Source organism: Carettochelys insculpta, chromosome 30 (genome assembly GCF_033958435.1).
Source record: "Carettochelys insculpta isolate YL-2023 chromosome 30, ASM3395843v1, whole genome shotgun sequence".
NCBI classification, from domain to species: Eukaryota; Metazoa; Chordata; order Testudines; family Carettochelyidae; genus Carettochelys; species Carettochelys insculpta.
The window spans coordinates 5,076,947-5,140,823 of NC_134166.1; the positions used below are offsets into that span (position 1 = coordinate 5,076,947).

At 52.5% G+C, this 63,877-nt stretch overlaps 4 protein-coding genes across 5 annotated transcripts in view; 3 read left to right on the forward strand and 1 right to left on the reverse strand.

Annotated features, from left to right (window-relative positions):
• SLC25A44 (solute carrier family 25 member 44) overlaps window positions 1-308 on the forward strand; it is a 22,198-nt gene extending 21,890 nt beyond the window's left edge. For both annotated transcript variants that reach the window (XM_074981171.1, XM_074981172.1), the window contains exon 5: window positions 1-308. This exon is cut by the window's left edge and continues 4,439 nt beyond it. The gene's annotated coding sequence lies outside the window, so the exon portion shown is untranslated.
• Window positions 309-3,515: 3,207 nt separating this feature from the next.
• PMF1 (polyamine modulated factor 1) lies at window positions 3,516-12,028 on the forward strand. Its single transcript, XM_074980883.1, has 5 exons — window positions 3,516-3,676; window positions 5,903-6,008; window positions 7,208-7,308; window positions 9,189-9,384; window positions 10,271-12,028. The coding sequence occupies exons 1-5, from the start codon at window positions 3,516-3,518 to the stop codon at window positions 10,322-10,324; spliced, it is 618 nt and encodes a 205-aa protein (XP_074836984.1). The 3' UTR covers window positions 10,325-12,028.
• A 5,742-nt stretch (window positions 12,029-17,770) lies between these two features.
• Window positions 17,771-20,694, forward strand: BGLAP (bone gamma-carboxyglutamate protein). The gene is made up of 4 exons (XM_074981319.1): window positions 17,771-17,846; window positions 18,865-18,909; window positions 19,355-19,421; window positions 20,435-20,694. The coding sequence occupies exons 1-4, from the start codon at window positions 17,786-17,788 to the stop codon at window positions 20,562-20,564; spliced, it is 303 nt and encodes a 100-aa protein (XP_074837420.1). The 5' UTR covers window positions 17,771-17,785; the 3' UTR covers window positions 20,565-20,694.
• Window positions 20,695-30,577: 9,883 nt separating this feature from the next.
• Window positions 30,578-56,321, reverse strand: PAQR6 (progestin and adipoQ receptor family member 6). Its single transcript, XM_074980629.1, has 8 exons — window positions 56,218-56,321; window positions 46,894-47,099; window positions 44,640-44,767; window positions 40,998-41,203; window positions 39,467-39,593; window positions 34,330-34,426; window positions 31,550-31,694; window positions 30,578-30,980 (listed from the first exon to the last, which is right to left on the reverse strand). Exons 2-8 carry the CDS (start codon window positions 46,942-46,944, stop codon window positions 30,709-30,711), a joined length of 1,026 nt encoding a protein of 341 aa, XP_074836730.1. The 5' UTR covers window positions 46,945-47,099; window positions 56,218-56,321; the 3' UTR covers window positions 30,578-30,708.
• Between the last annotated feature and the right edge of the window lie 7,556 nt (window positions 56,322-63,877).

Sequence of the window (63,877 nt, forward strand, 5' to 3'; positions counted from 1 at the left end):
CCATCCCCATATACCAGTCTGCGAAAAGAAATCTGGAAATGGAACGTTGTAGGGCTTCCATTGTATCAGAGGAATTGTTGGGGGTGGAATAAAGTGGTGTCCCAGCACATTACAATTTTTGAATGTTTGGGGCATTTGAAAGCCATAATGTCAGAATTTGACTGCCTACACCTGTAGCAATGGGAGTGCAGAATGATAGGACCGGTGCCTATTCTAAAATCAGGTGCTGGGTGACTATTGTGTACGTTTAACAGGTTTCACTGTTGCACTGTAATATGTCTTTGTGTAATTAAAGTTTTTATTATTTATTTGATCTTGTTATTATGCATCTGTCTGGGTTTGGTAAGTTACATATTGCAGTATTGTTTTGTGTAACATTTCACTGACTCCAGCCTCAATCTTTCACAGTTACATTTCCCATTAAAACTTGTAAGGTGAGAGAAGTTAAAGGGAAACTTAGCAGATGCAGCCCTATTTTCAATTTACACCAGTGTGAATTTCTTAATTCGCTCAACAACCTGTCTAATGTAATACAAACCAATGAAAATTTAGGTTGTATTCTTATGGGGGGAAGAATGCCTTTGGGCACATGTAAGAAAATAAATCTGTATGAGGTAAAAATGTTGTTATTCATAGAACACTAGAATTGGAAGGGACCTCGAGGTCATCGAGTCCAGTCCCCTGACCTCACAACAGGACCAAGCACCATCTAGGCCATCCCTGATAGATGTCTGTCTAACCTGCTCTTAAATATCTCCAGTGATGGAGATTCCACATCCTCTCTGGTTAGTTTATTCAGTGTACTGGCAGTACTTTAAATGGGTCTTACTGAAGGCACAGGAACAAACCATCCGCCTACAAAGTAAGAAATGCAAACAGGGTAGGCAACCAGCTTGGCTTAACAGGGAAATCCTTAGTCAGCTTAAACTCAAAAAGGATGCATATAAGAAATGGAAATGTGGACAGTTTACTAAGGAGGAGTATAAACATATGGCTGGAGAATGCCGGGCAGTAATCAGGAAAGTGAAAGCACAATTGGAACTGCAGCTGGCAAGGGATGTGAAGAGTAACAAGAGGGGTTTCTACAGGCATGTTAACAATAAACAGGTTATCAGAGAAGGTGTGGGGCCGTTACTGGATGAGGGAGGTAACCTAGTGACAGATGATGTAGGAAAAGCTGAAGTACTCGGTGCTTTTTTTGCCTCAGTCTTCACAAAGTCAACTCCCACATGATGGTCGCAGACAATGTAGTATGGGAAGGTGGAGGGCAGCCATCTGTAGGGAAGGAACAAGTTCTGAGCTATCTAGAAAAACTAGATTTACACAAATCCATGGGTCTGGATTTAATGCACCCCAGGGTACTGAGGGAACTGGCAGAGGTCATTGCTGAACCTTTGGCCATTATCTTTGAAGACTCTTGGAAATTGGGGGAGATACCGGATGACTGGGAAGAGGCAAACATAGTATCTGTCTTTAAAAAAGGAAAGAAGGACAATTCAGGGAACTATAGACCAATCAGCCTTACCTCAATTCCTGGGAAAATAATAGAGGGGATCCTCAAGGAATCCATTTTGGAACACTTGGAAGAGAGAAAAGTGATCAAAACTAGCCAACGTGGATTCACCAAGGGCAAGTCCTGCCTGACCAATCTGATTAGCTTCTATGACGAGGTAACAGGCTCTGTAGACATGGGGAAGTCAGTGGATGTGATATACCTTGACTTCAGCAAAGCTTTTCATATGGTCTCCCACAAAATTCTAGTCCATAAGTTAAGGAAATATGGTTTGGATCCTTGGCCTATAAGATGGATAGAAAGCTGGGTTGAAGGTCGGACCCAATGGGTAGTGGTCAATGGCTCAATGTCTGGATGGCGGTCGGTTTCAAGCGGAGTGCTGCAAGGCTTGGTTCTGGGGCCAGTGTTGTACAACATCTTTATTAATGACCTGGATGAGGGACTGGATTGCAGCCTCAGCAAGTTTGTGGATGACACAAATCTAAGGGGAGAGGTAGATACTTTGGAGGGTAGAAAGAGACTCCAGAGTGACCTGGATAAATTGGAGGACTGGGCCAAAAGAAATCTGATGCTGTTCAGGAAGAAGAAGTGTATAGTCCTGCACCTGGGGCGGAAGAATCCCAAGCATTGTTATCGGCTAGGGACTGACTGACTGGCTCAGCAGCAGTACGATGGAAAGGGATCTAGGGGTTATGGTGAATGAAAGGCTGGATATGAGTAAACAGTGTGCCCTTGTAGCCAAGAAGGCTAATGGCATCCTAGGGTGCATTAGGAGGAGCATTTCAAGCAGATCTAGAGAAGTAGTTATTCCCCTCTATTCTGCACTGGTGAGGCCACATCTGGAATATTGTGTCCAGTTTTGGGCCCCCCACTATAAAAAGGATGTGGATGTGCTGGAGCAGGTTCAGCAAAGGACAACCAAAATGATTAAGGGTCTGGAGCACAAGACCTATGAGGAGAGGCTGAGGGATTTGGGCTTGTTTAGTTTACAGAAGAGAAGACTTAGGGGTGATTTAGTAGTAGCCTTCAATTTCCTGAAGGGGAGCTCTAAAGAGGAGGGTGAGAAACTATTGTCAGTGGTGTCAGATGACAGAACAATGAGCAATGGTCTGAAGTTGGAGAAGGAGAGGTGGAGGTTAGATATGAGGAAAAACCACTTCACCCGAAAGCTGGTGAAGCACTGGAATGCATTCCCTAGAGAGGTGGTGGATTCTCCATCTCTAGAGGTTTTTAAGTTCAGGCTTGACAAGGTCCTGGCTGGGATGACTTAGTGGGGGTTGATCCTCCTTGAAGCAGGGGGCTGGACTAGATGACCTCCTGAGGTCCCTTCCAGCCCTGTGATTCTGTGTTTAACCACCCTGACAGTTAGGAAGTTCTTCCTAATGTCCAACCTAAACCTCTCTTAGTAGCTGGTATATAAATGTGAATACATGTACATTAAAGGAGTCGATATTATTAATGAGATGGATGAGCCTGAGAGGCAGCAGCTCATCATGCTGCGCCTTCCCTTATGGAATCCGCCATTTCCCCCACACCCCTGAGGGGGCCCACCACCCACTTTGTGCTCCCCTGCTCGGAGGCACCAGCTGATGGCTTGTGATCTGTGAAGCTACAGCCCAACAGCGCGACCGCTCTGAGGCTTGGCTTGAAAAACAATGGAATGGTAGGAGCCTGGGCTAAAAAAATAAATGGCAAGAGGGCGCACCAGGGCAGAGCCTGGTGCGTGGGACTCCTGCCCCCTCTTCCCATGCTGGAGTGGAGGGCGGTGCCTCAGCTCCACGGCTTTGCGGGCTGCACGGCGCGGAGTCGAGCAGCCTGCGGAGCGTGGCGGCCGCTGGAAAAGGACAAAAGCCGCCTACCCACGTGTTGTCCATTATGGGGCGTGGCCTGCTCACTTGATTGACGCAAGACTGCACCAATAAGATAAAGGCTGCGGCTCCAGCCAATCGGCAGGAGCGGGGCGGAGTTATCTGAGCGCTTCACGGTTTTTTGGCGGTTTAAGATGGCGGCGGCTAGCGGCGAAGGGCCGGCGCTAGCGGAGGGTGAGGGAGACGCCGGCGGCGCCGCTGCTTCTCTCCCGGCCCAGCAGGAGGAGCCGGGCCGCGGGCAGCTCTTCAACACCGTGGTGGAGACTTTCCTGGAGAAGCTGATAGCCGCCGGCAGGTGAGGGGACGATATCTCGCGAGAATGGTAGGATCTCGAGAGAGGTGATGAAGAGTATGGGGGTCTCGCGATGTTTCGGAGGAAAACACGCGAGACTTGTGAAACGGTCTGTAGTTAGCCGGACCCTTGTTCTTTCCCCATGTGCTGTCAGTGCCCCGTGGCTGACCCAGGTCAGCCTAGCGATGGGCACTTCTCAGGTTTGCTGTCCTGCCTTGTGGGAGGTGGGGGGGAGCTTGCCTCCAGTCTAGCTCCCCATCTCCCGCTTGGCAATAGTGTCTGTACGTTGCCTAGCCCCTCATCTAGCACCCAGTGACTCACCCACCCCTGCCCACCATCCATTGGGGAGCATTAGAGCAGAATTTTTTTTAAAGCAATTCAAACATCAATCACGGATTGTATGGGGGGGCCCAGGTATTGTGATGCAGGTTGCACCTCCCTGGTTCAGCAGGGTTGGGACCTGACAGGTTCAGTACAAGAGAATTTGCTGAACCAGAGGAGGTCTCCTGTCACTAGCCCCTAACCCCGGCTCACCGCTGCTGGGGAGCTCTGGACTGCCCCGTGCCCCTCTTGGGAGGCTCTAGTCCCAGACCTACACTGGCAGGGCTGCCTCGGGGTTTGGGCTCTGGCCCTGTGGGGCTGCCAAGGAATCTGGTTCTTTCCCCAGTGCTGTTGCAGGGCTCTAGCTTTGGTCCATGCTGCCCCCTTCCAGGTTGCTGAGGCAGTTGCCCCCAGTCCAGCTGGCTCTCCTGCCCATAAGCTCTCTGGTCCAGGAACATCCTTGCTCTGGCTGGACCATGGATGTTTCTGGACTAGAAAGTGCCAGTTTTAGGTGCTGCAACCTGTACATGCTGCTAAACTGATGCTGTGAATGTGATTTTTTGGGGGAAAGCACACGAGCAGGGTCTGGGAGCATTCATACTGGGCCACCATAGGTCTTAAGATCTACCAGAGTGAATATTGCACCACTCTGTTTCTGCCACCTCCTGAACAACTCATGGGCCAGGTGCAGGGAAAGCTCACCAGTTAGCCAGAGTAGCAGGTTTGCAGAAATTTTGGTGGTGCCCAGAATGCTAAGAACATGCACGTGTGCGCGTGCGTGCGCGCACACACACAGAGCCTGCCTCAGATCCCAGGAGAGGGAGAGAGACACACACACACAACCTGCCTAAGACCCCAGGAAAGAGTTTGGGTACAAGCTCTGGGCTGTATCACAGAACTGGGGTGCTGGAGGCTGGAGAGGTACAGGCTCTAGGAAGGAGTTTAAATGTAGGCAGGGGTGTGGGAGTCTTGGGTGGAAGGGAAGGTGCAGAGGAGAGAGTAGGCTCAAGGAAGGAGTGGATATGTGGGGGGTCAGGTGGTGCTGCACTTACATGAGGCACCCTCCTGTGGGAGCAGGTGGTCTCCATATATGGCTGCCCAGGAGAGACCTGGCCCCAAACTTGGCTGGAGCAGAGCTGCTGGGCTAGGTATATACCAGGTGCCTGGGTGCCTCTGGCCCATATAACTTGCTGTCTATGCACTTATCCACCCCTCCCAACACAAGGTTGGCAGTAAGTGTCAATCAACACCTGTGGTTCCATCATGTTTCATCTCCCACAGGATTCTGTCATGGATTCAGCTGCTTATAAAGTAGTTCCACCTGTAGAAGAGACAACACAGACTGCTAGTCTAGATCTCTCCAACACCCTTATGGGCTGCAGGTTCAGTAATAAGTGCAGGTGACAGAAAGCACCCTGGCCTCCCTTGGGGGGTGGGGGGCAGTCTTATTCACTGCTTAGCCATTCACAGAACTGCCCATTCTGTCCAGTCTGTGGCTTACTGTAGGAAAAAACTAGTTTTACTGTGTCTCTTTATATCTCAAAGGAGTACAAAGTACTTTGCTGATTGCAGTTGTTGTTTATCTTCGGAGCAGCTTGAGAAAGGGAAATGAAGGAAAACCTGTGCGATTTAGCCATATTCTGCCTTTATTTTATACTACCGCATTTCTGTGATTTCAGAAGGGCTGTGTAGATGTCACTAAGTACAGAATATGGCCATTTACAGTTGACTTGGTCCTCTTTTGTTAGATCAACCAGTATACATCTTAATTATGGCCAGCTTTACAGAATATTGTACTTCCATTTTGTTCTGTTTTGACCTAAACATGAATCTTGTAACTCTGTAATTTCCAGTGTATGATATTTTAAACCACTTGTCCAGTTTGCATTTTTTTCTTCTTTTGCATAGTTATCAGAGGTTTGCAAACTGCTACCATCGTTTCTATAAACTCCATCCTGAAATGACCAGAAGTATTTATGATCAGTTTATATCCCAACTGCAAACTTCCATTCGGGTAAGAACAAGCAAGCCATATCTTTGCTTTCTATCTATACTACTTGTTCTTTCTTTTGGTGATCTAGCCTGCTTTAAACAAAATGTGCATTTGTACCAAACAGAAATTAAAGCAAGCTTATTTATACTTGAACAGCAAATGTTTACCTGAGAATTAAAAACTTGTTTGTAACATCCCAAAAGGTGTGTGGGGAATAATAATGCTTTGAATATTGCAGCACTTTTTGTCCAAAGGTCTGCAAACATTTTCCAAATATTATTGAATCAAGTTTCATATCAACCCTGTGAGACAGGTGTATTTTACAGATTGGTAAACTTTTATAGACGAGGCACAGAGCAGCTGAGTGATACAGATCAGCTCTGACTCCCAGTTACAAGCTGGGTGGTGCTCCTAATATTGCAAAGCTCTGTGCTTCAGCACAGTGTTCTATGATCCCTTGTCTCCTGAGATGCTAAGCAGATTTTCAGCTAATGTGCTCTTCTGTGTCCTCCTTTTTATGTGTCTTCCCCCTGTGAATAACTCCAGTGCCTGTCTGTACTGGTGGATGACATTGTCCTAGTCCTTGTCTGTATGCAGCAGGCATACTTGCGTAAAACCCTGAAAGAAGAGGAAGAAGAGTACGGATTGTCTGTCTGCAGAGTTCGGAATAGCTACCCTGAAAACTCACAAGACTGGGACAATTTTGATTTTTTTCTGCTACTCGGAAAAGCTATGAGCTGCAGCAAATGAACTTGTTCTGATTACTAACTGAGGAGGCACTGCAAAAGTTGCACTTGTTTGCTGTTTTGAAGAACAGCTCCGCATCCATAAGGGCTAGAATTTAAAGAAAAATGAAACTTAGTCCTCTGCAGAAGCTGATGCTATTGATCCTTCCATTGGCCCAAAAGAGCTTGCTGCTTTCCAGGGGTGAATGGAATTGAATTCAAGCCTTAGAATACTGAAAGAATTAATTAACACATTCACAATTTCATTTACAGAGGGGGAGATGAGTAAAGGCGGGAGAATGGGGTGGAAAGAGATTTCCAGGTGAGATCTGAGAGAAAATGGAGAGTCAGTGAGTCAGACTATTACAGGATGGTTGTTACAGACAACAGGAGCTCCTGAGGAGCTGGTCCTTGCGCCCATAGTACAAGCCCAAGCAGAAAGATGTACGCCCATTTTGTTATTGTTCTTGAATCCCTGCTGGTTTTCCTCCATAGGAGGAGATTCGTGAGATAAAGGAAGAAGGGAATCTGGAGGAACTGTTTGCCTCGTTGGACAAAATTGTGGAAGAGGCAAAGAAGCGGGAGGAGCCCGCGTGGTAAGCAGCACTTTTCTCTGCGTGTTGGAAGTAGGGTTGTGCTGTGTTTCCTGAAGGGAGACCTCTTCTTTTCTTTTTAAAAGAGAGAAAATTAAGCAGTGAGCAGCACTGAACCCCCAAAGATGCAAAGAGGTGCATAGTTCTTGTGATAGTAACAGAGAGGAAGCCGTGCTAGTCTATACACTATCAAAACAAAAAGCAGTCACGTAGCACTTTAAAGACTAGCAAAATGGTTTATTAGGTGAGCTTTCGTGGGACAGACCCACTTCTTCAGACCATAGCCAGACCAGAACAGACTCAATGTTTAATTGATATTTAATATTTAATTTAGTTCTTGTGATGGCTTTCTAGACAAGGCTGAACTTCATCCAAACGTAAATGACAAAGGGATTTTTTTTTTTTTTTTTTTTAATTATACGGCTGTATCCCGACAGGAGTGAGATTTCCAAGGGGCAACTTGTTCAGTGATAGAGATTCCACAGCCTCCCTAGACAATCTATTCCAGTGTTTAACTACCGTGACAGTTAGGAAGTTTTTCCTAATGTCCAACCTAAACCTCCCGTGCTGCACTTTAAATTGCATTGTGTTGCCTTTATTCAGTCTGCCTTCGGATCTTTCCACCAATAATGTTTGTAGATATGCATGTTCAAGAGGGTGGGGATGTTACTCAAATCTCATGCTTTAGGGCATCATCTTATTGCATCAGTGTTTGGGAGAGATTCCTCCCCTGTATCCATCCGCATCATGGCACAGTGAGCCAGATTAATAGAATCCGAGGATTGGAAGAGATCTTGGGAGGCCATTGAGTCCAACCTCCTCCTGAAAGCAGAACCAATCCCAACTAAATCATCCCAATGATGGCTTTGTCAAGGTGGGACTTAAAGACCTCTAGGGAAGGAAATGCTATTACCTCTCTTGGTAACTCATTCCTGAGCTTCACCATGCTCCTAATGAAATAGTTTTTCCTAACTTCCACCCTAGACCACTCCCACTGCAACCTGAGGCCATTGCTCCTTGTTCTGTCATCTGCCCACCACTGAGAACGACCTCTCTCCATCCTTCAGGTAGTTGAAGGCTGCTGTCAAATGCCCCCCTCACTCTTCACTCCTGTAGACTAAATAAGCCCAAATCCCTCAGCCTCTACTCCTAAGTCATGTGCTTCCTCACCCTAATCATTTTCATTGCCCTCCGCTGGACTCTCCAGTGCATCCACATCCTTTCTGTAATGGAGGGGCCCAGAACTGGAAGCAGTAACCAGATGTGGTCTCACCAGTGCTGAATAGAAGGTAATAATCACTTCCCTAGATCTGCTGGAAGCGCTCATACTGATGTACCGCAATATGCGGTTAGTCTTCTTGGGTACAAGGGCACATTATTAGCTCATATCCAGCTTCTCCTCCACTGTCATCCCTGGGTCCTTTTCTGCAGAACTGCTGCTTAGCCCATCAGTTCCCAGCCTGTAGCAGACTTGGGATTCTTCCATCATAAGTGCAGGACCCTGCACTTGTTTTTGTTGAACCTCATCAGATTTCTTTTGGCCCAATCTTCCAATTTGTCACGGTCTCCCTGGACACTATTCTTACCCTTCAGCTCTCACCCTAGCTTAGTGTCATCCATGAACTTGTTGAGGGTGCAATCCATCCCCTCGTCCAGGTTACTTAGTAAAGGCGTTGAACAAAACAGGCCCCAGAACACTTTCAGAATGGGTTGGGTTTGTCTGGCTCTGAAGCATGTGCTGTTGGGTACTGCCAAAGATAGAGTGCTGGACTTAAGGGCCTGATCAATTATCATGTTGTTACCTGTGCTAATTAAAGCCCTTAAGTGTGGCATTGTGGAAAGTCAGCACTTCCTAGTCCTCACAAAATCCATGTTCTTTCCAGGCGTCCCAGTGGGATCCCAGAGGAAGATGTTCATAGCGCCATGGTGCCGTACCTCTTAAAGCATCAGGCATACTTGCGTAAAGCCCTGAAAGAAAAGGAAGAGGAGAACAGGAAGCTGGCAGACTCTGTATTGGCTGGACGGGAGAGAATCTCCGAGCTGCAGCAGCAGATACAAAATCGGAAACAAGCATGGCAGGTAAACTCTTGGTTCCAGCCAGCCCCATAAACCAAGGCAACTGAGTGAGAGGGTCCTGGTATTGCCAGTTTGAATAGACAGTGGCTGCATGTGGAAAGTGTCAAGAATGCTAGCTGCTACCATGTCAAATTCTGAGGCCCCAGCTTTGCTATGCTGCATCTGGTGCTACTCAGATTAATTGCACAATTCTGTTGATTGCCTACATCCCACAGGGAGGCTCCAATGGCTAATCCAGCCTCTTCCTTGGAGAGCTGGAAAACACATGAGATTTTGCTTATTGGTTGAACTTCTTTTGTAACAGCTGTTAGGACATGCAGAAAGAGAAGAAGCCGAGAGGTGCCAGGTCATAGACTGTCCTTGTAATGGCAAGAAGATGATGGAAGAACATCAACTAATGTCACAGCCATTCAGACCCCCTAAGGCCAGATTTTTCACTAGGGCTGTCTCTGCATCTGTTCTTAGAATGAGATTTTCCTTGGAAACCTGGCCCTTGGTGGCTTAGGGAAAGCTGAGCATTGCAAACAAATCTTGCCCTAATTAGGTACCTAAATGGGAGCTGAGCACTCCAGAAAAGTCAGCCCTAACAGCATGACTTTGCTTGTGTGCATTTAAAATGGTGTGTGCATGCATCTGCATTCATAAGCAGTGTGCTTTGCCTAGGGCAATGCTTGTACACCGTGCGGTTCCTTATGGGACCTTGTTTTACATGAAGCTCCTGGATCAATGCATATGAACAATGAATAAGTTGTATTCTGCATATGCAAAGACAACATTTTTACATTGTCCTGTCTCCAAGTGTGAAAACTATGTTCATTTTGTATCGGGGCTGCATTTGTTTCTTGACTAGTGAAGGTGAAAGACTTCACCATTCCTTTCTTCTCTCCAGGCAATTGGTAAAGAGCAGAGAGAACTGATCGCGACATTCCAGGAGCCTGAATGAAGAAGCTGGGAAAGATTTTTTTTGCACAAATTTCACAACAGGGTTTTATGTTCCTCCATGAAGCTGCAGATCTTTTTAGAAGTTGGATTCTTGGGGCATTGCATAAATACCCACTCAAACCAAGCTGACGTCTCGACTTGTAGAGAGCCCGTGCATTCATTTGTCAGGTAGAAAAGAGTGAGCTGTTTACGTCGTCATGGGAAGATTGGATGTTCTGAAGCAGTCCCTGGAAGTAATTGATCAAAATACATTCAAATGCACAAGTGCACCAGGATTTTAGGAAAATCAGCAATAACCCGACTTTCCCAAACTCAGCAAGAAGGAGGATCTCACACAGCTCTTGAAAGTAGTAGAACACAGCATGGATGCACACATCTGCTATTAAGAATTTCCCCAAACAGAGGGAGCTCCCACTGTTCAAATTTAAATGAATGTTCAGTTTTAAATACTGAGCACTCCTTGTGACCACCCATGAGATTTCAGGAGTATAATGCAGCCCATCGTAGGTACCCTATGGAGTAAGTAAAACAAATAACATTTGAAGGCAACAAATCTGTAAAGTTCAGTTCATGTAATTTCTGTAGGCTGTTCTGCTGACATGTCGAGGCAAGCGACCACCTAAAGCATTGACGAGAGGTGCTGTATAGGTACTTAAATAAGTTTTAATGTGTTAAAATACCATTTTATGTCTTAGCATCTTTTATTCTTGTTACAAGCACCTTCCAATAAGCAGAATAGACAGGTATGTAGTAGCACTCGCTCTTTATCATCTGGTTAATTTCCATCTGTCATCTTTGTAGAAGCTTAGTTGGAACATTTTGCCAAAACACACGCAAGGTATGCTGGGAGTATTTGTCTGCCAGGAGCCTAGATGCAGAGGTCTGATTCTCTGTTACGCTGTAGTCGTTTATTCCTGTGCATGTGAAATTACCATTTTGACTTAGTGCAGGGTGGGCATACAACCCGAAGTTGATGAAGCCAATTAACAGGTATATACTGTCAGTTTCTGAATCTACAGGAGCTTTAGTTTAAAATTTGCTTTAAAAATATTAGTGTGTTGCTAAATTGTTGCTCCCCTTGGGTCACAGGGACATCAGTATAAGAGTACTGTGAGGGCCCGATAAATCCTAAGGACAACCCTGCCTGTGACCTTGGTCAAGTCACTAAGACCCATTTGAAAATGTTACCCTGTCCCTATGCGACCCAGAGCCTAACTCCTATTGATTTCAGTGAGAGGATCCTAAATACCTTTCAGGGCCTGGACCCTTGACAGTTTCCTCTCAGTTTTCTGTCTTGTCCCATTAAAAGGGGGCTCCTCTGTGTGACTGTAGAGCCAGTTTTCTTGTACGGCAGGCTTCAGATGCTGGTAGGGACCTCTACATCCCAGAATCTGCAAAGAATGGACTCCCGCCTGATGTCCTAGGCAAGTTCCAGCAGCTCTTGTGGCATCTGTCGGTTATGTGCCAGCCAAGCAAAGCCTTTCCCTGCCTGATGTCTCTGGGGACTTCAGAGTTTACACTTGGAACTAAAATCCAATATTAAAATGATCAGCAAAGCAGCTCTCAGTCTGGTATCAAAATATTAATGCTGAAAATGGGCAGTCGCTTGTCCACATCTGAATATCAGAAGCAAGTTGCAGCATGAGCGACTGACCAAATTAGGCATGTGTTTCTTTTTCTGTAAGCAGAGCTGGCTTCCCTGCATTATAATCAAAACAGACAGTGCCTGCAACCCCCTTGTTGTTGGCTTGGACTTTGTGCACTTGGCCTAAGTCAGCTATAGTTTAGGGCTTTGTTTGACAGCCTCTGGCTGCCTTAAACTTTCCACAGCAGCTCTCTCCCACCCTAAAGTCCAGGGTCTTCCTCCAGACACAGGTTTGGAAGTGGTTGGGATCTGGAAGTGAAGTGTTGGCCTGAGGAACTCTGATTCAAAACAAACCACTTTCTATTCCAAGCCAGCTGTGAACTCTTTGCTCTCTTCCTGCTGTTGTGCACGGGCTGAGGAGGTGGGTAGCTGGGTTTGAACATCCCTGCACGTTAGTTCAAGAGGGGGTAAATTATGAGGTTGAAGGACAAAGAGTTCCTGGTTTACTGCAGAACATTACCCTATGTCTAAAATGTGCCTAGCTGTCTTGTTCCAGGCCTGGCCCATCAACAAACTTGACCATGTCAGCCAGACATAGCCCCAGCCCTCCTAGCTCCTGCTGCTTCCACAATCTTTTGTGCCTGCTTCTACCCCACACTTCACCTTCCTTGTCCACATGCCCCAGGCCATTCCGCAAGCCTTCCAGGATGCTCCTTAAGAGTTGACAATGTTTAATTGAAGGTGGGATTTTTCAAAAGCACTTAACAGGTTTTAGGCATGGTCTGCACTTAAAAACTAGCTCAACTGAGCTGTGCACACAGGGTTGTGGAAAATGTTATGCCTTATGCAGTGTTGCCTGCAAGCTGAGTGCTTGAGTGGCTGCCCTGGAGAGACTCAGCTTCCCCCCAGCTGATTAGCAGAGCATCCAAAGCCACCCACAACTGACAGCATGTGTTTCTACTGGTGGTGCACATTGGCATATGACTTGGTGTACATAACAAAATTTATTCTGCCCATGAATGGAAAAAAATAGGGGGAACATTGGCCCTTCGTGATGTGGTAATATCAGCCTGACTCCCAGTACAGGCCTGATTAGGTGACTGGAAGAAGGTAGTGAGCTTGCTGCTGCCTCTCCCGCGGGGGGGTTGACTGTGGTGATAGCCCAGCCCCCTTCCCTGGCTGTAGGAGGTATATCTGTTATGGCTCCAGTGCCATAGCTGTTTCACTACAGTGTGGATATACCTGTTCCAGTGAAAGGCAGCCCATTGCACAGGGAATGTTCAGCCCTTGTGCGCGCGCTGAGCAGAGAACGGCCTGGAGCTTTGCTGTTGAACTCTCGGTGGTGCTATGCAATGCCATCAGGCAACAATACCACGTCAGCAGGAGGGGGCCAAGCATGTTGCCGCAATGGATTTTACAGCTAGGAAAACAGCCGTAGAGCGGGGGCGTGATTTGGCCAGGCTGGTGGCAGACCTGCAACTAGACACTAGGTCTGCAGCGTCCCCTGTAAGCTGGGCGCTTGTGCAGCCCCTCAGGAGAAATTCTGAGGCCGTCCAGCTGGTTAGCAGAGCACCCACTGCCAGGTTTTTATTTCTGCTGGTGGTGCACCTGTGCGCATGCCTCAGTGCACATAAAAAATCTATTCTTCCCATGGCTGGAAAACAACACGGGGCTGGAAAAAAAATCCACGTGTGGATGAGGAAGATTAGAGAGAACATTGGTCTCCTGAGACCCCTTACAGAAGCTGCTGCTGCTCTGTGTTCCCCTGAAGGAGGTGAAATCCACCTGGAACAGCAACAGCCTCCCTGCCAGGAGGACAGCTAAATGACTTACAAGAGCACAGAGGTGAGGGAGGGCAAAAGATCGAGGAGAGAGAGTCAGAAGTGGCCACAGCTCAGGGACCTTTCCACCTGAGACAACATCAAGGGAGCTGGGGGGTGCTGGTGCCCTGGGCCTCTGCCCGTGAACAGTTAGTGAAGGTGAGCAGTGCAGCCCTGTAGTCACTGAGCCGCGCTTGTTTTTTCTTGGGTCTCGCATTGGCTCTGTTGGCCAACAGCTGCAAGTGGGCACAGCAAAAGGTGCTGGATTAGCAGCCCCGAGAACAGGAGTGCTGACTGCAGGAACAGAGTCCTGGGGCAAGTGCTTTGCCACCCCATGTGCTCCAGCCCTGCATACACAGGTGAGCAAACAATGCTGTCTGCCTGGGTCCTCCATCGTGGGCCCGGCTATTGAGACCCAGCTGTGCCACCCACCTTCCAGGCGCACGTGGCAGAGAGCAGCTTCCCCCTTTCATGTTGCTTCCTTGCGAGGCCTTAGCTCGCATGTGGGGGTGAGCGAGGACTGATCAGCCCTATGCTGGGTTTCCTTTCCGGGCTTTGGAGGCTATCCCGGGGCTGGAGCTCAGGAAATCGGCTTAAATGACAGGATGCACGGGGAAGGAATGTGCACAAATTGCAAGGCAAAAAAATTACATCTTAAGAGGCCTCGACGCACACAGAGAGGAAACCCCCGCTGGGCCGTGGCAGCAAACTTCCGCAGCTCAGCAGCAATTACAGGCCGCAAGCACGTCACCTAGTGGGCCGCAGTCCGAGCCTGCCCCGAGTGCTTCAGGCTGCTCCGCTGGGCGTTCAGGAACGCTGCTTCCACCTTGCACCTGTGTGCAGCCCAGTCTCAGGTGTTTGCCTAATGGCAGCACTAAAAGCCCCCCATGCTGAATGGAAAGGGAGCCGGTAACTGTGGGCTGCGTGTCTGTCTTGACGCAGTCCCGCGCTGTGTGCATGAGCAGCCGCCGCTGCCTGCAAACCCGTCTGTTTAGAGAAGAAGCTGCGACTCACTTCCAGCTTCCCTTTGAGCCAGGCCCTGCGTTCGCAGCAGCTGGAGATGTGGAGGTAGCACATATGCAGCACGGCGGCCCGGCACTGGCATCACTCTGCCACAAGAGCACTGGGGGTATGAGGTCGGGGGGGGGGAATTGGGAGGCCCTGTGACAGTGTTAGGTGCAGCCAGGGGCGCTAAGAGGGATAGTGTTGGGTACAGCCTGCAATACGAAGAGGGACGGTGTTAGCGCCCAGGGTTCAAAGAGTGATGGAGCTAGGTACAGCCATGCTGACTCCACAGCAGGCCGTGCACTTTGAAGGCTGGGCCTAGCCTGTCCTGCCACTGCCCCTCATCTCTCCACTGCCCCTGAGGCTGCCCTCCCTGTTCCAGAGCATCTGCCAGCCACCCCAAAAGGGGAACCGTGGGCAGGGCAGCCAGGCGGTGCCCCGCTCAGCAAATGCAGGGTGAAGGGTGCTACGCAGGCATGCCACAGGCTGTGTTCTCGGGCATGGGCCGTTCACCTGCTGCCTGGCATGCGCCGCAGCGAGGGTCTCTCATTTTTCCCATCCGTGGGCAGAATAAATGATGTGATGTGCACTGAGGTACGTGCAGACACACAGGCTGCCGGCTGGGGGTGCTCTGCTGATCAGCTGGGAGGCACCTGACTCTCTCCTGGGCAGCTGCCCAAGTGCTCAGCTGACAGGGCACACGGTTCCTCATCCCTGCCGAGGGGCCGTATCCTTAGTGGACCAGGCAGGAGACACCAAGGGAGCAGCTGATGGGCTCGCAGCACTAGGCTCCTGGAATTAGGCTCCTAAGCCAGGTGAACGTGTAAGGTAGCCCATCCCCATCCCCGCCACGCACAGACTCAGCACCTCTTGCCCTGCGGTCCCCTGTGCCACCCCGCACCTGGCTTTGTGCCTATGCGGCACTGCCCCAACTGCAGGCCTCCCGCTGTAGGGTCTGTCGTAGCATGGCTGCAGTATCGGGCCCCACTGACCAGCTGTCTTCCCCTGCCAGCTGGCGCATCCCCTTGTGACCGTGTGGGTTAGCTGCCTGGCTCAGACTTGTGGCTGCTGATCAGAAGCCCTTTAGGGGATTTAGGGACCTGTGGGGGACACACTGTTGTTGAACGGTAGTGCTGAATACAGCAGGTGTGCCAGAACGGTGGTGTAGGTGCCTAAATCCCTTAGAGCAGCAGAGTCGGAGTCAGACCGTCAGGTGAGCACAACAGGGAACATCAGCCCTGTTTCCAAGCAGGTGTGTGGGGGCGGGGAGGCTAATGGTCATGTACATCACAGAGCCGGCTGAGGGAGCTGAACAGTTTGCACTGTATGTGGGGGCAGGGGGAGGGTTGGGTCAAAGGATCTATGGCCACAGCAGGACAGTGCGTGAGGGGCTATGACGGGAATCAGCCTGAAGCCCTGTTGTCTTTGCTGTACGTTCTCATGCACAGGACACAGTGTAAATGACCCACAAATCTGCCTCTGCCTTTGGGCAGCTAGTCCCCAGCCTATGCCAGCCAGCTACCTTCTCAGGGGTGTCTGCGTCACTCAGCCATTGCATATGTGTGTGGCCACAGGGGGGCAGGGATGGTGCTGCAAACCTACGATGAACGTGGAATTAAAGAAGACACTAACCACACCTTCCCGTTTAGTGGTAGTGCACAAAATGCTTTGCAAAGGAGGTCAGATTCAGCAATGCCATTTTACAAGTGGGGAAACTGAGGCAATGCACAAGGTCAATTGATGAAGCCAGACCCCACCCCCAGTTTGCTGACGTGCCAGCCCAATGCTCTAGCCACTAGGTCACACTGCCTATACCAGCATGAGGGGGAAAAAAACCATAGACCCCAGGCTTTAAGTCCCTCACCGTAGCACCATCCCCTACCCCACACTTCCCCACCCCCCACAACAATGTCACAAAAATCCCAAGACTGCTTTAAAAGCTAATAGATTTTTTTAAGCTCTTTTCTTTTTGTGCCATCAGCTTTTTGAAGGCAGAAGGCTGGGCCACAGGGAGTGTTATGCAGCTTGAGGGTTTTTTTTTTTTTCTTTTTCGAAAGGCAGGTTGTGCTTAGCACTTAATCTGGTGACTCCAGACGCTGGCCATTTAAGACCAACACTAACTATTGCCACTGTGGTAATTTAAAAGAAAAATTCAGCCAGGTGTTCCCAGCTGCTTGGCTTCTTTGCAGCCGTCTGGCTTGGTGCTGGGTTAGCAGCGACAAAGCATTACAATGGGGCATCTTCACAAAAAACACGTTTCTCCGAGCTGTTGGTTGGGCCTCTGTGTTAAGTATGTGTTAGCAGAAGACACAGGCTCATGTGGCCCCTGCAGTGAGCAGGGCGTGCAGAGTGGGAAGAGGGTCAGCAAACCTACACTTGGGCTGGCCTGGAGCTGAACCAGTCCCCCATTGTCATTTAGAGCACCCTTGGGGCTGCTCTAAACCATTGGCTCAGTGGGGTGGCAGCTCCCGAACAGATCGCAGCAAGGCCTGGGGCATGGTCCCCTGGCTGGATGAGGGTGAGGGAAAGGTGGACACCAGCTGTGAGTTGGGGCAGTCTCCCATCACGTCTCCCACCTGGCCCTGATGCTGTGCCTATGCTGGGGTGACAGTGTGTGGTGGGAAGCAGAAACTCCTCATCACAACAGGCTCGTAACACACCCCCCGCACCCTCAGCTCCAAGTGCCAGCAGGGGCCACTTGGTAGCTAGCACCATGCATCACAGCTCTGCATTTAACAATGCTCCTAAGCCCCTCCTGGTCCTTCCCTGAGAAGGCTGGGCTGTTTTCCACCCCTGGGCCCAGATTCGCCTGAAACCACAATTGCCTGCTGGGTTTGGCAGCCACAGGGTCCAGCGGATGGGCTCCAAATAGATCTGGCAGCAGTGCTGGACCCCTCCCTGCCGGTGGTGGGAGCCAAGGGGCAGGGTGAGGAGGGATGTGGCCCGGATCAGGGCTAGCAGTGGGGTATAAATAGTTGCCATTGAGCCAGGGGGCTGCACCAGGCAGCAGCAGAGCATCCTACAAGAGAGCCCCAAGCAAGCAGCTGCCACCATGAAGACACTCACCCTGGTGACCTTGCTGGGGCTGGTGACCCTGTGCCTTTGCCGTGGAGGTGAGAGGGGTCAGGTGCGGGGAGATGCAGCCACTGGTGATGTTGGAGCCTGTGTCCTTCCAGGGGCTTTGAAAAGCTGAGCCCAGCGAGTCCCTGGTGCAGGAGCAATTGGAGGTTATTGGGCAAGGGGCTTCTTGCCAGGGGTAAGTTCTGCTCCCAGGACCACGGCCTCCAGGAAGAGGGAATTGAGTAGGGGCTCCAGCAGCCCTCAGCTCTTTGGTGACTAGGAGCACGAGGGACAGGGGAGTGGCCCAGAGACTGGAGCAGAGAACGGGGTTCAGAACTGCAGGTTGGCTGCCTGGCTCTGAGGAAGGAGTGTGTGTAGAGCTGGGCACTGGGCGACAGGATGCCTGGGTTCTTTGTTTGGTCCAGGGAGGGAGCCCAGGTAAGTGGGAGAAGGCGGCAGGACTCCTGGGTCCTCGGCCCAGTTCTGTCCCTCACCAGCTGCGTGACTGGAAGCAAGTCCTCGGGTATCTCCCAGCACCTGGAACCAGGGCAGCAAAGTCCTTCAAGTCCAGGGTCATCTGAAACCCTCAGCCCAAGCGCTTCATTCACCCTTTGGGTGTCAGCTGCCCTCACAGCCGAACTTGAAGCAACTCCCTGGCCCTCTCCATGCATAGCCGCCATGCTGCTAGGGCTCTTGGCTCAGCCGAGAGCAAAGTGCTGCTTCCAAGCACTGCGGTGGAGGTGAGAGAGTGTTGGCCAGTGGTTAGAGCACGGCGCTGCGATTGTAACGACAGAGCAAATCTGCCTCAGTTTCCCCATGTGTGCCAATGGGAATAACTACGCAGCTGTAGCCCGCCCTGGTGGGGGTGGCAGGATTCCTGTCCAGGGACTGTGAGATCTTTGCCTCCTGGTGCAAGGGATTTGCACAGTGCCACATGCTGTGCGGAGCTCTGTCCCCTTTAGAACAGCTTGGGCTCCCAGCCGGGCCCCGGCAGGAGAGGAGCCTGCAGCCTCAGCGGCTCACCAGTGACAGGGGCTGTATTGTAACCGCCTTGCTCTCCCTGCCTTGCAGACTCGGCTCATTCCAACAGTGCCAACGACTCGCCCAGCTCTGAAGGTGAGGCCCAGCTGGGGGCAAGCCAGCTTTGCAGCCTGCCATTTGGGGGGACCGTCCCACAGGGCTCACAGAAGCCCTGGCCCCTGTTCCAGAGCCAAGATCCCAGCTCTACTCAGAGGGAACGTGGGTCTAGCACTGCGGGGGGGGGGGCAGGAGTCGGGACTGATGGGGGGTCTAGTCCCAGCTCAGGGCAGTGGTTAGAGCAGGTGGGATAGGGACTCAGGACTCTTCAGTTGTCAGGGAGGGGAGTGGGATCTAGTGGTTAGAGTGGGGTTGAGGAGTGGGACTCGGGAGTCCCGAGTTCTGTTTCTGGCCATATGATAACAAGGGTGGACAATTTGCCCTGTCCTATGTGGCTGCTCTGTGCCGGGGATCCCCACCTCAGTCATGCAGGCCACTCCCGTTCTCAACTGATTGCCTCATGCCTCCTTTCTCCTCTGTGCAGCATTCGTCTCCAAGCAGGACAGCGCCGAGGTGGTGAAGAGACACAAACGGAACTACGTCTACAGCAGGTAAAGCCCCGAGTGTGTCCCACAGGTGTGTCGTCCACCAGCAACGGGCACTGGGGTCCCCTTGCCAAAGGAGAAGGGAGCTAGACAGGCTCAGCCCAGCTGAGGGTCTCGCCAGGCCCCCTGTTCCCTTAGCCACCCCAGAATCAGTTACTGATTCAGCCTCCTTGCTGCACCTGCCCCTCCTGTTCTCAGGGTCAGCTCCCGAGGGCGGAGATACTTCTCTCTCATTTGGCAGGGCTGTGAGAGCACAGCTGGCTGGTCTGCTCCCTTCCAGCCTCAGACCCTGCAGTCCCAACAGCCCTGGATCCATCTCCAGCCTCAAGGCATCTGACTCCCTACTGCAGCGGACACCTCCCCTAAATTCCTTTCCGGAGCCTGGGCTAAGTGATATGCCCAAGGTCACGCAGTGAGTCCACAGCAGAGCAGGGACCCTACCCCTTTTTTCCTACCATCCAAGCTAGTGCACTAACTACTGGGCACCCATTCCTGGACCCAGGGATTGTCTTTTATCAGTTAAGGCCCCGCTGAAGCACACCCAGTAATTTTGGGCCCAGCTCTAGTGTGAATAGTGTGAATAGGATCTCCTGGCCTATAGCTCATACAGTATGTGAGGTTGCGGCTTTGGCTGCTTTTTGTCAGGGGACCTACCCACATCCTGGGAACACAGAGGCACCTGAATTAGAGCCAGAAAAGTGAATTGCTGACTTCCTGCTCTAAACTGTGGCATGCTGCTTTCACCCCAGAGCTAGCTGCATTCAGCCCTGGAGTACTCATCCCTGTGTACCATTCCTGAGGGCTGTTTGGGGGTGGAAAGCAGCAGCTGTTTAACAGTTACCAGGATTAATTTGCCCTGGACCGATATGCAGCCACCTCTGGGGTGGAACTGGGTGGTTCTTTACGCCCATAGCGCACAGGCGTAAAAGCGGCTGGGTTCCAACCCAGAGGGGTGCGTGTTCCCGCTACATTGGTCCCTTAAGCACGGGGAGACCTCGCTACCAATCATCCACCCGCAGGTTCTACGATGTCATCCAGGACCCCCTGGAGGGCAAGCGCGAGGTCTGCGAGCTCAACCCCGACTGCGACGAGTTGGCTGACCACATCGGCTTCCAGGAGGCCTACAGGCGATTCTATGGGCCCGTCTAGACCTTTCCGACCCTGAGACCACCCAAGTCACCCACAGCCTGCGGGGAAGCGAGACAGAGGACTTGACCCCAAAGCACCTTGGGGACCAGAGCCAGCTTTGGCCCCAGGCTGTTCGTACCTGTGTTAAACATTCGAGTTTTTCGGCCTGAAGCTGCTGGGCCACCTCTGCTCCTTGTCCTGAGCCCGGCGCACTTGTGCGTGTGTCTATAATGCCTTCCTGGCTGTTTCCTTTGCAGGCCAGCCACGCGGTGCTGGTTTATCCTATGGAATGTTTCCTTAGCAATGTGGGAGAAAATAAACTGGTGGAACAGTGCTGTGGTCTCGGTCACTGGGCCGAACAAAGAGAGGCGGGGCAGTAGACGGGGGTGGTAAAAGGGGACTTAGGAGCCCAGGGTTCAACCGGTAGCTCAGAGTCACCCTGGAGGAAAGGCCAAGTGCCTCCCTGCCTCGGTTTCCTCCAGCTTTAAACTGAGGCCTGTGATACCACTCTGCCTCCCAGGGCTAAACCTGGGCTAGTGAAGGACTCATGCTATTAAATTTATTCGGGCAGAAGCTGGCAAGGGCTGGAGGTGTGATGCAGCTGTCACACAGTGGAGGGGGATTACAGAGCCCCTTACCCCCCTCTGCAGGCAGCTGTGACTTTCAGCCAGCAGGTGGAACAGAAGGTTTAGTTAACTGCGTGGCACAGATTTGTCGGCTCGGAAGCCAGGAGCAGTCAGTACAGTCCAGCTTGGGGAGAGGGGGCCCAGAGGGGAATCAGAGCCCTGGCCCTGCCCCTGCCTCCCCAGACTGCAGCATTCCCAGGAACCTGATTCAAATCCAAACAGCAGGCCCCTCCTCCAGGCTTCGTCCTGCTTCCTGAGCAAAAGGTGTCATCTGGTCACCCCCGACTCCAGGACATAGGTGACAAAGAGTATGCCATTGTGGCGTTCTGTGGCCAGGGCTGGGGGGCCACAAACTGGGGAAGATGTGGGCAAATTAGAGAAGATCCAGAAAATACCCACAAAACCGATTCTGGGTCTAGGAAACATGACCACTGAGGGAAACTTGAAAGCGCTGGGTTTGTTTAGTTGAAAAGAGACGGCTGAGCGGGGACATGAGAAGAGCGTTCAAGTACCTAAAAGGTTGTTACAAAGAGGTGGGTGGGAAAACTATTCGCCTTAGCTGCTGAGGCTAGGCCGAGACGCAATGGCAGCAAGGGCGGTTTAGGTTAGACCTTGGGAAAAATGTCGAAACTGTCAGCGGGTTACACACGGGAATAAATTGCCTAGGGAGGGTGAGGGATCTCCAGCACTGGAAACGTTTAAGAGCTGGTTAGCCATATCTGTCAGGGATGAGCTCTTCTAGGACGTACTCGGCCCTGCCGGCTGGGCAGGGGTCTGGACTTGATGCCCTCTCATGGGCCCTTCCAGTTCTCGTGATCTCTGATTCACTGAAGCCTTTAGGAGGCTACAGGCCAATTCTAAAGCACAACGCAGGAGCGGCATCTGGGCTAGAGCTGGAGGAGGAGAAAAGAGCAGCTGAGCAGATGGGAAACCAGCCCTTACAACCAGGGCTGTCCGGGGACCTATGCAGCATTATGATACGGCTGCCCCATGCCCGGGTATTGAGGGCTGTGGGCGGAGAAGGCAGGAGGGGCGGGGGGGGGGGGATACAAAGGGCCCGCTGCGCAGCAGAACCCCTTGGCCCATTGCTGACAGGCAGCAAGCTGTGGCTTTGCAGCCTCGTGGGGACGGATGAGGCAGCAAAGGCTACCAAGGTGCACAGTGGCGGAGGGCAGAGTGCCTCCTGGACCTCCCCCAGCAAGCACTGCACCAGCACATATGGCTCCTGCCTCAGGTGAGGGCAGCACCCAGCTCGTCGTCCCTGCTGTCCCAGCAGTGCCCCGCATTTTCAGGTGCCCTACACAGCTGCCTGTCCCTGAGCACAGCTCAGCTCCCGCAGGCAGTGGCTGACACGCCACAGGCAAGATGCTGCCGTTTAGCTTCCTGCAGCCCTGACTAACCCTCCTGCCTTGCTCTGTGTGCACCTCAGAGATTCGCTGGCTCAGGTCCCTGCCTGCTCCTCCCTCTGCCCCACCCCGGGAGCTTTTGTTTGGGCACAGAACCGGGTCTAACCCCACCCTCACCCCAGCTCCCTGGAGACCAGGTTCTAGGCTCCAGCCCTACCCCCACACCGGCTTCTTCCCGGGGTGGTGCTCAGAGTAGCTCCACTGAGGTTATTTCAAAGTTTGTCCCCCCTCCCCCGGCCCCAACCCCATCATAAACCCAGAAAGCAGCCTGGTTCCCAGCCCCTCCTGTGACAGGCAGTAAACTGCACTCCCCGCTGGAGCCAGGCATCACACCCAGGCGTGGTGTCTCTCAGCCCCTCTTCAGCAACCCGCCAAAGGACACAGGGGCCCGAGATGGCACCACAGCATTCGGGTCCTCGCCGGCTGGGAAAGGCGGGACCCCTCAGTGTTAACCTAACCCACACACCGGGGTGGGTCGCTGTCCCATGGCAGGGCACCTAGCCCACCCACAGAGAACAAATGTCTCCTCGGCAGCCTTAGAGGGAAGGCAGCTGGTTTTTAGCTTAAACTAGAACAGCTCCTGCACTAAGCTCCAGAGGACCCAGGTTCTAGGCAGAAGCTGAGGTGGGGGTACGTGACCAGAGGGCCTGGCCCCCTACGGCTCCTCTCCTCAACACTCTGGGGAAAAAAATAACACAATCGGTTTGGGTTGGATGTTTCTTCCAGTTCCGATTTAACGCTGCTCCTGCCGCACACGCAGCCACGTGGTTATAAACCGAGCCCTCCCCAGGCGGCCTGGTGCAGCCGATCACGTTCAAGCCAAGGGGCCGTCCCGGAGGGATGGACAGACACAGGGACAGGCATGTTTGGTACCTGCCCCAACGCAGCAGCTCCGATCTGATGCTGATGAGCTGATAAGCAGCAGCCAAACTCCAGCTGCCAGCGTGTCCCTCTCAGTTGCACTTCAGGCCATCTCCCCGCTGGGGAAGGGCAGCCAAACCTCATTGAACGGTAGCAGTGGAGAAGCCAGAGATCCATTCAGCCCCTGGAATGGCTGCAGGTGGCTCCCGACGCTATGTCCTCCCGGGATTTCCTTGGGAGACTGTTCCTTTGCAGCAAGGAACCAGGTTGGATCCCTTTAAATACCGTGGGAGCCGTCTAGTGTGGAAGCTGCCCACACTGAGCAGTGCTACTAGCCTGGCAGGTCTGCAAAGAGGAGGTGCTCATGGCTACGCGGCGAAGGGGATTAGCCATAACATAACGCAGAGCTCAGAGGCAGCAGACCAGCCTCCTAGGAAGGGCCTCCAGAGGGCTCCAAAAACAGCTAAAGGGGCATCTGTCCATTCCGAGTCCCCACGCCCGGCAGTCCCTGAGATTTACATATCTGGGTCCAACCACATCACCCGGCTTCTGTCGTCTGCTCTGGGCCCACGTTTCGCCCAGGAAGCACATGGCATGAAAGGCTAAGTTAAGCCAACGGGAGCAGGTAAGTTCTTGACACTGGCTCGAATATTTCCCGTCCAAAGAGGGGTTTCGAGTCTGGGTTCCTTCCCCAGAGCAACAGGCCAGGCTGGACTCCTCCCAGCGCCGCCTGCAATACAATCTAGGTGACAACTACGGCAGGCCTGGGGCTCTAGTGTGTTTGCCCTTTCGGTGCATGAGAACACAGCAAGGAAGCTGCTTTAGGAAACAGCCTCACCCTGCAGGACACAGGAAGACAACAGCTCATCTAGCCCACACTCCAGCCATTGAGCCAAAAGCCTCTATAAAGTCAGCCAACAGCTATTACCACCATTTTACCAACGGGGAAACTGAGGCACAAGAGTGACTGCCGGCTGCTGGCTCACAAGCTGAGCCCCGTAAAGAGCCCGGACCTTTTGCCTCCCTGTCCAGAGCTTTATCTCCTAGGCCACACTGCCACGCCCGTCTCCTGCCCAGCGTTTGGTGCCATCACATCAAACCCCGCGCAACCTGAGTGAGGAGCAGTTTGTTCTATGTCAGCGAGAACATCATCCCACCAGCCCAGAGCCGGGGCAGGGCCGAATATTCCTCAGCTATGGTGGCTTCAGAGAGGCCAAGGATCAGGGCCTTTACACAGGCCTAGCTACGCCTGGGAGTCTGAGCTGTGCATCTCGCCATTTGACCCCCTCCACCTGGGCCTTGCACACTGCCGATGCAACACAGCCCAAAGTCCAACACCCACAGCACCAGCAGGGAACCGGAAGACGCCTGATCCCTCCCCGGTCGCCGGCTCTAACCACTCGACCACGTTCTCGTGCAGAGCTGGAAGTGGACCTGCCTGGCGGGCGGCCAGAGCAACCGGCCCACACACACACAGTCTCCAGCTCTAACTGCCAGGCCCCACAGCCACGCAGGTGGTTTGTCCACCATGAAGGCTGCCTTGTGGTTCTGCCCCTGCAGGGCTCTGAAATTCAAGCCCCTTGGGTGAGAAATAACCGAGGAGCCGCAGCTGTTGCGGGGCGGGTGCGCCAGCTGCTGTTGTCTGGCTTCGACCGCTGGAGAAAGGGGCGACAATGAATGTCGACAAGCACCTGTGTTTCTTCCACCCAGGGGTGATAGTAAATCCCAGGAGCACAGCAGCATCCCAGGCAGCCCCTCGCAACACACAGGGCCTCTAACGCTGTACCTCCACCCCACCGCCAACCCAGTTAAGTGTCTCTGCATGAGCAGAGGTGGACCTGGGGTCTGCAAGCAGCAGCAGTGACTTGCTACAGCCGTAGCCAGCCATGGCTCCAAGCTACAGGACTTACCCCAGTCCCCGCAGGCCTCCATCAGTGATGCTCCATCCATTTCAATGAAGCAACGCTAGTTTACACCTGCCGCTGGGTAACTGGAGGCTGATCCAGCACAGAACACATCGGGGTGTCTCAAAACACTTGGACTCAGCCTGGGCTGGGGTGCGGGGTGGGCTGTCACTGGAACTGACTTACCCGTTGCTGCTGGAATATTGGCCTAGGTGCACCATGGAGGGGGCTGGATCTACTGTAGCATGAGGAGAGCGCCGGGTGGCAATGGCTCAGTAACTGCAGGGGCACAGGACTCGGGTGACTGCCCAGGAGAGCTTCACCCAGCTGATTAGCAGAGCACCCACAGCCTGTCGCTCTACTGGTGGTGCACATCCACATATGCCTTGGTGCAGGCAACAAAATTTATTCTGCCCACGGCTGGAAGAAGTTAGAGGGAGCCCTGCAGAAGGAGCCTTGCAAAAATTACTACCACTACCACTTGGGGGGGGGGGGGGCAAGGTCATCCATACACTCTGCCAGTAGATGGCCACCTAAGAGGGAGTCTGTGGCCATCTCTAACCTTTAGGCGTCACTGCTAAGCCATGTGGGCAGCTGGCAGCAGCCTAGATCACAAGTGCTCAGTGCACACCCTGCTCAGGGAGGAGAGGACCCGATGCTGGGTGTGGGGGCGGGGGGGCCTTGCCAGCCCCGTGAAGCATGAAGCTGTATCAGAGCCACTTTATTTTGCTTGGCAGTGGAGGCACTGGTGGGTGGAGTCCAGCGAAGGCCAGTAGCTGCCATCAGCCAATATTCTGCTTTGCAGCATTCACTGTAAGTTGAGTGCTCAAGCAGCTGCCCAGGAGCACTTCAGGTGCTGCCCAGCTGATTGGTGGCGCACCCACAGCCAGCAGCGTGTGTGTCTACAGGAGGTGCACATCCACACATACCTCGGTGCACAGAACAAAATTTATTCCACACATGGATAACAAAAAAATCTCGGGGAACCCTGCTGCTCTGACCCCGTCGGGGGCTGGCACAGTCCTGCCTCAGGGCCTGAGAAATACAGACTATGCAGCAGTTTAGACGGACGTGGCTACACATACCCCTGCCTACTTTTTGTTGCTTTAGCTCCCGCACAGGCTGGAGTCAAGGGTAAAGCAAGTGGTGCCGGATCAGGCCCTTCAACAGAGACTGGTGTGCGGCCTGGGCAGTGCCGGCTCGGTTGCAGTCCGTGGGCGCTGGGCCACCCGTTTCCCAGGTGGACAGGTTCTCACCCGCTCACTGCAGAACTTTCATCAATGACTGGGTACGTGCGAGGCGGCCAGTCAGGGTGCCCTCTAAGCCGAGCACTTGGGCAGCCACCCAAGAGAGCTTCAGGTGCCGCCCAGGTGATTAGCAGAGCGCTCACAGCCAGCAGCATGTGTTTCCATGGGTGGTGCACAGCTACACATGCCTCGGTGCACATAAAATTGATTCCGCCCATGAGCAGCAACACTGATTCAGACCCATTTGAGTCTCCAGCGATTTCAGCACAGTGGCTTGTGCCAAGTCCCCAATCTAGTGCAGAGACTGGCGGTGCTGGATGCATGAAGAGTAGGGGAACCAAGTCTGGGAGAGTCCTCCAAGCAGCCCAGCCCTGGCAGGGGGCGGTTTGTTCACTTTGCCTTACCGAGGTCCTCCCACCTGCCTTGTAAATCAACCTTTGCCTTTAGCGCCTGGAAAAAAGCACCTAAGCACCACGCAAGGGTGTTAAAGCATCTTAGATCTGACTCTACAATACGCCTCCCACTGCTCCCACAGCCCCCTGGCACTGGTGGAAAACACCACCACTCCCATCCGGGAGCATCGCATGCCTGGCGAGCCGTGGAAATTAATCAGGCCTCTAACATTTGCCTATTGCACTCACTGCCTCTACCAGCTCCTCCTCTGCACTTTCAGGAACCACTTAAATCTACTCCCTGTCCTACCCTGGCTCCGCTGGCTCCCCAGCAGACCCCACGTTCCTGTCACACACTAACCGGCCCCTCCAGCCAAGGCTGGGGCATTTGCTTTCCACCACCTCAAATTTCAACCTCTTCCTCGCCCCCTTTACCTCTCCACAATTCAGCCTTGTGGCTACGGCGCTGTCCCACACCATCACCCCTCTGGATTCTCTCAGCTACGCCCCCGGCCTGGTGGCTGAGGAGGACTCTCGGGGCAGGTTTCCCCCAGGTGCTGAGCCCTGGAGAGGTGGGGATCTCAGGTGAGGCAGCACTCGTCGATTCCAAGACTCCTGCTGCAACGCTGAGCACTCAGCGCGCCCTGGCTTCCCCACAGGCTGGAGGCAGAGCGGCATGAGACCCTGCAGGGCCAGGCGGAGGTGTGAGTCCCAGGGCAAGGGAGACAGATCAGCGGGTGTTCTGTGGAACTCCTCGCCGGAGGAAGTTGTGAAGACCAGGACTTGAACAGGGTTCAAAACAGAGCTAGAGAAATTCCTGGAGGCCAGGCCCATCTGTGGCTGTTAGCCAGGAGGGGTAGGAATGGGGTCCCAGCCTCTGTTTGTCATCAGCAGGAAATGGGCGACAGGGGAGGGACCACTGGATGACTCCTGCCCTGTTCACTCCCCCAGGGGCACCTGCCTTTGACCTCTGTTGGAAGACAGGACACTGGGCTAGCTGGACCTGTGAGCTATCAGTGCCTGTGTTCTTACATAGCTCAGCTCCTGCTCCCCTCCAGCCACCGGGGCTTGTCATGGGGGTGGACATCCCCAGCAGGGGATGGGAGGCAAATTTTGGCCGGCACTGAAAGCTCAGGGAAGAGCCTATGCAGCAGGAGAGCCTGACACGCAAACCGTCCACCAGCGTCGCCCGGGTGGGGATACAGAACGTCTCCTGGGACGGGCCACTGAGGAGCAGGCAGAGGGAGACCGTGCGCTGTGAGCCAGAAGGAGGTGGTCAAATACACGGTGAGCATTTAGCAATGGAGGACCCGTCCTGCCAGCTGACAGGCTCTGCCCCACACAGCCACGCGCTCAGCCCCAGATTGACTGCGACCCAGCTGCTCCCCACAGTGCCCTTTGCTGCCAAAGACAAACGCTGCCCCTTGCCCCAGCTCTTCTGGCTTCTTCATGCCAGTGCCACTGCCATGGGGTCAGGGCTGTCTTTACAGCATAGGGTACCCTATTTGGAGGTCTGAGAGTGGGTGGCCACTGCGGGGGGAGCGGGGGTGCTGTGGGAGCAGGAGCAGGGCAAGAAGACAGGCGTGGGACTTGGGGGGGTGCTCCAGCTGCCACCAGCCCCACACCCGAGGGAGAGATCGAGGCTGGAGATTAGAAAAACTGCATCCCCAGGAGGGAGGTGAAGCACTGGAATGTGTTACCGAGAGAGGTGGTGGGATCTCCATCCCTAGAGGATTCTAAGTCCTGGCTTGACAAATCCCTGACTGGGATGATTTCGTTGGGGTTGATCCTGCTTTGGGCAGGGGGCTGGACTCAATGACCTCCTGAGGTCCCTTCCAGCCCTGGGATTCTACATTTCTATGCTGTCCCAGATGGCAACTGGGGCTCTATCACCAGCCTGTGCCCAGGGTTCCGGCTGCCACCCAGCCTCTGCTGCTGGCCCCACACCTGGGGTTCTGGCCAATCTGCCCTCTAATTTTTCCCCCCTCCATGTGCAGAATAAATTTTGTTATTTGCACTAAGGTGTGTGTGGATGTGCACCACCCATAGAAACACAGGCTGCCGGCTGTGGGTGCTCTGTCAATAAGCCGGGCAGCCCCATAATCTTTTCTGGGCAGTTGCCCAAGTGTTCAGCTCTCACGGAGCACAGGTCGTGGCTGCTGCCCAGGGCTCTGCACTGGCCCCACGCCTGGGATATTTGGCTGCTTTCTGAGCCTCTGCTGCTGGCCTAACCCCTCACCACTAAATTCAGGGTGCCCCAAATTTTGAGGCCGCTGTGCAGCCTGCGTACATCTAGGGCCAGCCCTGCCTGGGGTGGTGAAACAGGCCTGTATGAGTGGAGGTCTGGATTCACCTGGGTCCACAGCCCATCCAAGCCCCTTGCTCTCGGAGGAGAGGACAGTGCATGCGACACTGGGCCCTCCCCATGCCCGAGCTACAGCTGCAGCCCCCAGCTGCAGAGGCTCAAGCCTGTGGCCCAGGTCCCAGTGCATCAGCTGGCAGGTTGGCCTCACACCCCCTCCCCTTGGGGATGCAGGATTACGCAGGTGAGCGGGTGGCAGGCCGGTGGGGTGGCTGCAGCTCTGCCATCCCCAGGCGGCGCGCTGGGCGGTGATGACAGGCGGTTAGTGACAGAGGAGTTCCAGCCAGGCCAGCTGCTAACTCCATAAACTCAGTGGAGCTGGAGGCCCAGGCCCAGGCCCAGGCCCAGGCCCAGCTCTGAAATTCACAACCTGCCACCCTGGCAAAGGGGGGAGCCTGATCAGCCTTAGGGGATGGCACAGCCCCGCCTGGCCTGCCCCAGCCACTGGCATGAGCCTATTATGCAAACAGCCAGGACCTTTCGTTAAGGAACAGTGCCGGGGGAGCTAGCAGGGGCTCCCGCTTTGCCTCTCACCCAAGCATCTCCCAGGACTTTGGGCCAGGTGGGTGAGCAGTATTAGCCCTGTTTACAGATGGAAAAACTGAGGCACAGAGCAACTTGTGAGGGAGTCAGTGCAAGGGGTGGGAACTGAACCCAGACTGGCTGCTAGTCCTCTGCTCAATCCAGCACAACCTGGCTCCCTTCTGGAACTGGCAATTGAACCCAGGAGTCCTGGCTCCTCAGCTCTTTGCTCTAGCCATAAAATCACCACCCCCAGAATTAGGACTAGGACCCAGGAGTCCTGCTAAGGCCACCGGCCAACCTGTGCCTCTCCTCTTGTCTTGGGCCAGCAATGAACCAAGCTGCCCCATTCCAGTTTGGATTTCAAGCCATGCGGGGCTGGGAGGTGTTGGGGGCTATAGGGACCAGTGAAAACCCTGGATCGCACCCAGCTCCCAGAGCCAAGCCCAGAGCCCTCTTTGCACTGCTGGTGACACAGGGGTGGCCCATGTCAGTGTCATCACAGGAGGACACCTGGGGACCACTTCGCTCTGCAGTTAACAGGGGCTCAGGAGAAAAGGTCAGCAGTCGGGACACCTTGGTTCTGCTCCCAGCTCTATGGGAGTGTGGGCTGATGGTGAGAGCTGGAGCAAGGGCTGGAGGCTCAGCCCTAGGTTAGAGTTACCCCCCTGTAGGACCTGCTCACCAGGGAACCTTGGGACCCCAGCACAGCCCCTCCCACCCGGTGCTGTCCTCAGCTATGGCCAGGCACTGAGCGCACCACAGGAGAGGCCTTTCTCCTCCCTCCCTCGTTAAGCCCAGAAGCCAGGCCACCCTGACCCACTGTCTCCAGGGATGGGCGGATGTCACTGCTCCTTGGCCTGGCCCATCTCAGGCACAGTGCTCTGCAGGATGGAGGAGCTGCCCGGCCAATGCAGCAGAGCCATGGTGAAGCCCCCAATGATGAGCAGGTTCCCCAGCAGGGCCAGGCTCATGGTGCCGAAAGTGGCGGAGAAGGCGGGTGCCGGGGCTTGGGTGCTCAGCCAGGCCTGGCGTGAGCGCACGTCCGACAGGATGGCCTCCAGCTGGAAGTGGGTGCCCACCACCGCACAGATGTGGAACAGCTGGTGGCTGTGCCCTGCCAAGAGAGGAGGGGAGGGTGGGTAACACTGGGGCAGGGGGATGGACCTGGCTGTGGGGGCGTGGGGAGGGTGCAGGAAGGGGCTGAGCAGCTGGTGGGAGGAGAAAGGTTAGAAAAGGGGGCGGGCAGGGGGCTTGGACCGGGGTTGGTGGGATGGGAAGAGGAGGATGCCAAGAGACTATCCCTCCTGCATCCCCAGCTGGCCCCAGGCTTTAAAGAGCCTTCCTGCTTCCGTCCTGCCCCAGCTCCCTGGGCTTCGCCCCGGCAGTCGCTAAAGGACAGGGAAACCGCTGGCAGAGTCCCTCCAGATGTAGACCACGGGGGTCTGGCACTGGTCTTCCCAGCGCGGCTGGGCCTGCAGGGGCCAGGAGTCGCTGAGGGTGGGCGTGAGAGCACCATGGGGAGCAGGTCACAGGCCTCCTGGGATCCCCAAGGAGCAGCCACCCCCCCAACAGGCCACAGGAGGGTCAAGCCATCACAGAGCGACACGCCCTGCTGGCCCTGGTCTGCAACAGGGCGTCTAAGCCAGCCAGGGTCCGGGGGCTGGGCTCCCTGGCCCCAGTTACCAATGTAGTCGAAGCGCCCGGGTGCCAGGCGTTCCGGCAGGTGGGAGGCAAAGAGGAAGCCGGTGAGCAAGGCAAAGAAGAGGTGGTAGACGTAGCCGGCGATGGCGTCGTTCCAGGTGCAGTCGTCCCCAAAGCAGAACAGGAGCTGCAGGGCAGGAGGAGAAGTGATTGCACAGGAGAGACGTGATCCAGGACACCGGGATCCTAACCAGGCCGGGGGTGGGGGGCTCCAGTAGTTACACAGGTGAGTGGGAGGATTCCTGGGTTTTAGTCCTGACTCTAACCATGTGCCCAGTGGTTAGAGCCCAGGCCCTAGCAAGCAGGACTCCAGGGGATCTCCTGACCATTGTTTCCTCCCTTTTCCAGCCATGGGCAGAATACATCTTGTGAAGTGCACCAAGGCATGTGCGCAGGTGCACCACCAACAGACACACACAGGCTGCCAGCTGGGGGCGCTCTGCTAATCTGCTGGGCAGCACCTGAATCTCTCCTGGGGGGGTGCCCAAGCACTGAGCTTACAGGGAACGCTGCTCCTGCTCCCAAACCTCTCTGCGCTAGACCACCCTGCCTCCTCCAGCCAACCATTTCCCCAGAGCAGGGCCGAGCTCTCTCGCGCCCACTTCTGCAGCTGCATCCCCCGAGCCCCCAGAAGATGGCACAGGTCTGCCAGGGAAATGCAACTCTCCTGGGTAGATCATCAGCCGTTCAGACACACCAAACCTGCAGCTGGGCAGGGGGGTTACACCACACGGCCCTTAGGGCCCCTTCTAGCCCTACGGTTCGAGCATCGGCAGCAAGGATCGCACCTGGTCCACAGGAGCCCAAACCAACAGAGCTAAGAGACCCGACTGCGCTAGAACCTGCTGCAGCAGCCTCACTCGCCCTGTGAGCGGGGACAACGCCCCATTAGCTACATCTTCCCTACAAGCGCTACAGCTGCGCCTTTCTACCATCGGCATGAGTAACCGCAGCCCAGGGAGGGGGTTTTCCCCTCGCTGTAGTTAATCCTGTCTCTGGAGTGGCAGTAGCGGTGGGTGGTGAAATCTTCCAAGAGACTAGCTACCCCAGGCTGAATGATGTCTCTGCAGGGTGACCGCCGTAGCTAGGTCAACCTCCGTTTTAGGTGCAGATGAGGCCCAGGTGCAGGGGAAAGCTGTAGATAGAGACGCAGGAGGGTCTCTGAGCCCCACCCCTGTATCCCACAGCACCAAGAGCCACCTCCCTTTGAGGTTCTGTTCAGGGCCCTCTGGCGCCCAACCACCACCTGCTAGTGCCAGTGTAACCACCCACAGGCAGACTCAAACCTGGGACCTCTGGAGCTTAGCGCAGGAGCCGCTACAGCAGGCGGTCAGCAAACCCAGCACGGGCGCCAAGACCGCTACGTGAGCCAATTTTCATCAGCACGCAAGGCAGGGGCTCAGCCCCGCCCCTCCTCCTCCCTGCCGCCGGAAGCTTGCTCAAAGCCAGGCCGCCTGGGGATTAACAAAAGACCAGCTAATGCTGCCAACCACCACCTAACCAGTAAAGCTCTGCAGCTTCATTTCTTTATTAGTGAAGTTGTTGTAAGTGGGATGATTAGTGACTTTAAAAGTGTCACCGGCAGTCGGACCATACGTAAAAGTCACGTCAGCACTCCGCCTCCGAAAGGTTGCTGACCCCGACTGTACAAGTGGCGCTAAAAGCCAGCTGGCTGTCAGCTGAGGTTGTAGAGGAGAGTCGCTCTTTTCTCTCTGTAAGTGGGCTAGGTGCCGCCCCACGGGACGGAGACCCACACCCAGTAGGAGTGTGGGTTACACCAGCAGCAAATTAAAAGCATGAGTCGTTCCTTTCTGGTAAGGCTGAATCACCTCCTGCAGGAGCCAGGGAAGCCGTTCTCATTAGCTGCACTGTAACTGTTTGCATTGTGAGCCCTAACACAGCAGGAGGCATGAAAGAGACATTCGCTTTTTAAAAAAATGGTAACATCTTCAGTGAAAATCCCCTCTCCTGGGTTCCTGGCATCCTGAGCTGGTTAGAATCACTCTCCTGGGTCTCGTGCCTGGCTTTTCCACAGCATCTCAGGTGGGCCTCGGATCTCATTTTCAACAACAATTAAGGCACCTCAAAGGGGCTGATTTGCGGACCGTGCTGAGCCCTCTGTCTGAGGAACTCAGAACCAGCATTCCCTGTATGCTGTGCCCTTGTGTGGCTGCTTGAGAGAGATTCCAGTGCCGCCAGTTGATTAGCACAGCACTCACAGCTGCAGCATTTCTCCTGGTGGTGCACATCACCACATGCCTTGGTGCACATAAAATTATTCCATACATGGATGGAAAAAATCTGCACATCGCTGGAAAAGAGAGGACACATTGCTCCAGACCCTTCCAGGTGTCTTGGGGTGCACGTCCAGAGGGCCCCAGTTCTGGACCATGACCCTGTGGGGCTAGATGCTGTGTAGAGGCAGAACAAAAAGATACCCTGCCCAAAAAGCAAACAAAGCAAATTGAGTCCTTTTAGGGAAAAATTTGGCCTTACTGGCTCTGTATCTCAACTTGCCCATCTGTACTATGGGGAGAAGGTGGTTTCCTTTCTCCCACTCTTCAGCTGTTTAGTGTCAGCTCTATGTGCTGTTGGCTTGGCAGCAACTGCAAGACCCAATCTCAGCTGTGGTCTCTAGGTACCTTTGTTATACAGTGATACTGGACTAGGTTTTTGGCATCTAGAACTGGCTCTTTGTAAGTGTCTCTACAGAGCCTAGGGCAAGGGAGCACCATGCCAAATTGCTCCTGAAATTGACTTACCCTATAAAACAATGGGATATTGTCATAGACAAAGGGATACACAAAGGCCGTTGTCCGTAAAATCTTGCTGAGCCGGGGACACTCCAATTCTGGGAAACTGGAAATCGCACAGAGAGAGGTGGAGATTAAGAACCACACAGTCCCTCAGGGCTGCCCGTGATCCTCATTAAATTCAGTTCTGGAAGGGATGCTGAAACCAAAGCAAATCGTCCCTGTTTTACCAGCGCTGCCGTTTATTGGCACGGGTTATTACCGCCGCGCTCACAAGGGGGTTACGACAAATGAACCTTCACGCACTGAAGCTGGGACTGGGTTTTCAAAGGAGACTAAGGTCTTGGCTGCACAGAGAAAGTGGCAATTGCAGAAGAAGGAACTCTGCAATGGCTGCAGCGTGGACGCTCTAGTGCAGCAGTAAAGGGACGTTACTCTGGAGTAATTCCCCGGGTTTGAACGCGCACTGATTATACGTAACAAACGGGTCTTTTATTCCACACTACTGTGTGGACACTTTAAACAGGAGGGGTCTCAAACTCATGGCTAGCAGGACATCTGCGGCCGGAACGGTTCCCCACCCGGCCTGCGCGTGGGTCCCTGTGGCCCTGCGGGAGGTGTCTGTACCCTTCCTCCAAGTCCAGCACCTGCTCTGCTCCCACCCCTGCCTCTTCCAGCCTCTGCGCTGCCCCCTCCCCACCCCGCACCACACTCCTTCCCTCAGGACCCCTCCCCTGACGGAGACGTCCTTAGCAGGAGGCCTGGAGTGGAGTGGCCGCTGGAGTCGGGCCCCCCTGCGTTCACCACAACAGCGGGACCAGCGGTGAGGCGGAGTGACCAGGCTGCCCTGGGAGATGGCGGCATTGAGGAACAGGCTGCTGAGCCACCAGGCCTGCCAATGGGGGGAGCCCACACAGGGCAATTCCACCCCCCCGCCCCGGGGCCCGGCATTTCAAAGAGGCCTGGCGCTCCAGCCACTGATGCTGGCCAAGAGGCAGTGGTGGCGGCTGGAGCGCTGGGTCCCTTTTAAGTGCTGAGCACCAAGGTCTGGGCAGCACTCAGGACCAACTGCCCTAGGCCCCACTCCTTCCTGGGCACAGAGCCAGGCTCCCCTCCCACCTTGCCCCAGGGCCCACAGCATCTCTTGGCGCTGTTGTGCATCGCTCTGGGAGGGGAGAAGGCGGGGCAGACCCCCTGCTGCTGGCCCCAACCCGCTCAGGTCCCAAGGGGCTAACCTGAGTATGGGGGACCGTCCCATCCATAGGATGGTTGGGGTGAGCACCCGCCTGCTGCCTCAAACTGCCCTATGGATGGGACAGCTCTGCACACACCTCCCCAGGCCCCAGGGACATGCTGGCAGTGGTGCGGAGCCAGCAGCGGGAAGCCGCTGTAGCCCCATTGCGCTGCTGGTGGTGGGCGGGCTGTAAATCACCCACAGGGCCGGGAGATGCACTGGGGGGTGGGAATGTGCAAAGGCACCCCCCCCACACCAGATCTCTGTCAGAGGGCACTGGCACTGCTCCCACAGTATGCTGAGTTTGAGACCCCTGCTTTAAGCTGTACCAAATTGGCCACTGCCTACTAGTTTATTCTGCCACAGCTATTCTGATCCAGGTCCCTAAAGACCTCAGACACCAACACTCTTTTAACTGAGGGCCTAAATCCCTTAGTCCCCTTTGGAAATCCACACCTGAAGGATTAGGAGCAGTGAACAGGATGAAATTCATGTTAGGCTGAAATGTTAATTTATTCTTTGCAATTCACTCGGTTTGGAAAACGCACAGACTGGTCAGTGTCGTCTTTTTATTCCCAGGGAATTTCACACCAGGATGCATTTGCAATCCTGGAGAGAGGCAATTTTCTTTCTAGTCAATTTCCCTTGCAAGATCTCACCCACAAGACAACCACCAGGGGGGTTTGACTGCGGCTATAAGGGAACAGTTATCCTCACTTTTAAGGTTGATGGGTTTTTGTTTTTTAAACACACACACACACACACACAATCCCATCCATTGTGATTAGCATAATCCCTTCACACACACACACACACCATCCATTGTGATTAGCATAATCCCTTCAGCTAATCAAACGCAGAAGGCTGCTTGATTTTCTCACCCTGGGGAGTTTGATTACAATTTGAAGTTTGCACTGAGCACCATTGAGAAAATAAATCATGAATGTTGCCAAGTCCAGCTGCATCCTTGCGGAACAGGGTTTAGGCACCATTCCTGGGCACTTCTGTTCCAAGTTAGGGTGGAAAGTATGTTGTAAAAAGAGAGAAATTCTGTGCTGGAAAGGTATAGCCTCAAAACTCCTTTCTCAGCAGGTCTGTGCGCCTGCTGCCTTCTCGCTGCCGACTTTCAGTGGCAAAAATAAGTTTATGTTGTTGGTTTCTCCTCCTATAACCCTGTACAGCACCATTAGTCCTGCAGAGCCGTCTGGATTCAATGCCTTTTTGTGCGGAGGCAGAATTGCTGGCTAGTTCCAATCCCCTGCATAAACCCTTTGAAGGCACAGGAGGTCCTGAAGGCACAATATGGCCCTTTACAATCAGTGACAATGCATGAAACAGAGACCTCTCCTCAGATCCAGGCTGAGTTTTGCAAGGAATCTGGAACAACTTTCTTTTCACCTGGAATAACACCTGATTTGATCTGGAGTAAATGGAGAGGCAAGACAGCCCAGCTCCACATGGCCCATTGATGCCAGGTCACTTTTCAGACTAGAACCTGCCTTTGACATTAAAAATGTTTCACTGCTCAGCTTCAGGACTGAGGCCCAGTGACCCAGAGGGAGCAGTGGCTGCTACTTTTCAACAGCAGACCAACCTTAAAGGACGATGAAGAGGAGCACTTAAAGTGGGTGCACCTGTGAAAGTCAATGAATTTAGCTCTACACTAATTTGCCTCCAATTATTCTTCCCTGAGAGATATTTACAGCACAACAAGCCTGATGGTCCAACTGGAGCAGATTTTACTAGGGAGCTTGTCCTTTAGCAGAAATGTAACCCAGCCCTGTTTATTTCCACAGCCACTGGGCTGCTGGGTTCATGGCAGGTAGGATGTCTGGGGCAGAACTAAATAAGAATATTTTGCATCTGCGGATTTCAATGTCCTTTACTCATCTGTCTGGTCAACGTTTTCTGACCTTTCCACTCATCTCTGGAAGCCTTGGGCCGTATTCTGAGACTGCTCCAGTTGATGTCAGCTGGGTTTGGTGTGCCCAGGGATTTTGGGAATCAAGCCAATTTGGCAACAACAAGAAGTCTTGTGGCACCTTATAAACTAACAGATATTTTGGAGCATAAGCTCTCATGGGCAAAGACCCGCTTCATCAGATGCATGAGTTGGGGACGGGGTGTCAGAGGGTATTTAAAGAGCGGGGTCCCAGAAAAAGGGAGGGCCAGAGCTGACAAGGTCCATTCAGCAAGGTGGAAATGGCCCATTATCAGTAGTACTTATCAAAAGAGGGAAAAACAAAGTCAGATCAGGCAGGGGGATGTGAGCCTTTGTCAGAGTCTAATGGGGAAACAACTGTTTAAAAATCACAGCCTTTAGCTTCTTACCTCCACCCCCTGGGGTATGTGGTGTTATCCGTCTGGGGCGAATCTACACTGCCTTGTGAACCCACACGGGTGGGACACGGCTCTGTGGACACTGTTTCCAAGTCCACGCTCAAGCCTCCATGGCAGAAACCTGGGTTTACAACGGCTGGGCTTTGTTTTTACAGCTGTGCTAATGTGTCCACCCAGTGCTACGTGACCTTCAGACTTGGGTCTGAGGTTTGGGCAGAGTCCACTCTGCACAGTGACAGGGCTTGGACGCAAGTCAGGGGTATTCTGGTTCTGCCCCAGAGCGGGATCTGTCCAATAGATTTGTGTGTGGACTGAAGGAGGGCTTGAGCCTGGACTTAGCATGCAGTATAGACAGGCCCATGACAGGGAGACGAGGGAGGCTGAGATATAAGGAATAGAAGTGATCACAAGATCAGGCAGTAGGAGAGTAGCTTGGTGGTTATGACTCTACAAAGGGATTTGTCTGATCACTAGTTAAAACAAGGCAGCTGCTTTCAACAAAACAAATCATACGATGGGCTAGAATTCTACCCTCTGCCTGAAGCAACCCCAAGGAAATCAGCTAAGGCAGGAGACCTATTGGCCAGTCTCTGAGCCAACAAAGAGCTCTGTTTAAGGCTGAAAGAGCCTCTCTCTCACCAACATCCAGTGACCGATCTTATCTCACTCACCCTGTTTGGCAGCGGACAGAACCAGGCATCTCAGACAGATGCAAGCAACACTCAATGGATCATTACCGACTAACACAGGGGAAGCTTCTCCCCAGCCCTTTGTCAGCTAGAGACTAGCTATTGCCCTGAAAGGCTGAAATGCTTGTTCACGCTTTTTATTCCAAGTAACAGAACCATGGATTGTTCTCTTGGCTTCGGGGGCATCTTGTGGCAATGAGTTCCACGGGTTAACTCTGCACTGCATTCCAACCACGTTGTGAAATTACACAGGAGTCCCACCTAGGCTATGTCTGCGCTGCAGGGTTTCTCAGAAAGCACTTATTTCAATGTTGTAATGTTGAAATAAGCTATTTCTGAAAAGAGCGTTCACCCCGCAAGAGCGTTTCAAAATGGAGCGTTCACACGAGACAGCCCAATTTCATAATAAGAGCAGTGATGGGATGCCTCCCTGGAGGCCAGCTCAGTCATAATTGCCTCTGCTTAGGACACATTGAGTCAATTTTGAAATTGAAGGTGGGGGAGGAGGGTTGGAGAAAGTAATTCGTTTTGATGGAGTTACTATTTCAAGTTAAAGGCCCTGTTATTCCAGAATAAAAACCTTTGCAGTTTGGACGCAAGGGTTTTTTTTTTTCCAGAAAAAAAAAAAAGGGTTTTTTTCTGCCCAAAAAAACAACAACAAATAATAATGCAGCCCCTGCTGAAATCAACAAGCTCTGCATGGATGTTAAGCACTGGAATAATTTGCCTCACAAACTAATAGGACAGATCTGCAGACTGGCTGGGGAGTTAGTGGATTATGTCTAAAGAAAGAGATGCAAGGAGGGTTTGCAGAGCAGAGCAATGGGTAACGCCCTGTTATTTTGCATAATATGTTCTTGGTACTGCATTGATCCTTACATACCGGGAGTAACAAGACAGACTGGTGCAGACAAATGAGTTAAAAGCAGCCATTGGTACAAAGTAATGGTGTAAAGTGCCGTTAACCCAACGGTCTGGCATCGCATAGGCTCCATATGTGAAAGCACACCCTACAACACAAACACACTACATTACGGGACGGCATTGATAAAGCTTCCTGGTCACATTTAGTCACTTCGCAAAACTCCATTTGGGAGCATGATAGGGCAGGTTGGAGTTTTGACTCTGGGACATTATTTTGGGGGAAAAAATACGGATTTAGTGACATCAAGAGAATCCAGCAAATTCATGCGGGTTTTGTTGAACTGTTTAGATTGGGAAAAGAGTCCAACAAAGTTTCATTTCCGTGTTTTCTGAAATAAAACATTTCAATTTGTAATGGGTTATTTCAACATCTTTCTTCCATTTCTAGGTTGTGTTTAAAAGAATTAAAATTTTCAAAAATGCTCAAACCCAGAATAAAATGCACCTCTGAATTAAATGCTTCATTCACCCCAAAATGGAATGCTTTGGATTTTCTCAGAGGTAGAAAAAGTATCCCCAAAAGTTACTTGAGTAAAGGTGCAGCTGCTTTGGGGACATGTAATTAAGTAAAAGTCTTGAGTTACTTAAGTAAAAGTTAAAATCTGCTGTGGCTTAATTGTACTTAAGTCTCCAGAAGCATCCATGGTTTTCCATAACGAGGCTGCTTTTCACTTCTGGAGACTTGAGTACAATTAAGATGTGATACAATCATACTTTTACTGGAGTAGTTCTCCAGATGATTGCTTTGACTTTCACTTACTTACATTTTCCCCAAAGCAGCTGTACTTTTACTCAAGTAACTTTGGCGGGGTACTTTCCCCATCTCTGGATTTTCTGATTCACAGACAGTTCTATTTTTCGTTTATTTTTTTCAGAATTGCCAATGAACCAAAAACTATTTTTTTGTTATTGTTGTTATGTGTCTTGCTTTAGATTTCAGGGGGTTGGCAAAACCTAATCTAGAGAGAATTCACTCCCCAAACTGAAACTGATCAGGAGGGGAAGCAAAGGGGCTTTAGGGGACCAGACAGACTAGTCAGACTGGCTCTGGCTGCTGGAGCAGGGGAGCAGATTCCAGAGCCCAGGGGGCTGTGTTTGAGCACAAAGAGGCCTAGAAGGGGAGACAGCTGGAGGTACATTTCAGAGCTCTCAGGTGAAGAGAGGAGAGTCCGCATTTCTCACTGAGGTGAGATTTAATAATCAGAGGCAGAGCTCCTGTGGGTGTAAGTTGGGGGTCAACTGAAATCACTGGGGCTAATGCCAATTTACGGCAGCCGATGGGGAGCTGCCTGGCTGACCCAGAAGGAGACGGGTGTGCCCAAAGGCTGGGCTGTTAGAGCTGCACCTGACCCAGGACCGTGAATCCAACTGACAATAGCATCCAGATTCCAGAGCTGAATTCTTTGGCTTGTGTCCCTCTCTAGACACATGCCCAGGCACCCTCTAATTTGCTGCCCCAGCCTCTTGCTCCATGGGAGCCTTGGCCTTACCCAGGCTGTAGAGACTCAGGGCTCCGTAGTCAAAGAAGTAGCAGATGTGGCGGGCATGGGTGGACATGGTGCTGAAGGTGTGGGCGCAGCTGGAGGTGAAGGGGTACAGGCAGACCAGCAATAGGTAGACCAGGAAAGGCCAGTTGTAGGCGTCTCTGCAGAAATCCAGGGAGGAGGAGAGCACCAGGAACCGCCAGAGGAAATACCTGGAGGGGCACAAGTGGGGATGGTACGTCCCAGGGCCTGTGGCGCCATCCCCCGACCTAAGCCAGGAGCTCGTGGCACTTCAGTGAGAGCTCACCAACTCCCCACATCCTCTGCGGTTAGGGAGCTGGGAACCAAAGCTCTGGGGTTCTCCGCCCAGCTCCACCGCATTGTCATTTCACTCAGGGACGGACAGACCGGAGCTCAGATTCCTGACCCCTCCTGCCCCTGCCCCACACACCGATCCCTGATCCCCAGCCCCGGGTTCAAGTCACAAGACCCTCTTCCTTCGGAGAGCTGGGGACATAACTCAGGAGCCCTGACTCCAGCTGACCCTGCTCCACTCACTAGACAGCAACACATAAGAACGGCCATACTGGGTGTCATGTAAAGGGTTAAACCCAGAGAGAAGGGACCCTCTGCTGGCAAGCAGCCAGGTGAGCCGATGGGAAGAGAGAGGGGTCATTTGAATGGAAGTAGTTGCCTGCTGAGGCGGGGCTGGCCAGAGCAGACAGGCCAAGTTGGCGGATTTAATGAACCCGGTAAATAATTGGGCCACAACCCTACGTGGGTTGGTTGGTTTTGGTTTGGTTTGTTTTCAAGCTCCCTCCTAAGGGAGGGTTACATATTTGGTGGTACCCCACAGGGGGACATCCCACGTGCGTCTTTCTGGGTTTTAAAGAGAGGGTTTCTCACTTGGCTGGTGGCAGCAACCCCACCTCCCCATAGGGTCAGGGAACCTGTGACCATGGGAAGCTTATGTAATGCTGACAGAGCTGGGTTGCTGGCGCTAGCGATCAAACCTGCAATTATAGGGACTAAAGCCCTGTGCTCTACTGCATGAGCTAAAGGCCAACTGGCTCTCAGGCAAGGTTGCAGAGCAGAGACTTCACTCACCCTAGTATGCAGGCTCAGTGCCTCTGGGTAGAACACTTGCTAAGCAGAAGCCTAGAGAGGTGAGGTGTTTTTAAGATCTTTTCAGAGCCCCCACCTTCTACACTCGGAGTACCAGAGTGCAGCTCAGCCCTGATGCTGGGTCAGGTCAAAGGTCTGTCTAGCCCCTATCCTGTCTTCTGACAGTGGCCAATGCCAGCTGACTGGGACGCCCAGGGCTCAGGCTGCAGGATTGTTTCACTCTCATTTATGCTTCCAAGCTCAGGCTGAAGGATCGGCTTTAGGTCCCTGAGGGGAGGAAAGCGGGGGATCCCAGATGCCAGGTTCCAGCCCAAACCAGGACGTACACACTACAATGAAACAGCCCCAAAGGCCACCAGTCTGAGTCAGCCAGCATGGGCCAGCCACGGGTTTTTCTTCGTGGTGTAGAATGGAACCCAGAGCAGTGACTCCCTGCTCCCTGGTCTAGCCACTAGACCACCCTGCTTCCATCAGGAAGTTAACACCTACTTAAAGACTTGGAGGGTAGAGAGAGGATCCAGAGTGACCTGGATAAATTGGAGGATTGGGCCGAAAGAAATCTGTTGTGGTTCAACAAGGAGGAGTGTAGAGTCCTGCACCTGGGGCGGAAGAATCCCAAGCATTGTTACAGGCTGGGGACCGACTGGCTCAGCAGCAGTACAGCCAAAAGGGACCTAGGGGTTATGGTGGATGAAAGGCTGGAAATGAGTAAACACTGTGCCCTTGTAGCCAAAAAGGCTAATGACATACTGGGGTGCATCAGGAGGAGCATTTCCAGCAGATCTAGAGAAGTGGTTGTTCCCCTCTATTTGGCACTGGTGAGGCCACATCTGGAATATTGTGTCCAGTTTTGGGCCCCCCAGTATAAAAAGGATGTGGATGTGCTGGAGCAGGTTCAGCGGAGGGCAACAAAAATGATTAAGGAGCTGGAGTACCTGACGTATGAGGAGAGGCTGAGGGATTTGGGCCTATTTAGTTTACAGAAGAGAAGACTGAGGGGTGATTTAATAGCAGCCTTCAACTTCCTGAAGGGGAGCTCTAAGGAGGATGGAGAGAGGCTGTTCTCAGTGGTGTCAGACGGCAGAACAAGGAGCAATGGTCTGAAGTTACCTAAGGAAAGGAGCAGGTTGGATATTAGGAAAAACTACTTCCCCAGGCGGGTGGTGAAGCACTGGAATGTGTTGCCTAGAGAGGTGGTAGATTCTCCATCCCTTGAGGTTTTTAAGTCCCGGCTGGACAAGGTCCTGGCTGGGATGACTTAGTGGGGGTTGATTCTGTTTGTAGCAGGGGGCTGGACTAGATGACCCCCTGAGGTCCCTTCCAGCCCAAGGATTCTATAATTCTATATGACGACCCTGCTGGGGTTTCTTGGGTAAGAGCAGTGGGCACAAAGGAAGAGTCGGCGCAAAGAGCCAGCTTATTTGAAGATTGAGCTTAATTGGTTTCTTAATGGGATGACATGACAGGGCCTTGAGAGCCTGGACCGGGCTCTCCTGACCTGGGAGGTCTCCTGGGAAATGACACAAAAGGCCAGGCAAACTTTGGGTTGGTATCTAGGCAACAATTTGGCACCCCTCCACCAAGAGTCATGCTGCTGCAGTGAGAAGCATGTACAGGTTGGACTTCCCTGCTCCAGCACCCTCAGGACCTGAGCCTTCCCAGACAAGGGAGTTTGCCAGACCAGCGGAGGTCAGGCCACTCTGGGACACCCACTCCAGCCAGCAGGGCTCCTTGCCTCCAGCAGCTCCCCGCCTGGGATGGCAGAGGCTCCATGCTCCTGGCTGCTGGGGCTCCTCACCTTGCACCAGCAGTGCTCTGTGCCCCCAGCCACCAGGGCTTCCTGCCCAGGTTCCCTGCCCAGGGCCAGTGGCAACTTTGCTGCCAACCACTGAGGCTGCCTGCCAGACCAGCTGAGCCCCTGGTCCTAAGCAACCTCTGTGGCTGGGGCTCCCTGGTCCAGCAACATCCGTGGTCCTGCTGGCCCAGAGATTTCCAGCTAAGAGAAGTTCAACCCATAATAGAGGTGGATGGTATAATAGTTTTCCCGCCCACGGGCAAGCTCAGGCTACCCAAGAATTTTCCCATTCAGCAATGGCACAGGAAGTAAAAAGAAAGTTTCAAGGGGATTTGGAAACTTTGATGCCTTTGATGCCTCTGAGGTGTGTTGTTTTGATGGGGAGGGTTTTCATTATTATAATTGACTTCACATTTCTAAATAAAGAACCACAGAAAGCCCCAGATTTTTCGTGTGGGAGATCCTGAAACCAAACCTTCCAGAAGTCCTTCAAAAAATAAGTGGGGACCATTTGGCTAAAAAAGCCCACCAACTGAAACCCTCCTCTCCTCCCTGACAAGTTTTGACCCAGGGGCATTTTTCAAGAGATGTGTTTTGCTGAAAGCTTCCCACCTCCACCAGCTCTCATGGGCACCTCCACTGGGCATGCCCAGCCTCCAGGCAGATGGGCACTGGCCCCCCAGCTCAACAGCCACTTTTCAAGCCGTGCAGCCCAACCCGTCACTTACCAGGTCGGGAGGAAGTGGGTCCAGATATTGACCGTCTCGTTGGTCATTTGGAAGGAGCTCAGGATGCAGTCGAAGGCAGAGCTCCGGGGGTGGCGGTAGCCCGATATGATACCATCCTCCCAGAAGATCTGCCGGGGAGAAAAGCCACCCAAGGTCAGAGCGAAGCATAAGGAGGCTGTCAGTTCATCCCTTAACAAGTGAAGTCAGTGTTGGAACAACCCTATATGGTATTTGCCACAGGAGGTCCGTGTCATCTCTCCATCCATTGGTACAGATGTGGAAACTGAGGCACAGAATGGGGCAGTGGATCAGGGGCAGAGCTGGGAGAGAACTCAGCTCTGCCCCTGCCTCGTGTAGAGTCCTGCCTCCTTGTTCCACTCCTAGGAAAGCCACCCCGTCCTGTTTGCCTCTGGACTTGCCCAGAAGTGGTACAAAGGCCCTTCTCTTTCCATGGGGGATTCTCCATGTGGGTCCTGTGCTGGGAGGAGCGGGGAGCCCCCGTTGGAAGAGAGAAGCGAGATCACTCACAGCGCACTGGCATCGCTGCTGTGTGTGAGGGGCAGGGCAGGGTTTCCAGGAACAGAGCCTGGCTTATGGTCACTGCTCAGAAAGTTCAGCCGGGGGGTGTGGGGGGGCTGCCCTGCCACCCTCCCAGCCCGTCTCATTCGGGGCCGTTTCCCTCCCTGCATTTTTCATGGGCGAGAGCTGCTGGGCAGTGTGGCCTCCAGAGACCTCATCCCAAAGAATGGTGGGTCAGACCCTCACTGGGTGTAAATCCAGCTGTCCTTTGGACACTGGCTGGGGCTCTGGCCCCATGACTCCAATGAAGTGACACCCGTTTACACCAGAGGGGGATACGGCTCCCACTGGGGATAAGGTCCGAATACAGAGGAGACAATAAATCTGAACAAACAGACTAATAGGAGAAACCCACATGGTTCAAATCAGCAATTTATGAAGTGTGGGGGGGGATGCCAGATAGGAATGGGGGGTAAATACTGTCCCCTCCGAAAGATGTTTCATTATTTGTATCCCTGTAGCACCCCAGAGCCCTAGGACCCCCATGGTGCTAGGTGCTGTACAAACCAAACAACAAGATGCCCGTCGCCATGGGACACCCTCAGAAAACAGCCTCCTCCTTCCAAAACAATAAGACTTAGGGAGCTGGGCTTTTTAAAGCCATTACCACAGATTGCAGGGCCCTCCCTGTGGGATGGGTCCCAGGGCAAACCCTCCCCAAGTGCCCCAAGTGAGGGGCCCTGGGCAATTCTCTATCCCATAAGCCACTTCCCTCCCCCACTGTGCCCCTCACCTTCTACCCAGGCAATGGGGCCTGAGGATTACCTGGGGCAGGGTGCAGCGGGAGGCAGCAGTACCGGGGGTGTCCTCCTCCCCCAGTCTCAGTAGGACTTTGTAGACTTCCAGGGCATTACTCCTCTGCTGCTCCAGCTCTCTAGCGCCACTGGGGTCACTCGCCATTGACCCCCCAAGTCGGTCAGAGAACGAGGCCCTGTGTGCCCTGGCCTGTTTTCCATCCTGGATAAATCAAGTGCCTCTTTCATGAGGTGAATCTTGTTGTATTTGCTGCTTCCTTTCAGGGGTCCCACTAATATTTTCCACCCATGTGCAGAATAATTTTTGTTTTGTGCACCAAAACACATGTGAATGTGCACCACCATTAGAACACGGGTGGCCCGCTTGTGGGTGCTCTGCTAATAAGCTGAGCAGAGTTTGCACCTCTCCTGGGCCAAAGTAGTCAGCTTAGAAAGACCCCTGCTCCTATTGCTGAGTCTTGTGCCGCATGTGTGTGTCCTCAGTGGTATTTGCACCTGATCCCTGTTTAGCAGCATCTGAATTTCATGTAATCTGCCTTCCCCCATACCACATATAAAGATACCAAACAAACAAAAGAACTAACCCAGTCCCTGCAATTTAATGCCCACTCACTTGGTCTCACCGCATCCTAATTCAATAGATTACTTGATATCAGCTCACTCTGTATTTTAGCCACCAGTTACGTGGAGCCTCCCAAAGTACTGTGTTGTATGATTTAGCCACTACATGGCTCCAAGTGCTGTAGAAAACTTGGCGGGGGGGTAGAAGGAAGGGGGCAGATGCGGTGCCTGGTCAACAAAGGAGACAAAGCTGAGACACAGTCTGTGTGGAAGATTGCCTGTTAGGATGTAGTTCTCGCTTAAGGACATACTAGGATTGCACAAGATGTGTTTGGGGTGAAGTGGGGGGCAATACTCACCCGAGGTACTTGGTGAACTCTGAATATCTGAGGCAACTTTATTGTCAGCATTTTCGGTCAGAGCAAAGGAGAACAATAAATATGAAAGGTGTAAGTGGTGCCACGTTCAGGAGAGCAGCTCAAAATCTCCTAGCTGTCTTCGCTCCTCTCTAGCCCCTTGCTAGAGATGCCTTTGCGATGGCTGAACGTGTGCATCCTGGAAAGACCTTGCAAAGGGGAGAGAAAGCAAAATAATTATCATTGCCCAGCGACACTGAAGGAATACAGAATCAGCCTGTACCTGGAATTGTGAGCTAGGGCTCAGCATGTCCCCAGCAGTCTCCTAATACAAGGGAAGCAGCAGCTTCTGCTCTGACGAGCCTGTGGACCAACAGTTCTCACAAGCAGGAAAAAAGCTCTAGAAGCCCGGAAGTTATTACTTGTATTTCACAGGATTGCCAAGCGCGTGAGTGCCAAAGGCAGGGACCCGGATTTGTTAGTTTGGCTTAGAAAAGTCAAGCATCAGAGGGGTCACCCTGTGAGTTCGCATCTGCAGAAACAACGAGAAGTCCTGTGGCACCTTCTAGACTAACAGATAATTTGGAGCATAAGCTGGGCAAATACCCACTTCATCACATGCGAGTCACTTCTCTCTCTCTGCTGCGCGGACAAATCTGTCTCTGTCCCTGCCTCCTGCAGCCCTTAGCAAGAGCCCATCCTGAGGTCAGGAAGACACCAGCTGCTTGTGGAGTCCCGAGATCCCTGTGGCCCATCCAGGCAGGAGCAGGACAGCTGCCCGGGGAAGTGCATCGGTGTTTCCCCGATGAGAGCCGCTCTGGTCTGGCACCATGTACACAGGCTCCGGGTGTCTCCAGAGATGCTGCCCAGAGCCCGGAGGAAGCAGCCCCAGTGCAGGATGCTGAATGGCCAATCCCTGCCAGCAGCGCCAGTGCAAACACCAAGAAGGCAACAGCTAATCAGAAGCAGTGTATCCTAATGGTTAGAGCAGCAGACAGGGTGTAAGGTCGCCAGCGGGTCTGTTCTCAGCACTCGCTTGTGAACTCACTGCTCAGCCTTGGGGTGCAGATTCTCATGTAGGTGTTACCTCAGTTCATGTTGCAAGGCCTAGCTGAGTTAGGAACTGACCTCTCAGGAGCCTAAGTCCCATTGGCTTTCAATGAGACTTCAATTCCTCCCCTGGTGAGGCCTTGCGGTGTGAGCAGAACAATGCCCAAATACCTTTAAAAAACACAGCTGGGCCTTAGCCCCCTCCGTGCTTCCGCCTCTCCTATAGAACAGGGATGATTCTTATTGGTCTTGCAGTAAGGAGCCTTAGTCTTGGTCCAGGCAACTGAGCTGGCTGTGCTCTGTGTCTGTACCATGCCTAGGACAGAGGTGGGCGAGATCTCTCCCATGCCAGATATATCCCTGTGCCGGGTAGTGGTGGGGGCTGGGAGCCCTTTAAAGATTGCAGCTCCCTGTCCCTCCCTTACGGCACTGCCCAGCTGCCACCTGGGGTTCCTGTGGCTATTTAAAAAGCCCATGGTCCCGGCCGCTAGCCCAACCTCGGGATATAAATAGCACTTGAGGCAGATGTGGCCCCATCCCCTGGGCCCTATCTTACCCACCCCCTGCAATAGACAGGGATGTAATTTCATTCGTAAGACATGGGCAGCCCCCACCAGCTTTCCAAACTTCCTGGAGCCACCAGCCAGAAAAAATGACTGCTCATCCCTGGCCTAGGACCTAGGAGCTGGACAGACACCAAACATGGTCAGCCTCAAAGGCTGTACAATCAAAGGACCAAATGAGGACCAAGTGGGGGTGCAGAGAGTGTTAGTGCTGTCTGTCCCATCTTTCGCCTGCCTTTCTATTGAGGCGACCTGCTTTTTGGGGCCAGGACTGTCTTGTTTTGTGCCTCTGTGCAGCACCTGGAACGATGGGGACCTGATCTCAGCGCGGCCACCAGGTGCTACTGGAACAAGAAGTCTTGTGGCACCTTATAGATTAACAGATATTTTGGAGCACAAGGCCCCACGGGCAAAGACCCGCTTCATCAGATGCACGAGTGGCGGGGTGGCCCCAGAGGGGCACCTAAAGAGTGGGGTCCCAGCAAGAGGGAGGGCCAGAGCCAACAAGATCCTCTCAGCAAGGTGGAAATGGCCCAGCATCAACAGCACTCATCAAAAGAGGAAAAAACAAGTCTCCCTGGATGCTCGGTGGCAGATTGGGGGTGACAGTCCTGAAACCAAAAAATATCGAGGATTGGGTGGGGGGAGAGGTCTCTGAGCTGCAATTTGTTTGCAGATTTGACTCTACTGGACATGGATTGAACAGGACTGGGGGGTGGCTCGCAGCTTGCAGGGGTGGTCTCTCTGCTCTGGGTGCTAGTGTCTCCCCATTGGACTCTGGCGGGGGCTCGCGTCCCCCTGTCTGAGCTGACTTGTTTTTGTCTCTTTTGATGAGTGCTGTTGATGCTGGGCCTTTTCTACCTTGCTGAGTGGGCCTTGTCAGCTCTGGCCCTCCCTCTTGCTGGGACCCCACTCTTTCGGTGCCACTCTGGGGCCACCCCCCCATTCGTGCATCTGATGGGGCAGGTCTTTGCCCACGGGGGCTCGTGCTCCAAAATATCTGTTAGTCTATAAGGTGCCTCAAGACTTCTTGTTGTTCTAGAAGCTACAGACTAACACAGCTACCTCACTGATACAGGTGCTACTGGTTATCCCAAGTCACGAATGGTGCATGGAAAGACATTGCATAATTTTCCCTCTGGTTTCACTGTTCATCAGAGATGTAAGGCTAAAGGGAGAGCAAAAAGCAGCCAGAGCTGACAGAGGTTAGAAATCAGCGTTGCCTTGTTTGGTCCCTTGACTCCCCCAGGGGGAGCTCAGCCGTATCCTGCCAAAAGAACAACAGCAAAAATCAACTCCTCCCTACAGCTTGCTAAAAATCAAGCCCCCTTTGTCAGTTTCACACAAGGCTTCCATTGAACCCCAGCGATCTGCACCCCACGAGGTGCAAGTCAGTTGCATAAGGGTTCAACTGAGGGAGAAAACTGGAAAGATCCCATGGGCCAGAGCAGCTGCATTGAACAAGATGGTCCACAGCAGGTTTCCCCTCTCCTGGTTTTCCCCTGCAAGAGGGGAACCAAATCTCAACATCCACCAAATGAAGCAGGGTCCATATTGGCTCTAAATCAGCCTGGTGCTGTTTGCTCAGCTGCCGGGGCTTTAGCTGTGCAAAGTTGCTTCAGTGATGATCCAAGGTGACAGGCGCATTATTCCCTTCTCCCTGACTCTGAGGACGCCAGCCTGTATCTACTGTGGCTGCTGCTGGTCCCTTCGCAATCATTCCTGGGCAAGGTTGCCATCCATGGGTGGAATAAATTTTGTTGTATGCATCCAGCCATGTCTGGATGTGCACCACCAGTAGAAAGACACAATGCTGGCTGTGGGTGCTTTGGTAACCAGTGGGCAGCACATGAATCTCTCCTGGGCAGCCGCCCAAGCACTCAACTTACAGAAAACCCTGGGTAAGACCCTTTGATGACCACGATGTGCACAGATGCTGGGGTGATGAAGGCCAGAGAAGACCCTGTGACAGACCCAGATGCCTGGGAAAAAATACTTCATGTAAACTCTCTCAACTTTTATGTTACACTCAGCTGGAGCTGTGTATTCTTTCTGGTGCGTGTATCATTCTAGTATGGGATGTTAAAACTCGAAACTGTAAGTCTGTTTATAGTTTTAAATGGGCTAACAACAGCCATTAGTCCTATCCCAACCCTAATGAGTGGGTGATCAACTTTACGACTTGTAAATAGCGTTGTTTGTCCTGCAAGTGGAAAAGAAGATGGTTGCTAGAAAGACCTGTGACCGTACCACCGGGTACTGAAAGCCATTTTGATCCCGTGTTTTTCCATGGTGGTGGAGAAGCAGGAGAAAGAATGAAGATTTTCTGCCCTATTGGAGAGTTCATTTAAGACCACAGTGTCCGATAACGTCCCCCGCGAACGGCAGAGCAGAGTGTGGCGAATAGTGGATCAGTGGCTCAGGAGAGCTGCACAGGTGGGGCACGCATCCAGCCGCTCTGCACACGCCCCACCACATGGTGAGACAAGCATGGTGTGGCAATGGCAGAGGTGACCCCTGCAGTAGTTTCTGTGGTGCCTGCTGGGAGCCGCATGACTCCTTCGGCCCTAGTGTCTGCGGTGCAACCTCAGGGCCCAGTGCAACGCTTACAGTCCCAGAGGCCCTGGATCCAGCAGCAGAGACTCCAGTGAAATATACAGGGATGGGGTGACGGTGCCTGGCTCTGGAGGAAGCGGGGACCTGTGGCGAATGTGTAAGGATGACAACCACAAGCGTCACAATCCTTGCTTTACTATTCGACTCCACTGATTTAAGAAATGGGAAGCTACCAGGTTTTTTTGTCTTCAGCCCGCTCTGTTTCTTCTTTTAGGGTGTGTCGGGCAGATTCCAAAGACCTATGAAAGTCTGTTGTCCTAAATCAGAGAAAAAGAACAGCTCTTATTTGAAGATTTTTACCGGACATGAGAACAGTCCTTTAGGGTAAGAATCTGTATGTCATAAATCTGTATGTCGTAAGTCTCTTAAAGAGATTAGACTTAGCTACGTATTTTCTTTTCATTTCATTTCACTAACTTATTTTATCTGTCTGTTTTCACTTATAACCACTTAAATCCTACTGTTTTTGCTTAATAAATCCCTTTTGTTTCTAATCAAGCCCTGTGTAAGTAATAATTACCTGGGGAGGGCTAGTATTAGAGCGGTGGCTGTGTTAGTCTGTATCTTTGAGAACAACAAGAAGTCCTGTGGCACCTTATAGACTAACAGATATTTTGGAGCATAAGCTTTCGTGGGCAAAGACCCGCTCCATCAGATGCATGAGTGTGGGGGCGTGTTCCAGAGGGGTATTTAAAGAGTGGGGTCCCAATAAAAGGGAGGGCCAGAGCTGACAAGATCTAGTCAGCAAGGTGGAAATCAGACATCAGGAACAGTGATGTACAGAAACCTGTGGGAGAGCACTTCAATCTCCCCAGACACTCAGTAACAGATTTAAAAGTAGCTATCCTAAAACAAAGACATTTCAAAAATCAAATGGAGAGAGAGAGAGAGAGAGAGAAATCTCTGAACTGCAATTTCTCTGCAAATTTGACTCCATCAACCAAGGATTAAACAGAGACTGGGTGTGGCTGGCCCCTTACAAAAGCAGCTTCTCTGCCCTGGGTGTTAATATCTCCCCGATAGACTCTGACAATGGTCCCACATCCCCGTCCGATCTGACTTGTTTTTTCCTCTTTGATATACACTACTAACAATGGGCCATTTCCACCTTGCTGAATAGACCTTGTCAGCTCTGGCCCTCCCTTTTACTGGGACCCCACTCTTTAAATAGCCCTCTGGAAATCCCGTGCCCCCAACTCATGCATCTGATGGAGTGGGTCTTTGCCCACGAAAGCTTATGCTCCAAAATATCTGTTAGTCTATAAGGTGCCACAGGACTTCTGGGGAGGGCTGCCCCTGTGCATATCTCTCTTTCATTGAGAGGGGGGCTTACCTGATGAGCCCTCTCTGTGCAATTTTTGCACAGAGATGGATTTACTTGTGGGGGTTTGATCCCTTCTGGGGGTTGGTTGCTTGGGTGGCTGCACCCTAGAACTGCATCCACCCAGAGCTGAAGTAAGTCGGGGTCTGCATTGCTCTGCAGTGGGGCAGTAACCCCACCTCTGTGCCTTGACTAGGGGAGGCCAGCAGATCTGGCCCCATAGGACCAGGTGGTGGGGAGCCCCAGAGAGGAAGAAGGTGGGGGAGAGGCTTGATTAGCACACGGGAGAACATCCCAATGAGTCTTCTGTGCCCGCAGCCTGTTACAGACCCACAAGAGAGCGCAGCACGGGCAGGACACTGGGGCTGGGATGGAGGAGATCTCCTGCTCAGTTGAGGACACAGCGTTGGAAAAGTCCTTTCCCTTTGGCCACACTCCTGTTAAACACCCTCCACCTCCCACAAGACAAGACAACATAGTGATATTTACTCATGTCCAAAGACAGCAGGGGGATTCTTGGCCAGAAGGTTTCACAGGTAGAAATGCACAAGAACAGCCAGACTGGGTCAGACCAAAGGTCCATCTAGCCCAGGATCCTGTCTTCCGAGAGCGGCCAGTGCCGGGTGCCCCAGAGGGAATGACCAGAACAGGGAATCATCCAGTGATCCCTCCCTGTTACTCATATCCACCTTCTGACAAACAGAGGCCAGGGACCCTCCCTGCCCACCCTGGCTATAGCCATTGGTCGCCCTGCAAATGCAAATTATAACACACATCAGACATACTCTGCAAAGCAGAGTATGTGCAGTAAGACACCTGAGAGAAGTGCGATATGCTGCCAGTGGAGGTAGTTATGACTCCCACCGCTGTAGGAACTAACAGCACCTCATGCGCTTAATAAGCGTATCGTCACACAAGGCTGTATCAGCCCCTTTTTACAGCTGGGGGAACCGGAGACAGAGACAGATCAAGACTCAGAAGTTGACGGGGGAACTGGAACACCCTTGGGGATCTGGGCCTGACTTGCCTGAAATCACACGAGGAGCTGGGAATCAAACCAAGATCCGCTTATCTATGTGTCCGAAGGTTTTATATGGCTGCCCATCACCGTAGCCTTCCGCCTAAAATCAATACCAATAGCCAAGACTCAAGCAGAATTCATGGAGCCTCTGCTCCTTCCTCCCTCCCTCTGAAGCCCTGAGCCCCAGTCCAGCACGGCACCCCAAGACCAATCTTCCTACAATCAGCTCCTGAACGAGGGACACGCTCCTGGTGAGGGGCAGAGGGAGAAATGGAAGCACAGGGAGCCAGGAGGCCCTCACTTACCTCTAGCACCCCAGCCCTGCCTGTCCACCCACTGTTGTAGCAGGAAAGAAGCCCTGGGATAGATCCTAAGAGGCATGGAGAAATGAAGCCTTATCATGCAGCCTCTCTGCAGTGGAGGCCACTAAGCACTGAGTGACTTTCTGTATTCAAAGCACATTCCACTCATTAGTGAATTAAGTCTCACCTCTGCCTGCGCAGTGTTCTCTGTAAGCTGAGTGCTTGGGTGGGCACCCAGGAGAGTATTTTCCCCAGCCTGGGGATGAGCGGGGCTGGACAGTGAGCTAGTGACAGTATCAACACGCTGAGCCAGTTAGGCACCTTCTGCAAGGTTGTGAAGTCCCAGCAGCCCTGTCATTAACCACCCTGGGTCAGGCCCCCTGCAGAGAAGTGTGGGTGCTGTAAAGGACAGCCCCAGGAACAGGGTGCTAGCCTGGGACCAAGGATGCTGGGTTCAATTTCCTGATCTGTCACAGACTCCTTATGTGACCTTGGGCAAGTCACTTAGTCCCTATGCCTCAGCATCTGTCACAGTGCACCCTTGCCACTGGGCATCACCTTTTGCCTGGGCAGCCAGTGTTCCCTGTAAGCTGAACCCTTGGGCACCCACCCAGGAGAGATTCAGGCACCACCCTGTTGATTAGCAGTGTGCCGACAGCCTGTGTTTCTGTTGGTGGTGCACACAATAAAATTTATTCCACTCATGGATGGAAAAAGTTAGAGGGAACCATGGACACAGCAGTGTAGGGATTTGCTTCTAGTCCTCCCCACTTTCCTGGTGACCTGTCTTTGATCCCATGGCAGTCTGGGTCTCCCACAGTCCAGCTCTCCAGCCAACTCATTTAAATGTTCAAGCCCCAGCTGAGGTAAGAGCTCCTCTAAGCTAAGAGCACCTGCCCGCCACTCCTGAGCTATCTAGAAGTTCTGCTTCTAAGCCCTATGGCCCAGGACTTGCCGTGGTTCTCCTACATGGCTTCTGCCCAGCCAGTTTCCCCTCCGTGCCCTCCCTCCTGGGGGCAACTAGCAGCTCCGCCCAGGGATTTCCTGGTTCCTTTCAACGGGAGTCCAGCTGGACTCTATTGCTGGCTGGCTTCTCCAGATCCTTCTCTCCTGGGTCCTCCTCCTTGACCAAGTTCCAGCTGTGCATACAGCAAGTTTATGGAGCCCTTGCTGATTCTGTGCCCCTCCTTGCGCTCAGGTGGGGTTAGTCATTATATCTGCGTCTCCTCCACATCCTGCTAGATTCACCCAGGCAGGTGAGGGACAACTGCCAGCTTCCCTGCCTGGCTGAGCCCAGCTTGCCTTACTGTCCAGCCAGACTGTGCAACGGGGATCACCAAGCCACCCCACCTCCCAAGAGGGCAGTTAACAATAAATCAGTTAACAAGTGGTTGTTCCCCTCTATTCGGCAGTGGTGAGGCCACATCAGGTCTTGTATGTCCAGTTCTGGGCCCCCCCAGTATAGAAAGGATGTGGATGCGTTGGAGTGGGTCAAGCAGAGGGCAACAAAAATGATTAGGGGGCAGGAGCACATGACCTATGAGGAGAGGCTGAGCGATTTGGGTGTATTCAGTTTGCAGAAGGCCGATGAGTGATTTAATATCAGCCTTCAACTTCCTGAAGGGGAGCTCTAAAGAGAGCGGAGAGAGGCTCTTCTCAGCAGTGATGGACGGCAGAACAAGGAGCAATGGTCTGAAGTTACGGAGGGAAGGTCTAGGCTGGATATTAGAACAAACTATTTCCCCAGGAGGGAGGTGAAGCACTGGAATGCGTTACCTGGAGAGATGGTGAAATCTCCATCCCTAGCAGTTTTTATGTCCCAGCTTGATGAAATCCTGGCCGGGATGACTGAGTTGCGGTTGATCCTGCTTTGGGCAGGGGCCTGGAGTTGATGATCTCCTGAGGTCCCTTCCAGCCCTAGGATTTTATGATTCTATAAAGTCTGAGGCTGTCAGCTACTACAGCAGCAGGAGCCAGATAAGTATTGTAGCTAGACTTCAACATAATTATGCCCGTTTACACCCACATGGCTCTGGTTGCTTCCTACAGGTGGAGAAACTGAGGCACAGTTGGCAGGGGGAGGAAGAGACATACAGCAAATCAGAAACAGAAGCCAGGCACCTTGCCTGCCTAGCCTCCAATGTCTCACCTGGAGATGATCCCCAGGCGACAGGCTGACGGCTCCCTTTGCCATGTATTGAAGCAAAAGCAATGCAGAAAGTGACTTAAAATTTCTCCCAGGTCCCGTCCTATGGCAGCCCAGGTCCCAGCCAGCTCTTTCAATAGCTCCTGGCTGGCTTTTGCCGCAGCTCAGCCAGCTCTTGCCAGAGCTGTGCACCAGGACACACCCGCCTGCTCCTCTATGCAGAAAGAATAAAAACAAGCAAGCAGCCAGTGACAACCCTACAGGTAATGGGAGGGACCCGCAAGCAGAGAGCAGAAGAAATACCAAACCTGGTCCGGAGATGGCAGACCGGGGACCCCCCCAGCAGTTGCTACCGCTTCACGGTCTGAGCTTGGAGCTAGCTGCAACGTATGGGGCCTTCCGCCTAGTCCGCTGTTGTGTTTTTTCCCTTTGATTTTTTTTTTTCTTTTTCAGCCACATTCCTTGGCAGAGCCGCTGGAAAGCAGCCCAGGGCTCCCTCCCCTGACAGCTCCAGCCTATTGGTGGAGGGGAAGAAAGGGCCTCTTTACTGACGCTGGGATCAGGAGACAGCGGAGTCAATAAAAAGGCGCTTTTATGCTGGAAATATCCCATTATCCTCCCCACCACCCCTTTATGTTTTAAACACCCAGGCCAGGGACTCCTGAGTCCCTTCCTGAGATCCTTCTTCCAGCTAAGAGTTTTAACCTCAACCCTATCAACTCACAATCCTTAGGGTCTTCCCAAGGTATTGCATACTCTACTCTGCACATACTACCTCCCACCCCATGTGCTGGGGCAGTGCCAGGCACCACTCACCCACAGGGCATTAAAGACTTTCACTGCAGCTGTGCACACCCAGCCCAGAACCTCGCCGCAAGATAGTCCAGTTGTGGAAACAAATCAGAAGAGAGAACGTGTCCAAGTCGCACAGAATCCAGTGTTCTGTGGTGTTACCCTTGTGCCCAAATCAGAGGTGGGAAAAGCACCCAGAAAGTTACTTGAGTAAAAGTGCAGCTGCTTTGGGAGGAATGTACTCAAGTACAAGTTCTGCGGGGAGGTCTCTCTGGAAAACTGCTTCAGTATAAGTACATGCATACAGCACGTCTAGATTGTACTCCAGTATGCAGAAGTGAAAGCAGCTGCACCGTTACTCAAGTAACTTTTGGGGTACCTTTTCCCTTTTCTGGTCCAGATTTTCCATAACACTTAAGGGTTCGGAAGTGCGCTGAAGCCAGGGCTGTGACTTTGATCGTAACGCTGTGAATGGTCCCTGTGCACCTCCCCAACTTCCCCCTCCCAGTATAAAGGGTTAAGGGACAGTTAAAAGACCTTGCCTGAATACTTCAGCCAGCAGCAGTAAGGCCCAGGCCTGTGCAAGAGCTGGCTTGAAACGGGTCCATCAAAGGTGTCCAAACAACTTGATGGCTTAAGCCTTTATTAATTCTCTACAAACTCTGCTGAAAGCTACTGTCAGGATAGAGCAGCGGCTGGAAACCAAAATAGCAAGAAAAGCCATTGTTTTGAATTCAGTAAAAAACCTCAATAATTCAAGAGCTGGAATGCCTCTGAATACGAGGCAGCCCTTAATAAATAATGTCAAACCACATCTTTTGTAACCCCTGTTTTAAGCACAGCCCACACCCAATGCTTTGCACTGCAATACATGGGTACTGCAGGGTGGTCCCAAACTTTTTACATATTCTACTTCCTCACGCTTTACGTGTGTGTTTTTGTACCACCGTCTCCCTGACTTTCACTCCAGAATCCACTTCAGTTATGCTAGTTTTAGTTCACATTTAATTTTTCTTTCTTAAAAATACGTGCAGCCCTTCACAACAGGACTGCCGCAAGCTTCCTGTCCCTTTTCACAATCAAGGCTTTATTAGCAACACAATCAAAACCCAGCTACAGGATCATATCCCACAATGCACTGCACATATTAAAGGGGGAGTTATCCAATGTTTCGAGATCACATACCGTTCACTATTCAGATATGAGCTGTTCAGTGTTGGGCTTTTAGATGTTTGCTGTTTATTGAAAATAATCAGGAGGGCTTTTTTTCCTTTGCAGGTATAGTGCTGGGAGCCACAAAAGTCCTTAAAGAGCTGGACCTGGCTTCAGAGCCGCAGGTGGCAAAGGGTCTCCCATAAGCCAGGCTGGCATGGACACAAGGCTGAGCTCAGTTGAGGAAGGGTGGAGATGGAGTTCAAGTGGAGAAGATGATGCAGGGATCTGGGTTAAGGCCCAGCTGCAGCTCACTTTTCATAATTAGCTGGCAGAAAGTCACCAGCAGAGAGATTCAAGTTCAGTGATGGCTGCAAAGAGGGAGGAGTCTTGTGCCCAAAGGAAGCCAAAGAACCTCATGCAGAGAGCCCCCTGGGGTACAATTACTGGTGACCCACACTTGATGAACCCTGGTTCATCTGCAAAGTGATTTACTGCATTACAAGCTGGGATGCAAATCCAGAGGGCCCCAGGTTGCCATGTAGTAACAGCGCCAGTCCCTGAGTGCAGCTCGCCATCTATGCTGTGCTCTGGGACTCTGCTGGGGTCCGCAGCGTCTAACCGGGACATTACTGTGAGCCAGAGCTGGGGCGCTAAAGATTCACATGCAGGGCTTGCCAGGCATTAACCCACCACAGAGATAAACCCACCTCCGCTGCTGAAAACAAGACACGCCGTTTGCGAAAATCCTTTGGGCGAGAATGAATCTCTGCAAAGCCAACCCTGAGCTGTTCCACCAGGCACTGGAAAGAGGCCTTGGGTAATTGTTTAAGCGTTGTTAGCAGGAGGCTGCAGTTCTTCTGTTTACCCACATGAAAGGTACAGTATGAGGAGAGCTAAGAGTCATGTTAAATGTACTCATAAAGGACCCCCGATTGCTTATATTCACGCAGAGCCCATTGCCACACTGTGCTAGGTGCTGTACAGACATAGCCTTTGTCTCGAAGAACTTACACTGTAAATAGCCAAGCCAAATGAAGGCTGGGAAGGGAAACTGAGGCACTGTGGAACAGCAATTTGTCCAAAAACACCCAATGGGCCACAAGCAGGAAGCAGATTCCGGGTTTCCTGACTCACAGGCACTAGCGGCTCTATCCACTGGACCACACTGCTATCCTCTGCCAAACTCTCCCTTCACACCTTGCTACCTACACTCAACAACAGCTTGGTACCTGGGGCATCTCTCAGTGCCGTGCATACCCCTGTCTACACACGGTTGTCTCTTGCCAGGCAAGCTCTTTGGGTCCCGGGCTGATCTGTGGCGGTCGTGAAGTGCTAGCAGAGAACCCGACCCCTGCGTTTGGAAGTATAATCCCTATACAGACAATAAATAGCCCTGGGGCTTTCAGGAGAGAGCAGTGAGGGAGTGGCAGAACCAAGAACTGAAACCTAGGAGGTCCAGGGTCCCTGGGAGCACAACAATCAGATCACAAAATGTTTCAGGCAATCAATCTAGAACTGTAGCAACATGGACTTTCTGCGAGAGCAGGGAAATCCTAAATCCACCAATCTCAATGGTCCCAGCTCAAGGCAGCCCCATTGAAATATGGCTTCTCTTCCCCACCTTTCCATGAGCACAGCAGATACTATGGTTGCGAGGGTCACAGGAGACCCGCTAGAATTCTGCCCTGGGTCAGAACTAGTGTAATAAGCCCCTGGCACAGAGGGCACTCCTGACCTGTGTCTCCAGCCAAGTTACTCCAGGGAGGTGGCTGTGAAGCCATCCAGGGTACAGCAAACAAACCCCCTACTGCTGCTTTGTAGCAGGATCTGGGTCAGTCGATCAGGGGCTTGCTGTCTGTATGGAGCCAAAACCCCTGGTGCTGAGTGGGGGCGGGAACTTTCCCAGGTAGCTGGGTATTAACAGGGCAGTTAGTGCATCTGGAGAGCCAGCCTTGGGCCTGGTTAATGCCAGTCATTGTCTCAGCGTCTTCCTGCCCAGGGCAACAAACAGATCTTTTAAAACTCAGAGGATGCAGGCGCCATCCCCGGCCACCCCCTTTTTGCGCAGCTCTTGGCACAGTCATTTAGAAACAGGGCACGTTTCATTCCTCTTTAAAAAGAAGCTGCCTGACCTATTGTTCTGGAAGTTAATAGAGGGCCTGGTTCTCCCTTACACTAAAGCCCCTTTACGTCAGCGGCAGCACACAGAAGCCTTAAAAGAAGTGTAATTTACATCTATACCTACTTTAAGCAGCCCCAGCCAGAGCACCGTAAAGGTGTCTTATGGTAAAGGCCCTAAGGCAGCCATGCCAACTTTAAAAAAAAAATAGCCCAAGATTCCCCTCCACTCCCTACCGATGTGCGACTTGGGGAGCCAAGCTTGACACACACCTTACAGAATTTGGATTAGAAGAAGCTGGACACTCCCAGACACGTCAAGCTCTCAGCTCCATGCAGAACATCAGTTGATAGTACGTCCTTGAGAACAAATGGCCCAGGGAAAGTGGATTTTTTGTTATTATTATGGCTGTACACAGTCACCCCTCCACACACGCTGAGCAGGGCCGCCTTGTGTCAGACACTGCCCGGGCATGGCATGAGAGTGCCTGATGTGATTAACCAGACTCAACCAATGCAGCATCATTACCCCATTTCACAGATGGGGAGATCGAGGCAGAGAGATGCGCATAGGGGCTTATTGGAAGAAAAAGGTCCCAGCAAGTTTGTAGCAGAGCCCACCCTTCCAACTCCCAGCCATGTGCTTTACCCACAAATGCAAGTCACACTCCTAAGAGAAAAAAGGCAGGTCAGCTCTGACTCTCATGGCTTGGTATAAAGGTGGCCATCTGTGGTGGAAAGCGGGTGAGCAACCTGCACCACTGGGGCTCTAGGTAAGGCCCCATAAAGACATTTTGTTCACCATTGCCCATGCGCAGGGTCGCCAGACCGATCGTTTTCATCCATGTAGTTCTTTTCCTATCAGTCACAAGGAAAGTGACACCCACATAAAGCAAGAGCAGGTGAAGTGAGGTGCGTGAAGTTTGCACACAACATTGACTGTCAGAGCCATGTGCTCCCTTGGCAGCCAATGACAAGGCTGCTCCAGTTCAATCAGCACATCCTGCAAATTGTAGGTGCACCAGTGCTGTTAGCAAAACTACCCTTTCCAGGGACAGCCTTTCGGTTAGGACAGTCTGGGGGCCCAGTGAGATGAGAGAGGCTACATGTGCAGGGATAGCTCAGTGGTTTGAACATAGGCCTGTTAAACCCAGGGTTGTGAGCTCAATCCTTGAGTGGATCAGTAGGGACTGAGGGCAAAGAGATTCTAATTTAGAAAAAAAAAAAGATGGTGCTCGGCTCTGTCAAGAGGACAGGGATTGGACTCAATGACCTCCCAAGGTCCTTTCCAGCTCTATGAGATGTGTATCACTCATCAGCCGAGGCTGCCCATCACTGTCCCAGCTGTGCTGTAACAGGGGCCAAGAGCAGTACATGGGCAAATTTTCATCAGTACATGAGGTGGTAGCTCAACCCCACCCCTCCTCCCCCACACAGCTGAGAGCTTGCTCAAAGCCAGGCCACCTGGGGATTAACAAAAGACCGGCTAATGCTGCCAACCACCCCTGAACTGGTAAAGCTCTGCATCTTTATTTATTTATTAATGAAGCTCGTGTCAGTTGGACTATTAGTGACTTTAAAAAGTATCGCTGGCCCATGTGCTGTAAATAGAGGTTAAAAGGTCAAATTTCAACACACCGCCTGAGACAGGCTGCTGACCCCTGTACTATAATATGTAGGCTCCGTGCAAAGAAACATGAGCAGAGATCCAGTTTCCCAAGGCAGAATTGATCCCCCTCCTCTCCAGCCATCAAGTCACTAGCCCAGAGCATCTTTTAAAAAAAAAAAACCCAAACCCAAAAGATGGAGTTGTAACCACCTGCCTGGCTGGGGCGACTGGTGACTATCTGATGAAGCGGAAACTGAGGAATGACCTCCCACAGGAATGCAGAGCACCTAGGCAAACATTTGATGCTACCTGACGCAGTGATCCCTACCAATATGCTGTACCCCAGGGAAGCCATTCGAGGTAAATGGCACTGCCAGGGCTTGGTGGAGGTTTTGGAGCAACCAGCCATGACGACAGCAATCTCCAGTTCACGTAAACGTCTGTCACAACTGCTGGCCATTTGCTGTCAAAGTCATGAATGAATTGACGACAAGCCGGGGCATGAGGGGACCGGGGGGAGAGAATACTTGACTTTGGCTACGTCTACACTTGCACGCTACATCGAAATAGCTTATGAATAGTGTCTACACGTCCTCCAGGGCTGGCAACGTCGACGTTCAACGTCGACATTGGGCAGCACCACATCGAAATAGGTGCTGCGAGGGAACGCCTACACGCCAAAGTAGCACACATCAAAATAAGGGTGCCAGGAACAGCTGCAGACAGGGTCACAGGGCGGATTCAACAGCAAGCCGCACCCTTAAAGGGCCCCTCCCAGACACACTTGCACTAAACAGCACAAGATACACAGAGCCGACAACTAGTTGCAGACCCTGTGCATGCAGCATGGATTCCCAGCTGCAGCAGCCAGAAGCCCTGGGCTAAGGGCTGCTGCACACGGTGACCATAGAGCCCCGCAGGGGCTGGAGAGAGAGCGTCTCTCAACCCCTCAGCTGATGGCCACCATGGAGGACCCCGCTATTTTGATGTTGCGGGACACGGATTGTCTACATGTTCCCTACTTCGACATTGAACGTCAAAGTAGGGTGCTATTCCCATCCCCTCATGGGGTTAGCGACTTCGACGTCTCGCCGCCTAACGTCAGTTAACTTCGAAATAGCGCCCGACGCGTGTAGCCGTGACGGGCGCTATTTCGAAGTTGGCGCCACTACTTCGAAGTAGCGTGCACGTGTAGATGCGGCTCTTGAGGGGTTAGACCAGGCAGGGAGTGGGAACAGCAAGATGCGGCCCACTGGAGCTCTGCTTGGGGCATGCGGACAGTCTGGCAGCTCCTCTCCCATGCACCAGGGAAACAGAGCCCTGCACTTTTTACGCCTCCCCCTCCTTCCCAGCACTTTCAGAGCCACAAACTGCCTCATTCATAACCCCCCAAAAATCAGCTGTTCTCACCATTCCAGCTCTGGGAAGGAGGGGGAGGAGCAGAGACAGAGCACAAATCAGATGATTCGTGGCACTACAAAAGTGCTAGGAGGGATGAGGGAGGAGCAGGTAAGTGTGGGGTTCCAGTGCCTCAGCGTGTGAGAGGCATGCGAGGGCAGGACGCAGTCTGGGGGAGACAAGGGGCTGCAGGTGGAAACTCAGTGTTCCAGAGTCTGCTTTGACCTACCGAGGTGAAGGTGGCCCGAATATGTGGCCCACTCAATATCCACGGTTGCCATCATTACCCTAGGGTTATATACTGGGTTGCAGAAATACTGGTTTAACACCTCACTTGCAGGGCAACTTTCCCTACTATCTGACCCTAGACCCTGTGTTTTATTTTAGTCCCTTTACTCCTCACTTGAGGTGCATAAAATTGCTTTTTTCCTCCTTCTCTGCAAGCAAATGAAAAACATTCATTATACTTCTAAACTAAATGTTCACTGCAAAACAAGCCGTTTTGTCAACTTTTAAGAAGTGTGTCTGAGTTGGGTCATTTTTAACTTTTCCAAAGTGGCAACTTTTCCCAAAGTCAGAACTTTTTTGAAAGCAGAGGAGGGGGAAAAAAAGTGACACACCCACAAACCTGTACATTACTCTTTTTGCTGCATTTAGTATTTAAAAAAAAAGGAGGGGGACAAAATTTGAGAATTCTTCAATTTTCCAAAAGTGGAGATGAAAAATTTGAAATTAAATTTTCCCTTCAAAAAATTCAGGCAAAGTACCCCAACAAAAATATTTGCCAAAACCCCATTCTCTCTCTAAAATTTTCTAATAGATTCCCTCCTAGCACATTCAGGCGCTACTTACAATAAAGCTCACGTCTGGTGTATATAGGAGACGAAAGTGCTCCC

What these genes read in the sequence shown, in the direction of transcription:
- PAQR6 (XM_074980629.1), bottom strand. Translation starts at nt 46,944, where the DNA reads ATGCTGACAATAAAGTTGCCTCAGATATTCAGAGTTCACCAAGTACCT. An exon ending in AGTCTGTCTTGTTACTCCCG is followed by an intron (nt 34,427 to 39,466) that starts GTATGTAAGGAT and finishes TGCGATTTCCAG; the next exon opens with TTTCCCAGAATTGGAGTGTC. An exon ending in CGGGCGCTTCGACTACATTG is followed by an intron (nt 30,981 to 31,549) that starts GTAACTGGGGCC and finishes CTCTCTTGGCAG; the next exon opens with GGCACAGCCACCAGCTGTTC.
- BGLAP (XM_074981319.1), top strand. Translation starts at nt 17,786, where the DNA reads ATGAAGACACTCACCCTGGTGACCTTGCTGGGGCTGGTGACCCTGTGC. An exon ending in CGACTCGCCCAGCTCTGAAG is followed by an intron (nt 18,910 to 19,354) that starts GTGAGGCCCAGC and finishes TCCTCTGTGCAG; the next exon opens with CATTCGTCTCCAAGCAGGAC. An exon ending in CGGAACTACGTCTACAGCAG is followed by an intron (nt 19,422 to 20,434) that starts GTAAAGCCCCGA and finishes ATCCACCCGCAG; the next exon opens with GTTCTACGATGTCATCCAGG.
- PMF1 (XM_074980883.1), top strand. Translation starts at nt 3,516, where the DNA reads ATGGCGGCGGCTAGCGGCGAAGGGCCGGCGCTAGCGGAGGGTGAGGGA. An exon ending in AAGCTGATAGCCGCCGGCAG is followed by an intron (nt 3,677 to 5,902) that starts GTGAGGGGACGA and finishes TCTTTTGCATAG; the next exon opens with TTATCAGAGGTTTGCAAACT. An exon ending in AACTGCAAACTTCCATTCGG is followed by an intron (nt 6,009 to 7,207) that starts GTAAGAACAAGC and finishes TTTCCTCCATAG; the next exon opens with GAGGAGATTCGTGAGATAAA.